Source organism: Tamandua tetradactyla, chromosome 5 (assembly GCF_023851605.1).
Source record: "Tamandua tetradactyla isolate mTamTet1 chromosome 5, mTamTet1.pri, whole genome shotgun sequence".
NCBI lineage: Eukaryota > Metazoa > Chordata > Mammalia > Pilosa > Myrmecophagidae > Tamandua > Tamandua tetradactyla.
Window position 1 is genome coordinate 151,339,942 of NC_135331.1, and position 72,089 is coordinate 151,412,030.

The following is a 72,089-nucleotide window of genomic DNA, read 5'->3' on the forward strand; positions in this document are numbered from 1 at the left end:
TTTGATTCACTTTGAGTTAATTTTTGTACAGGATATGAGGCACGGGTTTTCTTTCATTCCTTTGGCTATGGTTATCCAGTTCTCCCAGGACAATTAATTAAAAAGAATGCCCTAAATGCCTTTATCAGAAAAGAAGAAAAGGCAAAAATGCAGGAATTAACTGTTCACTTGGCAGAACTGGAGAAAGAACAGCAAACTAATCCCAAAGCAAGCAAAAGGAAAGAAATAACAAAGATTAGAGCAGAAATAAATGAAATTGAAAACATGAAAACAATAGAGAAAATCAATAAGACCAGAAGTTGGTTCTATGAGAAAATCAACAAGATTGATGGGCCCTTAGCAAGATTGACAGAAAGAAGAAGAGAGGGGATGCAAATAAATAAGATTAGAAATGGAAGAGGAGACATAACTACTGGCCTCACAGAAATAAAGGAGGTAATAACAGGATACTATGAATAACTTTACGCTAATAAATACAACAATTTAGATGAAATGGACAGGTTCCTGGAAAGACATGAACAACCAACTTTGACTCAAGAAGAAATAGACGACCTCAACAAACCAATCACAAGTAAAGAGATTGAATTAGTTATTCAAAAGCTCCCTAAAAAGAAAAGTCCAGGACCAGACGGCTTCACATGTGAATTCTTTCAAACATTTGAGAAAGAATTAGTACCTACTCTCCTCAAACTCTTCAACATAATCGAAGTGGAGGGAAAACTACCTAATTCATTCTATGAAGCCAACATCACCCTCATACCAAAACCAGGCAAAGATATTACAAAAAAAGAAAACTACAGACCAATCTCTCTAATGAATACAGATGCAAAAATCCTCAATAAAATTCTAGCAAATCATATCCAACAACACATTAAAAGAATTATACATCATGACCAAGTAGGATTCATCCCAGGTATGCAAGGATGGTTCAACATAAGAAAATCAATTAATGTAATACACCATATCAACAAATCAAAGCAGAAAAATCACATGATCATCTCAATTGATGCAAAGAAGGCATTTGACAAGATTCAACATCCTTTCCTGCTGAAAACACTTCAAAAGATAGGAATACAAGGGAACTTCCTTAAAATGATAGAGGGAATATATGAAAAACCCACAGCTAATATCATCCTCAATGGGGAAAAATTGAAAACTTTCCACCTAAGATCAGGAACAAGACAAGGATGTCCACTATCACCACTATTATTCAACATTGTGTTGGAAGTTCTAGCCAGAGCAATTAGGTAAGAAAAAGAAATACAAGGCATCAAAATTGGAAAGGAAGAAGTAAAACTATCACTGTTTGCAGACGATATGATACTATACGTAGAAAACCCAGAAAAATCTACAACAAAATTACTAGAGCTAATAAATGAGTACAGCAAAGTAGCAGGCTACAAGATCAACATTCAAAAATCTGTAGCTTTTCTATACACTAGTAATGAACAAGCTGAGGCGGAAATCAAGAAATGAATCCCATTTACAATCGCAACTAAAAGAATAAAATACCTAGGAATAAATTTAACCAAAGAGACAAAAAACCTATATAAAGAAAACTACAAAAAACTGCTAAAATAAATCACAGAAGACTTAAATAGATGGAAGGGCATACTGTGTTCATGGATTGGAAGACTAAATATAATTAAGATGTCAATCCTACCTAAACTCATCTACAGATTCAATGCAATACCAATCAAAATCCCAACAACTTATTTTTCAGAATTAGAAAAACCAATAAGCAAATTTATCTGGAAGGGCAGGTTGCCCCGAATTGCTAAAAACATCTTGAGGAAAAAAAACGAAGCTGGAGGTCTAGTGATGCCGGACTTTAAGGCATATTATGAAGCCACAGTGGTCAAAACAGCATGGTATTGGCATAAAGATAGATATATAGACCAATGGAATCGAATAGAGTGCTCAGATATAGACCCTCTCATCTATGGACATTTGATCTTTGATAAGGCAGTCAAGACAACTCACCTGGGACAGAACAGTCTCTTCAATAAATGGTGCCTAGAGAACTGGATATCCATAAGTAAAAGAATGAAGGAAGACCGGTATCTCACACCTTATACAAAAATTAACTCAAAATGGATCAAAGATCTAAACATTAGGTCTAAGACCAGAAAACAGTTAGAGAAAAATGTAGGGAGATATCTTACGAATCTTACAACTGGAGGCGGTTTTATGGACCTTAAACCTAAAGCAAGAGCACTGAAGAAAGAAAGAAATAAATGGGAGCTCCTCAAAATTAAACACTTTTGTGCATCAAAGAACTTCATCAAGAAAGTAGAAAGACAGCCTACACAATGTGAGACAATATTTGGAAACGACATATCAGATAAAGGTCTAGTATCCAGAATTTATAAAGAGATTGTTCAACTCAACAACAAAAAGACAGCCAACCCAATTACAAAATGGGAAAAAGACTTGAACAGACACCTACCAGAAGAAGAAATACGGATGGCCAAGAGGCACATGAAGAGATGCTCAATGTCCCTGGCCATTAGAGAAATGCAAATCAAAACCACAATGAGATATCATCTCACACCCACCAGAATGGCCATTATCAACAAAACAGAAAATGACAAGTGCTGGAGAGGATGTGGAGAAAGAGGCACACTTATCCACTGTTGGTGGGAATGTCAAAGGGTGCAACCACTGTGGAAGGCAGTTTGGCGGTTCCTCAAAAAGCTGAATATAGAATTGCCATACGACCCAGCAATACCATTGCTAGGTATCTACTCAAAGGACTTAACGGCAAAGACACAAACGGACATTTGCACACCAATGTTTATAGCAGCGTTATTTACAATTGCAAAGAGATGGAAACAGCCAAAATGTCCATCAACAGAAGAATGGCTAAACAAACTGTGGTATATACATACGATGGAATATTATGCAGCTTTAAGACAAGATAAACTTATGAACCATGTAATAACATGGATGGACCTAGAGAATATTATGCTGAGTGAATCCAGCCAAAAATTAAAGGACAAATACTGTATGGTCCCACTGATGTGAACGGACCTTCGAGAATAAACTTGAAATATGTCATTGGTAACAGAGACCATCAGGAGTTAGAAATAGGGTAAGACAATGGGTAATTGAAGCTGAAGGGATACAGACTGTGCAACAGGACTAGATACAAAAACTCAAAAATGGACAGCACAATAATACCTAATTGTAAAGTAATCATGTTAAAACACTGAATGAAGCTGCATCTGAGCTATAGGGTTTTTTTTGTTTTTGTTTGCTTGCTTGTTTGTTTGTTTGTTGTTGTTGTTTTTTACTATTATTACTACTTTTATTTCTTTTCTTTATATTAACATTTTATATCTTTTTCTGCTGTGTTGCTAGTTCCTCTAAACCGATGCAAATGTACTAAGAAACGATGATCATGCATCTATGTGATGATGTTAAGAATTACTGAGTGCATATGTAGAACGGTATGATTTCTAAATGTTGTGTTAATTTCTTTTTTTTTTTTTTCGTTAATAAAAAAAAAAAAAAGAATAGTCTGTCCTGGTTTAGTAGATTTGGGGGCCTTGTCAAAGATCAATTGACCATAGATCTGGTGGTCTATTCCAAAGCTCTCGATTTGATTCTATTGATCTTGTATCTTTGTATCAATACCATGCTATTTTGACTAATGTGGCATTATAATAAGCTTTAAAATCAGGATTTGTTAATCCTCCCATTACGTTTTTTTTCTTTGTTAGGATGTTTTTTGGCTATTCAAGGCCTGTCTCTCTTCCAAACAAATTTGATAACTTGCATTTCCAAATCTTCAAAGTAGCTAGTTGAAATTTTGATTGGTATTGCATTGAATCTATGAATCACTTTGGGTAGAATTGACATCTTATTTACATTTTACCTTCCTATCCACGAACATAGAATGTCTTTCCACCTATTTAGGTCTTCTTTGATTTCTTTTAACAATGTTTTATAGTTTTCTGTGTGCAGTCCTTTACATCCCTGATTAAGTTTATTCCTAGATACTTGATTCTTGTGGTTGCTATTATGAATGGAATATTTTTCTTAATTTTCTCCTCAATTAAGCCATTACTTGTGTATAGAAACATTACTGATTTTTGTGCATTAATCTTGTATACAAACACTTTGTTAAATTTGTTTATTAGCTCAAGTAGCTTTATAATAAACTTCTCAAGATTTTCCAAGTATAGGATCATGTTATCTGCAAATAATGAAAGTTTTACTACTTCTTTTGTGATCTGGATGCCTTTCAACTTTTTTTCTTGCCTGATTGATCAACCAGAACTTCTAGCACAATGTTGAATAATAGTAGTACCAATGGGTATCTTTGTCTCATTCTGGATCTTAAGGAGCAGGCTATTAGTCTCTCAGCATTGAGTAAGATGCTGGAAGTATATTTTTAATACATGTCTTTTATCATATTGAGGGATTTTTCCTTGATTCCAACCTTTTGAAGTGTTTTATCAGAAAAAGATGCTGAGTTTTGTCAAATGTTTTTATAACATCAATCGAGATGATCATGTGATTTTTTTCCTTTCAACTTGTTAATATGTTGTATTACATTGATTGATTTCTTGTGTTGAACCACCCTTGCATGCCTGGAATAAACTCCACTTTGTCATGGAGTATAATTCTTTTAATATGCATTGGATTCAATTTGCAAGTATTTTGTTGAGAATTTATGCATCTATATTCATTAAGGAGTTTGGACTGTGGTTTTCCTTTCCTGAAATATCTTTATCAGGTTTTGGTATTAAAGTGATGTCAGCTTCATAAAATGAGTTAGGCAGTGTTCCTTTTTCCTAATTTTTTTGGAAACTTTTGAGCAGGAATGGTGTTAACATTTTTGAAAGGTTTGGTAAAGTTCCTCTGTGAATCCATCTTGCCCTGGGCTTTTCTTTGTAGCAAGATGTTTGATGACTGATGAAATCTCTTTACTTGTATTTAGTTTCTTAAGGTCTCTATTTCTCCTCAAGTCAGTGTAGGCTGTTTGTGTATTTCTAGGAATTTATCCTGGGTAAGTTGTCTAGGTTATTGGCATGTAGTCTTTCATAGCATCCTCTTAAAATTGTTTTATTTCTTCAGGGTCCATGGTAATGACCCCCCTTTTATTTATGATTTTATTTATTTGTATCCTCTCTCTTTTTTTCCTTTGTCAGCCAAAATAAGGGTCCATCAATTTTAATGATTTCCTTAAAGAATCAAATTTTACTTTTATTGTTTCTTTCTATTGTTTTTGTTTTGGTTTCTGTTTTTGCATGGGCAGGCATGGGTGAACCCCAGTTTCTGGCATGGCAGACGAGAATTCTGCCATTGAACCACCGTTGCACAGCCCTCTTTCCATTGCTTTTTGTTGTTGTTGTTGTTGTTCTCCAATTCATTTATTCCTGCTTTAATCTTTGTTATTTCTCCTCTTCCATTTGCTTTAGGGTTAGTTTGCTATTCTTTCTCTAGTTCCTCCAGGTGAGAAGTTAAGTCCTTGATTTTTGCTCCTTCTTCTTTTCTAATATAGACATTTAAATTCCCCTCTCAGCACTGTCTCTGCCATATCCAATAAGTTCTAATATGCTGTATTCTCATTTTCTTTTGTCTCCAGATATTTATTGATTTCTCTTATAATTTCTTCTTTGACTCACTGATTATTTAAGAGTGTGTTATTAATGTCCATGTATTTTTTAAAGTTCTGGCTCTTTAGTGGTTATTGATTTCCACTTTCATCCCATTATGGTCACTGAAAGTGCTCTGAATGATTTCAATATTTTAAAATTTATTAAGTTCTGTTTTGTGCTCCAGAACATGATCTATCCTGGAGGACATTCCATGATCACTAGAGAAGGATGTATATCCTGGTGTTTGGGGGTGCAGCAATCTAGTTATGTCTGTTAGATTTAAGTAACTTATCACATGGTTTAAGTTCTCTATTTCCTTATTGATCCTCTGTCTCATTGTCCTATTTATGGAAAGGAGTGGTGTATTCAATTCTCCCACAATTGTTAAAATATTTATTGCTCCCTTCAGTTTTGCCAATATTTGCTCATGTACCTTGGAGCTCTTTGATTGGGTGTATAAATATCTATGATTGTTATTTCTTCTTGGTGAATTGTTCCTTTTATTAATAAGTAGTGCACTTTCTTGTCTGTTATGGCATCTTTGCATTTAAAGTCTATTTTGTCTGAAATTATTATAGCTACTCCTGCTTTCTTTTGGTTACAGCTTGCATAGAATATCTTTTCCTATCATTTCACTTTTAATCTATTTGTATCTTTGGATATAAGATGAGTGTCTTATAAATATCGTATAGGTGGATCATATTTTTTAATCCATTCTGCCGATCTGTATCTTTTAATTAGTGAATTTAGTCTGTCAACATTCAATTTTGTCATGGTTAGATTCATGTGTCAACTTGGCCAGGTGATGGTGCCCAGTCATCTGGATGGGCAAGAGCTGGCCTATCTGTTGCTATGAGGACACTTCATGGTCTTAAATCATGATTATGTTGGCTGCATCACAGCTGGTTGCATTAGTAATCAGCTAAGAGGAGTATCTTCTGCAATGAATGATGCTTAATCTAATCACTGAAAGGCTTTCAAGGAAGATTCAAAAGATGCAGTCATTCTTCCTGCTTCAGCTAGTGAGCCTCTCTTGTTGAGTTGAACCAGAACTTTCATTGGCTTTGCCAGCTTCACAACCTGCCCTGTGGATTTTGGACTCTTCCATTCTCATGGTTGTCCAACCAGCCTCCCCTAAGGGTTCTTGAGGAACTTCAGCTGAGTTGCCAGCTTGTGGCCTGTCCTACAGACCTTGGACCCTTACATTCCCATGGTTGCCCAGCCAGCCTCTCCCGAGATTTGTTGAGGAGCTTCATTGGCGTAACCAGCTTTTGGCCTGCCCTATAGATCTTAGACTCTACATTCCCATGGTTACATGAGGCACTTTTATAAATTTTATATCTATGGATATCTCTTGCTGATTCTGTTTCTCTAGAGAACCTTGGCTAATACAAATGTTAATACTGTAATGATAGTTCTTGAATATACTATCCAATCCTTTGTTTTTTATATGTCAAAGCTACATATTTTTTCCTCTCTCTCTTCTTATCCTTTAAGTTACTAATACTCTTCAATTCTGTACCCAACTTCGAGCCTCTATCTCCTGTCTATTTTTATTTTCAGCTGATAGAAATCCCTTTAGTATTTCTTGCAGAGCCAGTCTCTTATTAACAAACATTTGTTTTTCTTTGAAATATTTAATCTCTTCTCCACTTTTGAAGAAAATCTTTGCTGGATAAAGAATTCTTAGCTGGAAAATTTTCTCTTTCAGAATCTTAACTATATCATACCACTGCCTTCTCACCTCCATGGTGCCGGTTGAGTAGTTCAAAATTAGTCTTATGTGGCTTCCCTTGTATGTGGTGAATCACTTTTCTGTTGCTGTTTTAAGTACTGGCTGCTTCTCTTTAGCATTTGACAGTCTTTAGCATTTGTCTTTGAGTGGCTCTATTTGGATTTATTCTATTTAGATTTTATTGGGCTTCTTTGATTTGCATAGTTTGTATTTTATCTCCTCAAATAATCTCCCTCAACCTTTGGTCTTCCCCTCTGGGCACAAGTGATTCTTTTATTTGTGCACTGCATGTTGTTCATCATTTCCCTGAGAGTCTACTGAAATTTTCCATCTTTTTCACCATTTGTTATTTTGTTCATTCAAATAGAGTTGTCTTGTCCTCTAGCTTGCTTATTTTTACTTTTGCCTCTTCAAATCTGTTGTTGCGTGTCTCTAGGATGTTTTTGAATTTGATTTACAATAGCTTTCATTTCAATAAAATCGTCTATTTTTTCGATTTATTCTTTCAAATTCTTCTTTATACTCTTCAAGTGATTTCTTGATATCCTTTATATCATCAGCCAACCCATTGAACCTAAGAGATTTGAATGAACATCCATGATTAGTTTCAAATTCTGTGTCTCCTCTAGTGTTTGATTTGGTCATTTGGCTGAGTCATATTTTCTTGCATCCTCATATATTTTGTGATTATCTGCTGGCTTTGAAGCATTTGATTATTTTGATAATATTATTTTGAAAGTTTATTTCTTTGCTCATTTAAGATTTTGTGGTTGTTTGGGTTTGCATTGGAGGTTTCTTAGCACTTGTTTTGTCAGTAATTCCCTGCCAAACCAAGGCTGGAACCTTATGCAGGAGGCACAACTCTAATTGAAGATATGTTAAAAGTTAAGTGGAAAGCCAGTTTGCCAGATTGTAACTTCCATGTCTTCCCAGCAGATGGTGTTCTTGGGCCACCTCTTTCCCTCAGTCCCACCTCTCCCCAGTTAAGTCAGTTGGCTGGGCTGGGACCCAACCAGGTGAAAATCCAAATCTCTTTGCACCATGAGAGCTGCCAACCCCAGAGCTGGGGGATGGACAGTGTGCACCTCAGCAGAGAATCTGCTTGTGGGCATGATGGGTCTGGTGGTCTCCAAGCCCCCACATGGAATGATCTTGGGCTGTGGAACTGAATATATTGACTACCCGATTTGGTCAATTTTTAATTGGGTTAGTTTTTTTTGTTGTCCAATTGAAGGATTTCTTTATCTATTCTGGATAGTAAACCTTTATTGGATATGTGGTTTCCAAATATTTTCTCCCATTTTGTAGGTTGGTGTTTTAGTTTTATGATAAAGCCCTTTGGATTTTTACAGATCCTTTCTGTATAGAGGACCACATCATCTGCAAATAGGGAAAGTTTCACTTCTTTTCTAATTTGGAGGCTTTTATTTCTTTATTTTGTTTAATTGCCCTGACTAGAACTTCTGGTACAATGTTAAATAATAGTCATGACAGTGGGGATCTTTTTGCTGTTACTGATCTAAGAAGGAAAGCTTCCAGTCTTTCACCATTGAGTAGGACGTTAGCTGTGGCCTTTGCATATATGCATTTTATCATGTTGAAGAAGATCCTTCATGCCTAGTTTTCTAAGTGTTTTATCAAAAGGTGTGCTGGATTTTGTCAAAAATCTTTTCTGCATCAGTTGAGAGGATAATGTAGTTTTTTCCCTTCATTCTGTTACTGTGATGTATTACATTAATTGATTTTTTTTATGTTGACTCAACCTTGCATATCAGGGATAAAGCCTTGGTTTCTATTTTTTAATATGCTGTTCGATTCAGTTTCTTAGCAGCTTGTGGAGGATTTTGCATCTAATTCATTAAGAGATATTGGTCTGTAGTTTTCTTTTCTCATAGTAAATTATCTGGCTTTGGTAGGAAGATGACGTTAGCTTTGTAGAATGAATTGGGAAGTGTTCTTCCTCTTCAAGTTTTTGGAAGACTTTGAGAAGATTTGGAGTTGGATCTTCTTGGAATGTTTGGTTGAAGTTCACTGTCTAGCTGTCTGGTCCTGGGCATTCTTTGTTGGGAAGTTTTGATTACTAATTTAATCTCTTAGTGATTGGTTTGTTGAAATCATCTAATTTTTAAAGTCAATATAAGTAGTTTGTGTTTTTAAGAATTTGCCCATTTTATCTTAGTAATATAATTTATTCATGGATAGTTGTTCATAATATTCTGTTATATCTCTTTTTATTTCGGCGTGGTCTATAGTAATGACCCTCTTTTCATTTCTGTTTGTTATTTTTTATCCCACCTCTCTTTTTCTTTGTCAGCCTGACTAAAGGTTTGTAAATTTTATTGATCTTTAAAAAGAACCTACTTTTTTTGTTGACTCTATTTTTTAATCTTCTATTTCACTTATCTGCATTGTAATTGTGTTAGTTAGAGTCAGTTGTCAACTTGGCCAGGTGAGCATACCTAGTCTTGTTGCTGCGGACATAAGCCAACGGTATGTGAACCTCATCTGTTGCCAATTACATCTGCAGTCAGCTAGGAGGCATGTCTGCTGCAATGAGTGACGTTTGACTTAATTGGCTGGTGCTTAAATGAGAGATTGCAATGTAGCACAGCTAAGCAGTTCGGCATTCCTCATCTCAGCACTTGCAGCTCAGCCCAGGCCTTTGGAGATGGAGAAAGAAGTCACCCCAGGGAAAGTTGTTGGAACCCAGGGGCCTGGAGAGAAGACCAGCAGAGACCATCTTGTGCCTTCCATGTAAGAAAGAACCTCAGTGGAAAGTTAGCTGCCGTTCCTCTGAAGAACCAACAAAATAAATCCCCTTTTATTAAAAGCCAATCCGTCTCTGGTGTGTTGCATTCCAGTAGCTAGCAAACTAGAACAGTAATCTTTGTTATTTCCCTTCTTCTGCTTGCTTTGGGTTTAGTTTGCTTTTCTTTTTCTAGTCCCTCCAGCTTTTAGATTAGATCTTTGATTTGAAGTTTTTCTTCTTTTTTAATGTAAGCATTTAGAATTGTAAATTCCCCTCTCAGCACTGCCTTCACTGTACTCCATAAATTTGATATCGTGTATTTTCATTTTCATTCACCTCAAGATAATTCCTAATTTCCCTTGTGATGTTCTCTTTAACCCATTGATTGTTTAAGAGTGTGGTGTTTAATTTCACGTATTTGTGAATTTTCCATTTCTCCCTCTGTTATTGATTTCTACCTTCATTCCATTCTGTCCAGAGAATATACACTGTGTGATTTCAATATTTTTTTAATTTACTGAGACATGTTTTGTGACCTAATATATGGTCTGTCCTGGAGAGTGAGCTACATACACTTAAGAAGAATGTGTATTCTGTTTTAATGGGTGAAGTGTTCTGTATATGTATGTTAGGTCTAGCTGGTTTACAATATCATTCAAGTACTGCACTTCCTTATTGATCTTCTGATTAAATGTCCTATGCATATTGAATATGGTGTGCTAAAGTCTCCTACTGTTACTGTAGAACCATTAGGTTTTCCCTTCAAATCTATCAGCATTTGCTTCATATGTTTTATGTCTCTGCACTAATGTGCATATATATTTATAATTGTTACATTGTCTTGCTGAGATTCCCCTTAGCAGTATATGATGACCATCTTTTCCCATTCTGCTTTTGACTTAAGTCTATTTTATCTGATTTTAGTATAGCTACCCCAGCACTCTTTTGATTACTATTTGCACAGCGTGCATATATTTTTCCCATATTTTCACTCTCAACCTAGATCAATCTTTGAATCTAAGGTGAATCTCTTGCAGAAAGAAAATAGTTAGAACATGCTTTCTTATCTATTCTGCCAATCTCTGCCTATTGATTGGAGAGTATAATACATTTATATTAGAAATCACTACTGATAATGCAGGACTTTCTTCTACTATTCTGATATTTAGCCTTTGTAATTCTTGCACAATTTTGGTCTCTCCATTATTCCATTAATGCATATTTTATTTTTACTTGATTTTTTTGCATGTGTGTTTTACCATCTCGAGTACCTTCTCTTTTCTATTTGGATATAGTTCATCTCTTTTCCTTGAGGTTACCATGCTGTTAAAAATAACATCCTATAGGCTAAGCCTACTTAAAATTAGGCCTAACATTTCCCCCAAGAGAACTTCTTCTGGTGCTCAAATGCGGCCTCTCTCTCTTGGCCGACACAGCAAGCAAACTCACTGCCCTTCCCCTCTCTTCGTGGGACATGACTCCCAGGGGTGTGGACCTTCCTGGCAATGTGGGACAGAAATCCTAGAATGAGCTGGAACTCAGCATGAAGGGATTGAGAAAATCTTCTTGACCAAAAGGGGGAAGAGCGAAATGAGACAAAATAAAGTGTCAGTGGCTGAGAGATTCCAAACAGAGTCCAGAGGTTACCCTGGAGGTTATTCTTACGCATTAAATAGATATCACCTTGTTAGTCAAGATGTAATGGAGAGGTTGGAGGGAACTGCCTGAAAATGTGGAGCTGTGCTCTGGTGGCCATGTTTCTTGAAGATGATTGTATAATGATACAGTTTTCACAATGTGACTGTGTGATTGTGAAAACCTTGTGTCTGATTATCCTTTTATCTACCTTATCAACAGACAAGTAAAGCATATGGAATAAAGATGAATAATAGGGGAACAAATGTTAAAATAAATGTAGTAGATTGAAATGCTGGTGATCAGTGAAGGGGAGGGGTAAGGGGTATGGTATGTATGAATGTTTTTCTGTCTTCTTTTTATTGCCCTTTCTGAATTGATGCAGATGTTCTAAGAAATGATCATGATGATGACTATACAATTATGTGATAGTGTGAGTTATTAATTATACAATGAAAATGGAATGATCATAGGATAAGAGTGTTTGTATATAATTATGTATCATAGATTTAAAAATTAATAAATTAAAAAAGAAAGGGAGGGGTGAGGGGTATGGTATGTATGAATTTTTTTCTGTTGTCTTTTTATTTCTTTTTCTGAACTGATGCAAATGTTCTGAGAAATGATCATGATGATGAATATGCAACTATGTGATGATATTGTGAATTACTGATTATATATGGAGAACAGAATGATAATATGTTAAGAATGTGTTTCTTTGTTGTCATATTTTTAATTTAAAAATTAATTAAAAAATTAAAAAAAATAATATCCTAAATGTACAATAATCATATTTGATTTAATAACTTACCTTCAATAGCATACACATATATTTTTCCTATGACTTTCTGTACCCTCACCTTTTCATTTATACTTGCTGTATATTTGTACATTGTATGTCAAAAATGATAGATTATCATTACTTTTTATGCATTTGTATTTTGGCACCTGTTGGAAGTAAGAAGTAGAGATATATTCCAAACAAGGTCTTTATCTCCCCATACCTCTTTGAACATTGTCTAATATAATTTCCTTTCAGTCTGAACAATTCTCTTTAGCATTGCTTGTAGGACAGATCTAGTGATGATGAACTCTGTCAGCTTTTGTTTAGCTGTAAATGTCTTAATCTCTCCCTCATATTTGAAAGAAAGTCTTACTGGATATAAAGTTCTCCGATGGCAATTGTTTTCTTCTGGCACTTTTAGTATTTCAACCTATTTCCTTCTTGCCTCCATGGTTTCAGATGAGAAATTGGCACTTAATCTAATTGTGACACACTTGCACATAACATGTAGCTTTTATCTAGCATATTTGAGAATTCTCTCCCTATACTTTGCAATTCAGTAAAGTGATCAATATAAAATGAGGTGAATTTTTACTCATGTTTATCCTTCTTAGTGTTCTCTGAACTTCTGGGCTGTATATACTCATATCTTTTGCTAAATCTTGGAAGTTTGCTGTCATTATTTCTTTGAATGTTCCTTTTCCCCTTTCTTTCTTTCCTCACTTCTGGGACTTCCATAGTACATATATTTGTAAGCTTGATTATGTCTCAGAGGTAACTTAGGCTATTTTCACATTTTATACTTCTTTTTTTTTCTTTCTGTTCCTTAGCCAGACTGATTTCCTGTGGTTTGTCTTCAAATTCACTGACTCTTTCTTCTCCCAACCCTGATCTGCTCTTGAAACCATTGTGGAAATTTTTCATTTAAACTATTTTGGTCTTCAACTCCAATAGTTCTGTTTCTTTCCTTTTTATAATTTCTCTTTACTGATATTCTCATATTGCTCATTCATTGTTTTGCTGATATGTGTTATTTCTTTCTGTTTTTTCCTTCATCTTCTTGAGCATTGTTAAGATCATTTTATTAAAAACTTTGTTCAGTTTGCCCACATTGTGCTTTCCTTTGTTGGTGTTTTCTGTCTTATTAGCCTCTTCTTTTGGATGGGCCATCATCTCCTATTTCTTTGTTTGCCTTGTGTTCTTTTCTTGCACAGTGTACATTTTACTTTTAAAATGTTGCCTTGGATTTATTCCCTGAGGTGCATGTTTCTTGATTTTATAACCAGATGGTGATAAGATAGAACTTTTCTTGAGCTTCAGTCCTCATTTCATCAAGTTCTGCTCAAGGTGAACACATTGTATAGGCTTTCCTTACCTTTCCAAGCCGGTGCCTTTTTCTGGGCTTTTGTATGCTAATTACTTTGGAGTTGCTTTCTTCATAGGAGTTTGATTAAATGAAACAGACCTCCCTCTCTTTTGTGTTTGAAGCTGGCAAGCCTTTGCCCCAGACAGTCTGCATCTATAGTTTCTAATACCCCTTTCATTGTCTCAAGATGCTTTCCTTTGCCTGGAAAGGAAATTCTGGGAGGAAAAGCATGCAATTGAATGTTTTCCCAAGTTCGTCTTTTCTAGCTAAAAAAACAGTGCCAGGGACTCAAGAAGGGGACACAGACCACCTCAGAACAGCTCCCTTTTGAAAGCGGGGAGGAGATCAGAACAGTCATCAAGAGTTTCTTCCATGCTTTTCAAAGCTGAGCTTTCTTGGCCTGCAAACAAAGGTAGCCTTTCACCTAACTGTCCTCTGAAATTCTGAGGCAGCACAGTGTCTCTAAGTCTTCTTCCCTGTGGCCTTTATATGGCATAGTTTGAATCAATGGCTACTGCTGCCTTTGTCCTGTGTGGGTGCAAACAATGGCTGCCCTCAGAGTCAGGTTCTCCCCCCAACGATCTCCCCCGAAGCCACTAATCAAAAGCCATAATCAATGATCAGTTGTTGTTCCTCTCTCTTGCCAGTGAGCTACCTAGGAGTTGGACCCCACAACATCCTGCAGCAAAATTGGGGGATGTGCCCCGGTAGCCATAGCATGGAGAGAGTAATTTTCTGTTCCTTACCAATTCATCAGCCTCTCCTACTCTTCCCTGAATACAGTACAGTGTTCTTCCTGCCTCTGGACTTTCAAAACAGGTTTTTTTTTTTTCAGACAGCTTCTGCCTGTTTAATAGTTGTTCCTATGGAAGGACTGAGTCCTATAGCTTACTATTCCATCATCTTCCCACGATTAATTTTTAAAAACTAGTACAATATCTATTAGCTAAATAGCTGAATTTTGACAAAAAAATCTTATTTCATATCTGATTTGTAGATCTTAAAAAATCATTTCTGAGGTTTTAAATTTTTATTTCAAAGTAGGAGATCATTTCCATGTATTTAACTACAACATAATTATCCATATTTTAAAAGTTTAAAGTTTTCAAATATATTTTAATTACAAGATTTTTAAGTTGTATTATAGTTATACCATATACACCATGCAGCTTAGAATGCACCATGCAGAATATGACAAATATTACAGTCATTGTTTTAAAAAACTAATATAAAATAATAGTAGATTATAAAATTCAATTTGATCCCAATTTATTGAAAACACTTGTACTCAATTATTCTCTTTGCTTCATTAAACTGAAGGTCTGTTTGTTACAGGTCAGGTAGGCCATGAAATCTAAAAAAATTAATTTAGTTCATAAAAGAGCAGCTATTTGCCTGCAGGCTAAGGGAAATTTTAGTGATGAAAATAAAAAGGAAGGGAACTAAGTTTACCATACATGCACATTTTTCAGTCCTATGCCGCTGTGTCCACACAAGAAGGTGAGGATATAAAATAGAAAGTAACTGAGTTTGCCATAAACTCAATAAATAATAATTGAAAATAAAATCCTGCTTGATTAAATTTCCAGAAAATGGACACCTATATATTTTTAAAGATAGTTTATAAGTGAAAGAGACTAGTTTTTTGGAAAGTATTAATTTTCCCAAACTTTTGTAGTAATAGAAGGAAAAGAGTAGTTCAGAAATGAAATTAAAAATTTACTTGTTCCAATGTGGTTTATTGTGGATTTTTAATCCCAGGTTATCACTGTCCCGTACTGCAAATTGGTGTGCAACCAAAGGAACCAGCAGCTGAATAGCAGAATTCAGGTATTTATCCATCAGAAAGAGAGTTAAATGTAAATGTAAATGAATGTGAATGAATGCTATGGACTGGGTGGAAAGAAGTTTATTAAGTGAGATTTGGAGTTAGTGGGTTAAAGGAGAAACTGATGCCTATGTTAAAATGGAATACTTATCCAATAATTATTGATACAAAAGACAGTTTCATTAAAAAAGCCAGTGTGTGGATTCTCACAGTCTTATTATAGGTAACAGTAATAAGAACAAAAAAAAATTACCCAGTGAATAGGCAAAAATATGTATTTCATGAGACAAAATAAAGTGTCAATGGCTGAGAGATTCCAAACAGAGTCGAGAGGTTATCCTGGAGGTTATTCTTATGCATTAAAAGATATCACCTTGTTAGTCAAGATGTAATGGAGAGGCTGAAGGGAACTGCCTGAAAATGTGGAGCTGTGTTCCAGTAGCCATGTTTCTTGATGATGATTGAATAATGATATAGCTTTCACAATGTGACTGTGTGATTGTGAAAACCTTGTGTCTGATCATCCTTTTATCTACCTTATCAACAGACAAGTAAAACATATGGAATAACGATGAATAATAGGGAGAACAAATGTTAAAATAAATTTAAATTGAAATGCTGGTGCTCAGTGAAGGGGAGAGGTGGGGTGTATGGTATGTATGAATTTTTTTCTCTTCTTTTTTTATTTCTTTTTCTGAATAGATGCAAATGTTCCAAGAAATGATCATGATGATGAATATGCAACTATGTGATGATATTGTGAATTACTGATTATATATGTAGAATGGAATGATCAAAATTGAGAATGTTAAAATATATATATATATATTTCATTCAAAACTTTTGATGTTGGTCTTCAATCTACACCATACCGAGGTCCCTAGAGCCATAAAATTCCAGTTAAAATATGAAGAAAACATCAAACAGAGATAAACTGAGAGCTATTTGACAGAATACCTGACCAGTACTCTTAAAACTGTAAAGAGCATCGAAACTGAAGCTGTACAGTCCAGAGGAACACAAGGAGTCATGACAACTAAATGTAAAGTGATATCCTGAGCGGGATCCTGGAAGAGAAAAAGAACATGAAGGAAACACTAGTGAAACTTAAATGAAGTGTGCAATTCAATTGACAGTAACATACCAATGCTTATTCCTAGCTCTGACAAAATACCATAGTGATACAAGAGTTTAACAATAAGGGAAACTGAATGAGGGACACATGGGAACCCTCTATACTATCTTTGCAACTTCTGTAAGTTGAAAATAATTTAAATCTAAGTTATTTAAAAGTTAAGTTATTCACTAGTTTTCTATGAGGCAAAAATTGATGCCACTAAATAATAATAATTGATATGCTAATTGCCAACTATTCTAAGCAAAATTTCCACTTTCTCCTTCTTTATCATAATCTTGGTTTATATGGCCATGGCTTCATAATAGTAGAAAAATGGGACTTCTTTGGTGAAGAGAGGATAGGCAGAAAACCAAAATGCTCTTTGCTAAAATACCTCTGAGGAATTCCTAGAGCTCTAAAGAATGCATTTGGACAATCACTGTTTTAATTGATCATGCTACCACTGCATTCATTCTCACAAAGAGCCTTTTCTTTCCCTAAAATTTGGAACAATTTTTATGGGCAATAAATGCACTGTGCAAAGAAATGACAATCTGTCTTTCAAACACCTCTACTAGGTGATTGCAAAAATTCAAGCTTAGTCAATTCTAGGAAATACAAATTATTTCATGTCTAGTTCTGTCAAGGATTTTTAAAATCCTCCTCTTTACCCTGAATTTCATAATGTTGATGCAGCCCTTACTCCCTGCAGTAACATCCAGTTGGAAATTATTTGCACTGTGAGCATCTGTAATGCACAAAGGTCTAATCTAATTTCCAGGGGGCAACCATCCCTCCACACAGGCACCCATCCCTGCTGCCCTCCTATCATTGTGTTCTGTCATTGGTGCATTATGTTATTTAGTTTCTCACATTTTATTGAAATAATTTTTATGTGTCTTTCCCTACATTGAGCTTTGAGCACTCTCTCCTGATCTGTTGTTTCCTGGCACAGCTACTGTCACAGTCCAAGCTCTCAATAAATGCCTCATACACTGAATTCAGGTGGGAGGAATTAAAGGAAAATGCAAGCTGTCTTTAGGAAGTAGTAAGCACCATCATTGGGCAGGATTAAAGATTGTGGGAAGTATACAATATTAAGACAGTTAAGTAAAAACATAAGGCAAAGACAGATTATGAAAGGTTGTTAACATAGAATCTGACCTGTATCTACAGCCAGCATTTAAAAAGTAGTAGGGAACAGTAACCCCATCATGCATTGAAGCTGCTGTGTGTGAAGGTGGGCTACAGTGTAGAGGCAGCAATTGACATTTAGAGAATAGTGAAATGATATAGATATAAATCAAAATAACCTGAACAGGGAAAAAAACAATAAAAATGATTGGATAGATACAGTAAACTTCAAGGTAGATAAACAGGAAAATTTGGAATCATATTTGTGGGTGAGCCAGAAGACAGAAATATAGATGCTCTTAGATGTTCTAGGTCAGTATGACTGGGAATGTGAGAGATCCAGTTTTAAGAACAAAGTTTTTTTTGCATTTTTTTTCCTCGAATGTGAGTTTTGGGTACATGTTGAGTTTGTATATCAGATGTTTTATATATATGGAATATATTCATTAACAAAAATTAGAATTCAATGAATTGTTCTATATATATATATAGTTATAGTTATTTGCAAACTAGTATGGGATATATTTTGAAAGCAGATGTAATCTATAGAATGATGAATCTGTCACTTAACATATATTGCATATACCAAACTTAGTGCTCAATTTACTTTTATCCTAAATCAAATTTCTATGTTTATTAAAATCATTAGCATTGCAAAGACATCCTCTGTATCCCGTTATCTCATGAAATATTGGGAAACTTTTCTAAATATATTTTGGGATTGTTTAACAATAGCATTCTATTAATATGAAAAAAATTACATGGCTAATCAACTTGATATATTATTCCCTAAGGGATAAGATTGCAATTGATCTATTCGTAGAAAGCCATTGAACTTACCTTAATTTCACATGTTGCCTTAATGACTTTCGATGTGTAATGTAGAAATGCACCTTATGCTACACATATGTATTTAATGATACCAATGCTTCTCATTTACATGACAATGAAACATAAAATCAGGTTTCAGGTTTTATTTATAAATAGTTTACATTCTGGACTTTGGAGTGAAAGGGTTATAATGTTTCTTTGTGGATGGCACATTAACTCCTGCCTGTTTTAATTTACTAAAAGAATGCCTTTATTCCTAGCGGGCTGTCTTTCATTTTCTCTGTTAAAATAAGCCCTACTACCATCCCTTATAAAACCTTCTATGAATTCACTTTGTTCCTTTAGAAAAAGAGGCATAATAATATTGCACTTTGAATACTACGGAGGAATATTTTGAGAAAGAATAATAATTTAAATGTTTTCAAAATTTTTAGAAGAGCAATTTTTGTTCAATAGTTCCAAGGCATCATTTTGATGATGAATATGTGAAAGCCACATTATGAAAAATAATTTTATAATGCAGGCAACACTAGAATAGACTCTGAGAGTTAAGTGACTAAAACTGGTAAGCAGCATGATAGGAGATTTACTTTAACTGCTATCAATCATTTAGGAAACTAGTTATACTTGATATAAATGCGGATTTACCATTCTTTGAGTTCTCATGAAAGAAAATACCATACCTGATTTTCCACAGTTTCTTATCTATTTTGAATCTGTAGAATGCTTGTTTCAGAAAGGTACTGATAGTATATGTGAGATTATGTGTTTATACATGTACATGATTGCCAGCTATGATTATTGTTCAAATACAAATGAGTTAGAGAATTATGAATCTGCATAAAAATATGCTATGAAAGCAGCAAATATCAAGGCAAACTCTGAAGGTTTTGATGGCTACATAAAACAATATTGGGATATAGTTAAGCCATAATGAAAATAATAAAGTAATTTTGGAAATATTTGGACAGCCTCTTTCCTGTCTCATGCATTTAGTAATATTGTACAAATGAGGAAACTTAGAATAGAAAAGCAATTTGAGACTTCTCTAAATGCAGAATAAACAATGTAGGATCAGTTTGAGAATTAAAAACATTTGTGTGGATTTGAGCAGGATGTGTGCCTGTTTCACTGCATTTTTATTGCTCAGTGTATAACAGCCAACAGTTTGCTAGGTTCTATTCAGAGTGAGCATGCAAATCACGTTACTCACTTTTTTTTTTTTCCAAGGGAAATAATATTACCAGCTTCGGTGAAGTTACTACAGATTCTGAGTTGACCACATTGTCAACTCATTCATTTCCGGTATGGCAGAGCTGACTGATAACATGCACATCACTGAAGGAGCAATTAGATGTTAATAAAATCTACCTTTCTCATCAGAAACAAGCTCCTTTTTACTAATCGGACTGAATTATTATTGATGTATCTTGAAACTGGAGTATATCATGCCCTATGTGCCTAGGAAGGCAGTTGAGTACATTTAAAAATGATAATCTAAATAGGATACAGATTCTTCTCTGAATTTTAATCCAGTGGGCAATTAAATAAACAAAGATACTGCTTCAAGGAAAACCAAATGCCAGAGCAAATAATGCTTAGAAAAATAATAACTCTGACACTGTAAATACATCCTAAAGTAAGCCCTTTTTAAACTTTTCGACGACAAAATGGGTTAGGAATCTGAAAATCTTTTGCTACCTCTCTTGTCTAAAACTGCAAATATATTTTGCTGAATTAATGCAGTGACCTCCCAGTTGGTCTTCCAGACTCTATCACTCATCCTTACAAGATATTCTCAACACAGCATTTACAGTGATCTCCATTTCTCCCACAGTAGGAGCAAAATTATTTCCATTAGTCCTGAATCCTTAGATGATGAGTCCTGCACCTAATTCTCACCTCTCTAACCTTTGTTACTTGTCTTTTTGTCAGGTATGCTATAACAAATAGGATAGGAAGAGGAATTTATCATCACACAGTTTTGGAGGATTAAAAAGTCTAAAATCAAAGTATTGGAAAGATCATGCTTTCTTGAAGTCTGTAGCATTTCTATGGTGGCTTGCTGGCAATCCATAACTTTATCTCTGGGTCCATCATATAGACACCTCTCTTCCCATCTGTGTTCTCCTACCATGTTCTAATTTTCTCTGCTTATAAGGACTTCAGTTGATTAAGGCCCACCTTGATTCAGTTTTGCCTTGCTTTAGTAACATATTCAAAGATCGTATTTACCAATGGGTTCGCATCTATATCCACAGGACGGGAGTTAGGACCTGAATATATCTTTGTAAGGAAATGATCCAATCCATGACACTGCTCTTCTCTCACCTCAATCTCTCTACCTGTATTGGTCTTGCTTCTCACCACTTTGTTAAACATATTCTACATTTGTATATTTCACACCAGAGGTTCCCTCTGCTTTCTAGACTCATTGATGATACATCTTACTTGAGGAAAATGCATATATCTTCATATGTCCACATGTCTAACTTCTTATGTCGTTCAAATCATCTTCTCAATGAGGGCATTCTGACCATCTTATTTAAAATAATACTCTCCCCTCCCCCAATGCTTATGACCCTCCTTACTTTGCTCTACTTTTCTTTACAATATTGTACTTATCACTTCTAACTTATTCATAATGTACTTATTTATTATGTTTCTTGTACGTTCTGCCTAATAAAATGGAAAGAAGGGCAAAGGTCTTTTTTTTTTTTCTTCTCCTTTTGATTGCTGATGAAGACAAAAACCTAGAAAAGCTGGACATAGAAGTACAACAAAGTAAACATTGTTTTCTTAAATGCTGTCTTATTTTCCTGGTTGCTATGATAAACTGGCTTTAGCTTCAACAACAAGAATTTATTGACTCATGATCTCAGAGGCTAGAATACCTTCTTCTCAAGACTGGTAGTATACCAGCTGTGTTAGATTCAGTTGTCAACTTGGCCAAGTGAGCATACCTAGTTTTGTTGCTGTGGACATAAGCCAATGGTACGTGAACCTCATCTGTTGCTGATTACATCTGCAGTCAGCTAGGAGGCATGTCTGCTGCAGTGAGTGACATTTGACTTAATTGGCTGGTGCTTAATTGAGAGAACGCAATGTAGCACAGCTAAGCAGCTTTGCATTCCTCATCTCAGCACTCGCAGCTCAGCCCAGGCCTTTGGAGATGCAGAAAGAAGTCACCCCGGAGAAAGTTGTTGGAACCCAGGGGCCTGGAGAGAAGACCAGCAGAGACCATCCTGTGCCTTCCACATAAGAAAGAACCTCAGTGGAAAGTTAGCTGCCTTTCCTCTGAAGAACTAACAAAATAAATCCCCTTTTATTAAAAGCCAATCTTTCTCTGGTGTGTTGCATTCCAGCAGCTAGCTAACTAGAACACCATCTGTCTGGAAATTCCTGGGTTCCTTGGCTTTCCCATCACATGGTGTTGGCCTCTCTTTTCTCTTCTGGGATCTTGCTGCCTTTCAGCTTCCAGCTAACCTACTCATGGCTTTATTTTATATGAGGTCTTCAGTAATAGGATGGAGACTTATCCTTATTCAGTTGGCCACACCTTAATTAAAAATGACATCTTTTAAGGTCTAAGTTACAATGGATTCACACTCATGGGAATGGGATTAAGATTAAGAACATGTTCGTTTTCTGGGGCACAATGCAACCTACCACAAAGGCTACATTCAGTGTGATATTAGAACAGTATATTTTAAATAAATATGAACATTAGAATATACTGGAAAGCAAAATAATCTAAATCCCTAGTATTTAAATTATATGTTTATTTCTTAAATTCATTCACTCACAAGAATAATACTATAGTAACATGCTATATTCAATGGTGCAGCAAATGTGTAAATGTTTTTCTTCTTTAAGAGGGTCTGTAAAGCCAAGGAAAATCATTATTAGTAGTTTGGATTTTAGAGGTTCTATGAACTCATTCTGTTGAAATATCTCCTAGTCTCTGCTTTTGAAAGAATGAAATCTTCTTTAGCAAGAATCAGTCCCTTTAAAAAAGCAAGAAGATGACCATTGAGAGGTCATGAAGAGCAACTTAGATTTCTTATGAGAAAAAAACAGCATTTTCTTTTTTTTTTAATTATAAAGACAAGTACAAAAGTGAATACTGCTTTTCAAACTTTATCCAACTAAGCACAAAGCACATGGAAGGATACATAAATGTAAAATTAACTTTTTGCTGTTCAGAAAAAGAATTTGGATTTGAGAGCAAGTGAGCTAAAATAAAAACATGCATAATTTACACTACAGATGGGTATATTCTCTGCCTTAAACGATACCTAGCAATTTCAAGGAGAGAGAAAATAAAGTGACAATCAACATTAAGAAGGTGGGAGAAGTAATCAAACACATGCCATGTGCAAGAAAAGGCATAATGAAGTTTCCATAAAAATCTTTTTCCATGACTCAGACACCAAATAACTATTTCACAAGCTTCTACAGAAGTTTCAGTGCACTTATCAATAATGCATCCAGCCTCAGCTTTAACTATTAAAAAAAGAGGAAGTTACCTATATCAAAGATCCGAAGTTCAAACATTTTATACAACAGAGCCTAACACTAGGCAAGGAAAATGTGGGCGTGAGGGAGATGAGCTTTGTGCAATGCAAAAACACTTTTGTTCTAAGACTAAATATGTACTAGTAATGCCACAGATCCTTCACTTTTACAAATTGGAGTTAAACCAAGGCCCCAATTGTTTACCATTTTAACAATATCTATTATTCAATGGAAAGATGGATATCAATCTAATTTAAAGTATTTTCATTGCATGAGATAATTCCATTGGCAATAACCATTGTGCTTGTTGAAAAATCTCAGGAGAAAGACAAGGAACTGTATTGCAGACCATTAGCTTCAAAATTAAAGCACATTAATGAAATAACAAAGTGAAGCTTGCATTACCAGCGTTGATATTTATAGTTGCAAGGAGAGAATCAATCTGGCTCCAATCATAATTCATAAATAAAATGTTTTAGGGAGAAACTCATTATAAGAATAACTGAAAATTCTGCTTGTTGCATTTTAACAAGTAAATATAATACCAAGTAGATGGCACTTTAATTTACTTGACCCTCAGCAATCTATGTTTCTTTGATGTTTACCATTATGTACCAAACATTCTGGGTATGTCTCAGTACATTCTGGAGAACAAAGTAGGCAAATGTTCACATTTTATGGCACTGTAAGTTTCTGATAAATATCTGCAAATTATCTCTTGAACAATAAATAGGGTACATAAAATAAAATCAGTGTTCAGTGTTTCAAGTTTGATTCCATGGAAGCCAGTCAAAATAACTTAAATTCTAGCTAAACCTATTAGGCAACAAATATACATATATATTTTAGGAAAATTTAAGAGATAGCAATCACACATGAAGAATCCATGTTTTAGAGTGTTAGCATTCTTAACTTTGGTAAATTTTAGAGCTATTGCTCTTGATGTTAAAGCAATTAGGAAACTATCATTCAATTTAGTTTCTTAAAGTGTTTGCTTAAATCATAGCTTCAGTCTCTGTGCTCATGACCTTCACACAAAGATGCTAAAAGCAGATAGAACCTATATCTAGCTCATTTCCAAGCTTCATTGATTAAGACTATACTGTATCTAAATAACAGGGCAGTCGTGTGTGTCTACCCAACCCTTTGATTAGACCCATTCATGAAATATTAACTCCAATAAAATTTCAGGGGGAGTAATATGTAAATATAAAGATAAAACTCAAAATATAAAGGAGTCTGTTGAAATCCTTATGTTCAACTAAAAATCACCCAAAGAAGAAGAATTTTAAGTTTTCCCTTTAACTTATGAATATAGTGTTTCTACATGGAATAGTGACTTATTTTCCAATAAGGAAACAATTCAAACGGATACTTGTTTAGAAATAGTTTTTGTTGATGTAAATATATTTTAACTTTTTCTACTCTTGAGCAGAATAGTGTATTTTAACTGGCTGATTTTTTTTTTTAATGATGTGCTCTTCTCAATCAACAGCATATTCATTAAGAACTTAAGGGAAGAGAATTGAAGAAAATATCTCTGTTTGGCTTCACAAACTTTAAAGTACATCCAGTAACTTTAATTCGTGGATTAATCAATTTTTAGAAAGAATGGAATTTTTTGGTGTCAAAAACGTATGCAGAATATGTAAAGCCCCTTATAATGGGACTTAGAGACTATTTCTACCTCAGATGTTCTGTCTGAAATTCTGACGGCATGGCCAAAAACAAAGAGATGCATCAGTTATGGAGGACAGGTTAGCCACACCACAGGTAACTGTATGTGAAATTGAACAATATACCTGTTGCTACCTGCGTGAAATGTGATTTATTTTCTTTATAAATTAAGCCCATTTAAAGTGTCTATAAAATTGTATTTTTGTATTTTTATATCAGCCTTAAGTACAATATGGAACACAATTTAAGGAGTAGATTTCAAGAATATTGGTTTTGATTGCCCGTATGTGTAAACTAAGTTGGTTTGATTCTCACTCCAAATTCTGCTATAATCCATGAAAGCTGTCTTAAATCTCTTCCAAATTGTGACCATTGTGAGGCACTTATGAAAGTTTAAAAAGTTATTTTTAAAGTTGCTTTCAAAATACCTTTGAACCTTAGTGAACGGCTTTCACAAATAAATTTATAGTTTTATATATATGTATTTTCATAGATATATTAATATTTAGTGTACTTCCCTAAAATATTTCTATTGGTCAATACCAGTTTTCTTCGTTCTATTGAAAAGAAAGATTAGAGTGTACTGGTTAAAAGCAAGGGTACTAAAAGCAGACTCTCTTGGATGGAATCCCAGAAATTCCATTTACAAGCTGTGTGATCTTGGGCAAATTATTTTAACATTTTGCGTCCCAATTTCCTCTAAAACATGGAGATAATAATAGCTATATGTCTGGTGTAATGTTTAAGAGTCAACCCACAAGCAGCAGTAATAATGATGCCTGGCGCATGGCAAGATTTCAATAAATGCTAACCACTATTCCTTTAAAAAGACTTTTTTATTCATCCTCAAAGAAGTCATTAAGTTGAAGTATTATTTTCCTACTGCAAATGTGAAGTGCATTTTACGTTTTTTTAAAGAGTCATTGAGTAATATCATCACTTCATGAACAAATAGGTTTTGTGATCAAATAGATGAAAACATTGTCATATCTTTGCATTGTTATGCTGAAATATTGTAAAATAATGCAATAATTTTGGGTTTCCTTTTGCAATTTTTGTTTAATGTTTATTTTTCCAGAATAATGCCTTGCACCAATCAAGAACAATCACATTAAGACAAAGGTTTTTAAAAAGACAGAGTAGATACATAAATTAGAACTCTGCTCATAAATGAGCTTGTGACTGAGGCTGGGTGTGTGCAAAGAGCACATGGTACTTTAAAATGCAAATTTGCCATTTATTTGTTTCTTCTAGTGGCCTATTTGATATATATATATATGTCATATCAGTGGTAATTGGAAAAGAAATTCCGGTAGGCATGAACAATGTCACTTCATTGTTCTGTTTAGATAAATAATAACTAAAACTTCACTGATTAGAAGTAGCTTGGAATTGTCTTTTGCTCCCTGGCTATTTCTCTGCTTACTATTAGAGCTAGTTTTTCTCTATAAACTTTCGCCTTTATCTAGAGCCTTTTTGTGCGCAGATATTGCCTCTTCCAAATGGTTAAATGGGCTCTTTGTATATAAAGAGTACTTCCACAATATCTAGCAATTCTTTGTTTCAAAATTGAAGTGAGTGAAAACAATCAAATAGAAGGGAATGAGAAGAGGAATAAAATAGAACTCTCAAAGCCGGAGTTCAGAAATCCTTGAAAAATAGCATTTCATTTTAATCAGTAGAATTGCACAAAAATAGATCTACTCTATTTTAAATCTGAACAATATGCCACAGTTCATCTTATTATAAACACGAAAAGAGCATTCCAGTAGGATGAACAGAGAAAGGTTTCTGATTAGTTTTTGAAATGTTTATAGTTTTACAACAGATGTTATTAGGCAACTTGAAAGATCTTGTACACTCATTCTGTTGCCTGTAATGATTCTACTATCTCATTACGTATATATTCGCAAGTATGAAAACAAATGGTTTTGCTGAAAGATAGTTTGTATAATGAAATACCCGGTAGTCTCACAGAATAAAAATGAAAGCAATTAATAAACTGTAAACATAAGAAAATAGCTTCCAAAATAACATTTAGCTTATCTATTAAAAGATGACTTTTATTTTCTCTGCATCCAGAGTGAAATACAAGATTGATTACAACAGTGTGATAATTAAACGGGATTATTTTTAAAGATTTTCGTGACAGTTCCTTTTTCTAAATGGAGTTGACTTATCAAGGAGAGAAGAAAAATATGAGGGGATGTGTACAATGCTATGTTATAATAATTCAATTACTTTCCTTAGTCCAGAAATAACATGCAATTTCCACACCTGGGAATATGGTAGGATGTTATTTACACAGTTTGATTCTGAATATATAGTAAACTTATTTTTTTCCCCCATTTCTGGGCCTATTCTTTTTTCCTTCTCTATCTCTGACTTAAAAGTGACATTTCTTACAGCCCGCTGTTTGACTTGACAAACAACATCCTGCCTTCTTCTCCTGGGATAGACTTGATTGAAGGAGATGCATCAAGTAGGGAAGTAAAAGTATGCTTCCCTGTTGCTCTGGCAGTGCCTGCTGCTTACTTCCCATAAGGGAGATGACAGCAGCTTCATAGGGTCTTTGCAATTTCATATTTGCCTGAATAAAGAGCATTAAATTTAAACCATTTATAGGAGCAGCACACAATCTGCATTGGAGAGAAGAAATTCTATTTACAGCTTAATCCCACCTTTCAATTTGGCAACTTTCCCACTGAAGAACGATGCTACTTGAAACCCACACCTTAGGGGAAAGGTGTGGGTTTCCCCCTTCCTTCTATTTAGAAGGAAGTAGAAGTTTTCTTCTTTTTTTTTTTTCAACTTTTTTTTTACCATTTGCTTGCCAGGGGAAAAAATATATCAATTTGGTGGTTGAATTCTTAGTCCCTAGATACACTAAATTGATTTTATTCACAAATATGTATGATTGCATTGTTTGCTGAAACTGAGATTATATTTCAGTTTGAAAATTGTTCTTTATTGTCTAGTATATGAATCAAGCACAAAATAACTACAGGCCAATTTTAAGAAAACAGTAAAATAACGTTCTTATGGGCAGGATTGCTTTAATTCTGTTAGATTATTTGACTTCAGAGTCATGTACTTGACATACACTCATCATATAGGAGTTTTATTCTGCTGAAGGAAATATTAATTTCAAAGGAGCCCAATTGTCTGTTTCTTTCATTCCTAGCTTCTAGACATCTTTAATTAGGGTTCATATTGAAGCTAAAACTAGGCATATTTATTGGATGCATTATTATTTTTCAGTCATCTGCTTTTTAAGTGTACAGATAGTTCCCAAATGTTCTCTTTGGTCATTTGGTCCTGTGATAATATTGGAAAATACTGAGTGAGTGAACGCTCACACAATCACTCTCAAGAGTGCCGCAAATGCTATTGAGACAACACTTGCTTTAACACAATAGTTTACTGGTTGTTTCCCATGGAGACTGTCTGCTTAATTTTCTTAACCTGCCCTCCCAAATAACACACAATATTTGCCATAAAAAATGAGAACTTATTGGCTCATTGTTCTCAGGTAAGGAGAAGTCCAAATTCTAGATGTCAGCAAGGCTTTGCTTCTCCCAGATCCTGTAGCATTCTGGTAGCTGGAGGAAATCCTTGAGGTTCCTTAGCTTTCCTGTCATATGGCAATGTCTTCTTTCTCTCTACTCTTCCCATTTCACTATCTTCTGGCTTCTCCCTGTGACTTTCTCTTTATACTGCCTCCAGCAATCCAGACAAAGGCCCACCCTGACTCAGATCACCACAACTCAACTAAAAATGTCTTAAAAAAGTTTTATATACAAAGGGTTTGCACTCATAGGGACACAGATTTAGATTTAACAACATGTGTTGGTGGGAGTACATAATTCAAGCTACCATACAATCCAACAAAGAGCTGTTAAAAGTACATTTTACTAAATTTAGACTTAGGTGCCTAATATATTTTGAGGTAGAAAATGCATATTTTTTATAACATGTGGGTTTATGTAAAATATAAATAAGTGTTTGAGTAATGTAAAACTGGAAAGTGGCTATTTAGATTGTTTTACTTATTGCCTAATAAAAATTATGGAATTCCCAAATAAATCAGAACAGCAAAGAATTATTAATTGTCCTTGCTCCATATTTATCCTGATCACCATCAATAAAAGGAATAGCATCATGTCTTGGCCAGAAAAAAACAAAGGAGAAAAAATATCACATCTCCCTTGTGACTATTTATTCATGCATCAGAAAAAATTAAGAAATTTCAAGGCTGAAAAATATCTTTGAAGGAAAAGAAAACAAAAGAAGTTGATGCAGGATAAATGGGTTATAGAGATATGCCATATTTATCCCAGATGGTAAGCAACACTGAAGTAAAAAAGGGATAAACCTTCCCCTCCTCTAACTCCGTGAAACAGAGATTAGCAACCTGAAGGAAAGGTGCCCTGATAACTGATTTGATTTCCAGAACTCTTTGGAGATGCTTACCATAGAGAACATGGTCACCTGAATTGAACTTTATTTCGCCCAAGAATTTCTACTCAAGGTCAAAAATTAACTTGAGAATTTTGTTCAGTTTGTAGAGTATCAAAAAAAGAAAGAAAGAAGGGAGGATTGACCTTCGGTTTCTAGTAGATAAGATAGAAAACTGGTTTTTGATAGAAGACAAGTGTGTGCCTATTGACTCCTTTACACAAAAAGGAATCTCTGGCTCAAGCGTGCAGATTCTATCGAGACCAAGATAAGACATAAAAGACTATTCTTTGAAAAAATAAAAATATTCAGCTTCTTGTTTTATTAATTTATTAAATAAAGTATTGGAAATCACAAAGGATTTGTAAGCAATATATAAAATGTCACGGGCTGATCACGGCGGGACATGGCTTCTTCGGCAGGATGTCTGGGTCGCCTGTGGGGCCCCTCAGTAGGTCAGCGGCGCTGGTGGGGGTCAGGTGGCTGCAGCCCGGGACCTGGTTGGGGCTCCCGGACGCGTGGTCCTTCCCGACCATGCGGCTGGCCTGGGACAAGGCGTGCGGGACGCAATCTCAACTGCATCAGGCCCCTGAGCACTTGGCCGCTTGTAGGTCATCCTTCCCCCGTGCACAGGGGCTGCACTTCGCTGAGCCATTGAGGGGCGCGACGCTGCCAGCGGGACCAACGTTAAAAGAGTTTTGCCTCATCCTGGACCTTTTGGCAAGGGTCTGGGCGGTGAGGACAATTCGAATGTGAGTGCTCCCCATCTATGGGGTGGAGATTTGGGGTGGGGCTGGAAGGGGGCGAGAAGCTTTTTCCTTCTTGAATTAGGCAGAATGTTGAACATATGCAAGGACACTAGATCAGTGAATCCCATCGTACGCAGTACAGAGCCCCTGACCTCCACCACCCCACCCCCCACACCGTGTTATTTTGAAGTGAATCTCAGGCATCGCTTTATTTCTTTTGTAAATGTGTTACATTGTATCTCTCCATGATGACTCTTTAAACCTGACTTCAAGGCTTCTCACACCTACAAAAAAACTAGCAATAATTAATATCATTAAGTGTTTAATAAATGTTCAAATTCCTATTTAAAAAAAAAAGTCATGAGCGATAAAAAATCTTTAAAAATAAAAGTCACATCTGAGGATTATGTACTCTTGGATCTTCTTTTTAGGAAATATGGGCCATATATTGATAATTATGTTTTCATGTTATAATTTGTGGATGACAGTCTGCTATGGTAATGGAAGAAGTACATATTCTTGAGTCAAAGGACTTCCATTCAAGTCCTTCTCATATAAGAATAACTTATAATGATAATTTAAGCTTTTTCAGCTATAAAATAAGGTTACCAAAATTAACTATTATATGTATCAGTTGTTAAGCTGAAAGATCATTGAAGTATTTAAAGATGCCCTGTAAACTCTAAAATCTATAGCCAATCTATTTATTTTAATCATATTTTATTGTTATTCAAACTAATACAAAACAAGTTCTTAGTTATCCATATTTTTTATCTTCCCTAAGGTTCAGCCCTATACTTTATTAGATCAGACTTCTGTTTTGATATCAAAATGGGAAGTCTGTTTTTCTACATTTAAAAAATTATTAATAAGAAAAAATTTTTGTATTTGAATAATTGCATGTCTATGTGTATCTAATTCATTTTTCAATTATAGTAGGCCTCTATTATATAAATATGTATAGTCTTAAATTATGAAATAAGGATAACTGGTTATTTTATCCTGTAAAACTTCTGGATATTTTATCTAAAACATGATAATAGTTATTTGAAAATAGAAGCAATAATAAAATGAGTTTTTCCCACACCTTTTCTTAATACATTCAAATATGTATATTTGAATATATGTGTAACATGGAGAATCTGATTTCCTGATTTGCCATGTTATAGTATTAAAATTTTCAGACAAAAAAATTGAGATAAGAAAGATACAAGAATGGTGAACCACATATAGGAAAAATAACAGGGACCAGAAACTACATGCAGAATCCCAGACATTGGACTTACTTAAAAACAGACTTTAAATAAGCTATTTTAAATAAATAAACTATTTTAAATATATTCAAAGAATTAAAGGAAACTATACCTAAAGAACTAAAGGAAATTGTGGAAACAATGACTTAAAAATGTGAGAATATCGATAAGAAGAGATAATTTGCTAAAACAACCAAATAGAAATCCTGGAGCTGAAAAGAACAAACAAGTAAAATAAAAATTCACTAGAGGGGCTTAACAACAGATATGAGCTAGCAGAAGAAGAAACAAAAACTTGAAAATAGGTCAATTGAGATTTTCCAGTCTGAGGAAAAAAAAGAAAAAAAGGATGAATAAAAACCTTATATTATTTAAGTATAACAACATACATTTAGTAGGTGTCCCAGAAGGAGAAGAGAGAGAGAAAATAACAAAAAAACTGCTAAAGAAGTAAGGACTGAAAAATTTTCTTCAGTGGAGATATATTCAAAGAGATCCAAATATCAACACAACATAAACTATTAAATGACAAAGAGCAAAACCTCTAAAACAGCAAGAGAAAAGCAAAATATTTCATTTCCATAATATCGGTACTTAATTTCTCATTAAAAAATCATGGAGGCCAGAAGGCAATGGGATGACATATTGAACATAAAAAAAGTAAAAGCTTATCAATTAAGAATGTTAAATCCCAAAAATTATCCATCAAAAGTGAAGAAACCTTACTATTTCTTCTGAGAAATGAACAAAAGCTGAGAAATTTGTCATCAGTAGATAAATTATTCAAGAAATATTAAAGAGCGTCCTTAAGGTGAAAGGAAAGAAAAACAGACTGTAATTAGATTTCACATGAAAAATTTAAAACATCAGAAAATGGGTAACTATGTAAGAAAATATAAACATCAATATAAACATATTCTTGGTAACTATTTTTCTCCTCTGTTTTAATTGAAAATGGTGTAAAGCAATCATTATAGGAGTGTGTTGATTTGCACACAACATATAAAGATGTGAATTGTATTAAAATAATAACACAGTGGAGGGGGCCAGGAACAGAGCTTTACAGAAGCAAAGTTTCTATATATAATTGAAATTAAGCATATAGTAATCTGAGTTAGATTGTTATAAATTAATATGCTCATTTAATCCACAGTGAAACCACAAAGAAAAATTCAAAAGTATATAGTAAAATAATGACAAGTTAATTTAAGTGGTGTACTAAATAGTATTTATTTTATACAAGAAAAGACTAATAGAGAAATAAAGGATCAAAAATATATAAGGCTTTAGGAGAAAAAATAGCAAAATGGCAGATGATAATTCTAATTTATCAATTAATTATAAATGGATTCAGCACAAATATGTTAGAAAAATTGGTTGAAGTTAAAAAAATGAGAAACAAAATACTATGAAAACCATAACCAAAGAGAGCTAGGATGGCTATAGTAGTATGAAACAAAAGATAATTTAAATCTAGTTTTGTTTTGTTTTTCTAAAGGCAAAGAAACACTTTTTAAAATGATGAAAGGGTCAGTCCATTAAGAAGATACCCTATAAACATATATGCAGCTAACAACAGACTGGCAAAATGCATGAAGAAAAAACTGACAGAATTGAAGAAAGAGACAGCTTAACAATAATAGTTGGAAAATCTCATACTCCATGTATTAGTTTCGTCAGCTGCTCATGCAAATAACATGAAATGGGTCAGGTTCAACAATGAAAATTTAATAGCTCATGTTTTTGAGGTTAGAAAAAAATTCCAAATTAATTTCTCTCTGAAGACTGTGGAATTCTGGGGTTGAACCTGGCAATCCCTGGTCCATAGAATTTCATATGTCAGGGCATATGGCCGCATCTCCTGGTCTCTCCCTTCTATTCTGAATTCTATTGAAGTTCAATTCTGGCTGTGACTTTTTCTCTCTATTTCTGAACTTCATTATAAAGGACTCTGGTAATAGGATTATGGTTGCCCCTGATTGGGCTGGGCCATACTTTACCTGAAATAACTCATAAACAGTTTTGTCTTATAATGGGTTCATACCCAAAGTAATGGGTTAATTTAAGAACATGTCTTTCTGGGGTATAGACAGCTCTAAACCACCACATTCCACCTTCAATAATGGGTAGATGAACTGGATGGAAGATGAAGAAAGGAGTGGTCTTTAATAACACATAAAGCAACTAAATTTAGTAGACATCTGTGGAGAATCCCACCTCAAAACAATAGATTATGTCTTCTAAAGTGCACATTAAACATTTTCCAGTACCAATCGTGGCAAGACAATAAAACAGCTCAATATACTGAAATGTATTGATATAATCCATAGTATGCTTTCCAAGTATAGCGGAATAAAATTAAGAATCAAGTAATTTTGAGAAACTCACAAATATGTGCAAATAAATAATACACTTCTAAAAAAACAGTGGGGTGAAGAAAAAAATTATAAAGGGGAAGAGAAAATACTTTGAGAATAATAAATGAATGAAAATGAAAACTCAACATAGAAGAACTCAGGATTCAATTAAAACAGTGCTTAGTGGGAAATTCAAGTCCATAAATACCTATACTAAAAATCTGAAATCAATAAATCTCCACCATAAGTCAACTTCAGTAGCCAAGACTAGAACAGACATCCTTCTATTCAAAACTTTGATTTCCAGTTCTTAAAAAAAAGAATGCAAGTTTGGTTCAATATATGAATGGAAATCAATGTAATACAACATAGGAGTAGAAAAAAAGGAAGAGAAATACATAAACATCTAAATAGATGCAGAACAATCACTTGAAAAAAATACAAAACATTCCATGATAGAAGCATTTAACAGAATAAGAAAGGAACTTCCTAAATCTGATAAAAGGAATACTTACTTGTGAAAGACTGAAAGCTTTGCCCTTAAGGTTAGTAATAAAATAGTAAGATAAGGATATCCATTTTTTACCACTTCTGCCAGGGAATTTTATTGGTGTTTCAGCCAGGGAATTTCAGCAAGCATAAGAAATAAAAGTCATGAAGATTCGAAGAACTGAGTAAAATGATTTCTATTTAAAGATGACATGATCTTGTACATAGAAAATCCTCAGGGATACATACACACATACATACACTCACACACACACAGCCCTATTAAAACAAAAAGGTTCAACAGTGTTGCAAGATCAATATTTAAAAACTCAATTGTATTTCTATACCCTAGCAAATAACAATCTGAAAAAAGAATGAAATTATTTTATTTACAGTACCATCAGAGAGAGTAAATAGTAAGGAATTAATTTGATGAAAGAAGTGCAAGCAAGATATTTACACTTTGTGAAAACCACAAAAAAAGTTAAAAGAAATTTAAGAATATCTTAATAAAGTATTAAGGACATGATATTAAGAATTAAAAAATACTATTATTTAAATAGCAATATTCTCCAAATTGATCTATAAATTCAACACAACCTCAATAAAACACCAAATGTCATTTTCACAGAACTTGACAAACTGCTCCTAAAATTCATAAGGATATGCAATGGACCCAAAATAGCCAAATAATTTTGAAAAAGTAAAACATAATTTAGTTGGAGGTCTCTCACTTCCTGACGTGAAATTTACTTGAAGATACAGTAATCCAGATGCTGTGGTACTGGTATAAGGAAACTTGTGTTATAAAATTGAGAATCATTAGAATCAAACTGAGAATCCAGAAATATGTCTATACATTTAAAGTCAATCGATTTTCAATAAGAGTGCCAAGACAATTCAATGTAAAAGAATAATCTATGTAACAATTGATGTTATAACAACTGCTTATCCACATGCAAAAGAATGAAATTTGATCTATATCTCACACCATATACAAAAATTAAGTCAAAATTGTTCAAAAAGCTACATGCAAGAGCTAATGGCATAAAATATTTACAAAAACATATAGACATAAATCTTCATGACTTTGGATTTGACAATGGTTTCTTAGATTTGACACATAAAGTACAAGCAACAAAAGGAAAAATAGATCATTTAGACTTCTTCAAAATTAAAAATATTTGCATCAATAAACACTATCAAGAAAGTGAGACAACAGCCCACAGAATGAGAGAAAGTATTTGTAACATTTGAAATATATATCTTAAAAGTTTCTAGTATTCAGAAATTATAAAGAAGTCTTACAACAAAACACTAAAAACACAATACATGTTTTTAAAAATTGATTATACATTTCTCCAAAGAGGATATTCAAATGGGCAAATAAGCACATGAAAAGATACTCAGCATCATTGTCATTAGGGGAATGCTAACAATGAGCATTTACAATGAGATACCATTCCATACACACTAGGATGGCTATAATTAAAAGTGCAGACAATAATAAATGTAATAGAGAATGTGAAGAAATTGGAACCCTCCCATCCTGTACTTGAGATTGTAAATGGGGATAGCACTTTGAAAAATGCATTATCAATTCCTCAAATGTTAAACACAGGTACCATATAACAGAGCAAGTCCACACTTAGGCATATATCCGAGAGAATTGAAAACACATGCCCAAATTAAAATTAGTATACAAATATCCATAGCAGCATGAGTCAAAGAATGGAAACAGCCACAGTGTGCATCATTTAATGAACAGAAAAACAAAAGGTGGTATAGCCATACAATGGGTTCAGTATTAAAAAGGAATGAAATATTGATACATATTCCAATGTGGATTAACCTTGAAAAGATTATAGTAAAGGAAAGAAGTCAGACATACAAGGCCACATAGTGTATGATTCCATCTATAGTAAATGTCTAGAATAGGCAACTCCACAGAGATAGAAGCTAGGTTAGTAATAGTCAGTGGAATGGGGATTGACAGCTAATGGCTAGGAAGATGAAAATATTCTGGCTTTAAACATTGGTACAGGTTATGCAACTTTTGAATATACTAAAAGCCACTGAATTGCAACCTTATAAGACTGAATTATATATATATATATAGATATATAATCTATATATATATAATTCAGTCTTATAAGGTTGCAATTATATATATATAATATATATATAATATATATATATTATATACATCAGTTATATTAGTTCCAAACAAGATCTATCTAATAAATTCCTGTAGTGCATTAAATATATCCCAGAAATACTCACTTTTCTATCTTCTACCTCCATATTGGCAGTTTATTTCCTGCCTCTTGAGTCTTGGTTTAATTATGTGACTTGCTTTGGTTAACACTGTGTTAACAGATGCAGTGCCAGCAACAGCCTCAGATGTGCTTGTTAATTGGGCTCATGTTCTTTTGCATCTACAATCAACATGAGAAAAATAGAGTACAGTCATCTCAGTCAAGCCCAGCCAAGGACAATTGAACCACAGGTGATCTGCAGCCAACCCACATACAGAAGTACTAAATAAATGCTTATTGTCTCAGTCAAACCACTGAAATGGTGTGACTTATTTTACTTGATAGCAAACCAATTTACCTCTACTCTGCCATTCTTCTCAGCTGTCCATAAAATTTGAAAGTAAATGATGTAAAAAATATTGTACAATTCTAAAAGTAGCTGTTTATTTTACTCAGTCATGGCAAGAAATCTTGAGAAGAAAAAGTATGGGAAAATGACCCATAGATTTGACTAGGTCTAAATAACTTCTTGGCCCTTATAAATTTTAGTATCAATGAAAACTAAATTTTGTCAAGAAATTTAAAATTATCACTGATTTCATTTCATCCCCCAACCTGAGGTGAGATTGTCTTCTTCTGAAATTCCCTGCTGGGCCGGTTTGAAAGGATTTATGTACCCTGGAAAAGCCATGTTTTAATCCTGAACCAGTCTTATGGTAGCAGCTGTTTGTTCTAATCCCTATTTAGCACTATTGGCTGGGAACTTGATTAGATTATCTTCACAGAGATGAGGCTCCACCAGTTCCAAGTGGGTCTTATTTAGTTTACTGGAATCTTGTAAAAGAGAAACCATTTTGGAGAAAGCTTGAGAACAATAGAATAGTCACAAGAGCCCTTGGAGCCAGATGAAGAAGGAAAATGGCTTTGGGGGAGCTTCATGAAACAAGAAGCCTGGAGAGAAAGCTAGCAGATGTCACCATGTTCACCGTGTGCCTTTCCAGCTGAGAGGTAAACCCTGAGCGTCATTGGCCTTCTTGAACCAAGATTTCTTTCCCTGGATTCCTTAGATTGGACATTTCTATAGCCTTGCTTTAATGTGGACATTTTCACAGCCTTAGAACTGTAAGCTAGCCATTTAATAAATTCCCCTTTTTAAAAGCCATTCTGTTTCTGGTATATCATAACCCAGCAGCTTGCAAACTAGAACACCTACCAATTGTTGTCTCTTCAACTTCATACATCTTTGCTGCCAGGGAGTTTGACTTTCATTTAGGATAATATCATATTATCAAATTAATATAAAATTACCTTAAAGATTAGAGACACTGTCTCTCTTTATACATTCTTACATATTGTAGAAAATCAATTAATGTTTATTGATTTGATTTGAAGTTATAATGTTTGATCACACCGTAGATCTCATACTAGGTGTTTTTAAGGGCAAACCCCATATCTAACCTGGTGAAAAAATATAATTCCTGTTTTAAAGTTTTTATGTAATGTCAGATATTCTAAGTCTTTGAAAGTCTAACTAAATGAAGTTTTATTTCATACTATATGGCTTAATCAGTTTCTTTCTTTTGCATTCATCTTTTGTAAAGCATCAATATTTCTGAATTATTAAGATTGTGATGAAAGGATACAGGATCTATAAAATATTCTGGGTGATAGACATTTCCACTTAGAATATTCTGCCTCAAACTCTGTAAGGAACTGTAGCTAGTACTCTTTATCCTTTAAACTGTATATTTTATGGTCTCTTTAGTTGAATCAGAGAAATATCATAGTGTTCTTTGTGGACTAAGAAAGAATGGTTCGTGGGATAATTTAATATTGCCGTATCCATGCAAATGCCCAGATTGAAATTGTACTTTTGAAAACTTTCTTTTCAAAATGAAAAGAAACATTTCTTTTCGAAATGTAAAATGTGGTTCTGTAATGGGATCTCTAACATCTTTCATTATATTTAGATTCTGCAGTGAATTTAAGTATATAGAATCTTGAGTAACAGCTAAAGAAAATATGCTAGAAAATATACTTTCCCTAAGGCTGAGATTTCTGAGGCTAGTTTTATGGTTCATCCTCAGTAACCACAGGTGCTATATCAATAAAATATTCTTAGTGATTGAGAAAAGCTGTCACCCACCTACCAGACATGCTGCTAATTCAATAGATAACGGTTAGGGAAGCGAATAAGTCCATTTCCTTGCAATCCAGGTCCATAGAGTCCTGATTGCTACATGTTAATCCATCTTTTACATTCAAGAACATACTTTTAAACTTACTTTGATGCTTTTAATGAGAGGTAGAGACCCCATTGCCTATTTAATGACCTTTTAAAACTGAACATCTATTATGTGCCAAGTGCACACAGAATGCACTGCAAGATGTGTTACATTACTTCTTCCGTATTCCCAAATATCAACCTGGAAAGGACTTAAGCAAGAGAAATTAAAGAAGGTACCATTTTCACTTGCTTGCACTATGAACTCTGTTTCAAAATATCTTCTCTTATTCACATAATTAAGTTAAAATACTATGCAGAACCCCATTGAATAATATACCCCTTTCCCAAGAGGCCCACACCACAATCCCAAAACCTGTTAAATGTTAACCTACATGCCAAAGAGACTTGGAAGATATGATTAAGTTAAGCATATCAAGATAGGAATAACAGCCTGAGTATTTAGGTGAGACCAAGGCAATCACAAGGGTCTTACAAGAGGAAGGCAAGTGGGTCTGAGGCAAAGATGTGAGGACAGAAGCAGAGGTCAGAATGATGTGGGGCCACAAGCCCAGGCCTTCAAAACCTGCAAAAGGCAAGGAAACATATTCTTTAGAGAGTCTACCAAAGGAATATAACCCTGCTGACTCTTAATTTTAGCTAAGTGGAACACTTTTGACTTCTAATCTCCAAAAAAATTCATGTTGTTTAACTCACTAAGGTTGTGATAATTTGTTACAGCAGCAAAGGGAAACTAATACACCCATAATCACACTGCTAGTTTTACTTTTCCCCTCCTGCTAAAAATGTCATTAAGAGATCATATGCCCAAAGAAGCTCTGCAAAGATTGGTAGCCCCTTCTGGACCATCCCTACATTCATCTACATACACTTTCCAGAAGAAATACAGGGAAAATTTAAATGATACTTAAATTTAGCTTATCATGCTTCATTAAAACACAAGTACTACAAAATGATTGTAGTATATGGTTAGTAATAAAACCTGCACAATCTTAATAGCTTGCCCCTAAAATAGAGATAATCTCTTCACCATTTTCTCTCATAAGAAATGATAATAAAGAAGATGAGGAAGTGTTTATTTAGAAGTGTTTGCATTTAGATCCTATTGAGACATCTAAAAATAATCAAACTTTTATGAACATCAGCTCCATGAGTAGGAGAGTCAACACAAAAGAATATACTAGTATTCTTAACAATTTGATGTAAATGAAGTGGCAGAAGGTACCTCAGGAGAAACATATTTTTTCACACAGAATTTGAAAAACACATTTTGAAAACACCTCAAGCGCTGTCTTGCATCAAAACTGTAAGAGTCTGAGAAACAATATTTAACATAGCAAGAAAGAATACATGAATGTCCCTCAGATATATTGCTTTTATAAATCATTTAGCTAAATGTCCTATAATATTTTTGATCCATGCCACCTCTTTATGTTTCATTCAATTAAAACAATTGGGAATCAATAGGCTACTGAGTGCAGATATGTGAAATTTAAATGTTCTAGTCTTCAGAAAAAAACACTTTTCCATGTATTTTACCTCCATTGTCAGCTTTTGGACCCAAGCCTCAATTTCATTTAACTTTTATTTTCTCTCCCTTTCTTAAGTGCTTTTTAAATTTCCCCTCTCTTTTTTTTCCCTCAATTTTGTACTCAATTTTATTTTGTTTACTATGGTACTAATTCTGTTCTTTATTAATACTGTTTTAATTCTACTATTTACTTTTATTTCCTGGAACTACTTTTAACTTTTTAACACTTATTTATTACATCTTTTTTTTATTATATTTGCTTTTTTTTTAAATCACCTCGCCTTTTCACATCTTTCAGTGAAATTGTGTTGAGTAAAATCATAGGTCAGTTAAGATGAGGCTAAACAATGTGGATGGACCTTAAGCCAATGTGACTAGCATCCTTATATGCAGAGGAAATTTGGATCAGTCAGGAGTAGAACATAGTAGGAGACAGATGGCCATGTGACAGAGATGGAGATTGAGTTATGATTGCTGGCAAGCCACCATCAAAATGCTACAGACTTTCGAGAAAGCATGAACCTGCCAATACCTTAATTTGGACTTCTAGGCTCTAAAACTGTGAGATAACAAATTCCTATTATTTAAGCCAACTAATCTGTAGTACTTTGTTGCAGCAGCCATGGTGAACTAAGGGAGTAGGGCAGTTAAGACAATAAAACATGATAATATATGTAAAGCTATTTACATATTAGATCAGTTATACATTTTATATATAATTATTATATTATTATTGTTGTGTAAAAGTAATTATGTTATTATTACTATTATTACTTTTTGATTCATAGAAGTTTTTGTGTTAATTTTCTTGAGGCTATATAGCAATTATTCCTTAAATGAAACTTCAATTACCTTGAATTGACACCCTTCACAAAAGCTTCCCCTTTATCTTTTTATATATTAATTAAAAAAAATTAACTAACACAACATTTAGAAATCATTCCATTCTATATATGCAATCAGTAATTCTTAATATCATCACATAGATGTATGATCATCATTTCTTAGTACATTTGCATCGATTTAGAAAAAGAAATAGCAAGACAATAGAAAAAGAAATAAAATGATAATATAGAGAAAAAAAAACTATAGCTCAGATGCAGCTTCATTCAGTGTTTTAACATATTTACATTAAAATTAGGTAGCATTGTGCTGTCCATTTTTGAGTTTTTGTATCCAGTTCTGTTGCACAGTCTGTATCCCTTCAGCTCCAATTACCCATTATCTTACCCTATTTCTAACTCCTGATGGTCTCTGTTACCAATGACATATTCCAAGTTTATTCTCTAATGTCGGTTCACATCAGTGGGACCATACAGTATTTGTTCTTTAGTTTTTGGCTAGTCTCACTCAGCATAATGTTCTCTAGGTCCATCCATGTTATTACATGCTTCATAAGTTTATTCTGTCTTAAAGCTGCATAATATTCCATCATATGTATATACCACAGTTTGTTTAGCCACTCATCTGTTGATGGACATTTTGGCTGTTTCCAACTCTTTGCAATTGTAAATAATGCTGCTATAAACATTGGTGTGCAAATGTCCATTTGTGTTTTTGCCCTTATGTCCTTTGAGTAGATACCTAGCAATGGTATTGCTGGATCGTATGGCAATTCTATATTCAGCTTTTTGAGAAACCACCAAACTGCCTTCCACAGTGGTTGCACCATTTGACATTCCCACCAACAGTGGATAAGTGTGCCTCTTTCTCCACATCCTCTCCAGCACTTGTCATTTTCTGCTTTGTTGATAATGGCCATTCTGGTGGGTGTGAGATGATATCTCATTGTGGTTTTGATTTGCATTTCTCTAATGGCCAGGGACGTTGAGCATTTCTTCATGTGCCTTTTGGCCATTTGTATTTCCTCTTCTGAGAGGTGTCTGTTCAAGTCTTTTTCCCGTTTTGTAATTTGATTGGCTGTCTTTTTGTTGTTGAGTTGAACCATCTCTTTATAAATTCGGGGTACTAGACCTTTATCTGATATGTCATTTCCAAATATTGTCTCACATTGTGTAGGCTGTCTTTCTACTTTCTTGATGAAGTTCTTTGATGCACAAAAGTGTTTAATTTTGAGGAGTTCCCATTTCTTTCTTTCTTTCTTCAGTGCTCTTGCTTTAGGTTTAAGGTCCATAAAACTGCCTCCAATTGTAAGATTCTTAAGATATCTCCCTACATTTTCCTCTAACTGTTTTATGGTCTTAGACCTAATGTTTAGATCTTTGATCCATTTTGAGTTAACTTTTGTATAGGGTGTGAGATACGGGTCCTCTTTCATTCTTTTGAATATGGATATCCAGTTCTCTAGGCACCATTTATTGAAGAGACTGTTCTGTCCCAGGTGAGTTGGCTTGACTGCCTTATCAAAGATCAATATCCATAGATGAGAGGGTCTATATCTGAGCACTCTGTTCGATTCCATTGGTCGATATATCTATCTTTATGCCAGTACCATGCTGTTTTGACCACTGTGGCTTCATAATATGCCTTAAGTCAGGCAGCGTGAGACCTCCAGGTTCGTTTTATTTCCTCAAGATACTTTTAGCAATTCGGGGCACCCTACCTTTCCAGATAAATTTGCTTATTGATTTTTCTATTTCTGAAAAATAAGTTGTTGGGATTTTGATTGGTATTGCATTGAATCTGTAAATCAAGTTAGGTAGACTTGACATCTTAACTATATTTAGTCTTCCAATCCATGAACACGGTATGCCCTTCCATCTATTTAGGTCTTCTGTGATTTCTTTTAACAGTTTTTTGTAGTTTTCTTTGTATAGGTCTTTTGTCTCTTTAGTTAAATTTATTCCTAGGTATTTTATTCTTTTAGTTGCAATTGTAAATGGAATTCATTTCTTGATTTTCCCCTCAGCTTGTTCATTGCTAATGTATAGAAACACTACAAATTTTTGAATGTTGGTCTTGTAACCTGCTACTTTGCTGTACTCATTTATTAGCTCTAGTAGTTTTGTTGTGGATTTTTCCGGGTTTTCGACATATAGTATCATATCGTCTGCAAACAGTGATAGTTTTACTTCTTCCTTTCCAATTTTGATGCCTTGTATTTCTTTTTCTTGTCTAATTGCTCTGGCTAGAACCTCCAACAAGATGCTGAATAATAGTGGTGATAATGGACATCCTTGTCTTATTCCAGATCTTAGGGGGAAAGTTTTAAATTTTTCCCCATTGAGGATGATATTAGCTGTGGGTTTTTCATATATTCCCTCTATCATTTTAAGGAAGTTCCCTTGTATTCCTATCCTTTGAAGTGTTTTCAACAGGAAAGGATGTTGAATCTTGTCAAATGCCTTCTCTGCATCAATTGAGATGATCATGTGATTTTTCTGCTTTGATTTGCTGATATGGTGTATTACATTAATTGATTTTCTTATGTTGAACCATCCTTGCATACCTGGGATGAATCCTACTTGGTCATGATGTATAATTCTTTTAATGTGTTGGAGGATTCGATTTGCTAGAATTTTGTTGAGGATTTTTGCATCTATATTCATAGAGAGATTGGCCTGTAGTTTTCTTTTTTTGTAATATCTTTGCCTGGTTTTGGTATGAGGGTGACGTTGGCTTCATAGAATGAATTAGGTATCTCTCCCTCCGCTTCGATTTTTTTGAATAGTTTGAGGAGAGTTGGTACTAATTCTTTCTGAAATGTTTGATAAAATTCACATGTGAAGCCATCTGGTCCTGGACTTTTCTTTTTCGGAAGCTTTTGAATGACTGACTCAATTTCTTTACTTGTGATTGGTTTGTTGAGGTCATCTATTTCTTCTTGAGTCAAAATATATGTCTTTCCAGGAACCCATCCATTTCATCTAAATTGTTGTATTTATTATCATAAAGTTGTTCATAGTATCCTGTTATTACCTCCTTTATTTCTGTGAGGTCAGTGGTTATGTCTCCTCTTCCATTTCTGATCTTATTTATTTGCATCCTCTCTCTTCTTCTTTTTGTCAATCTTGCTAAGGGCCCATCAATCTTGTTGATTTTCTCATAGAACCAACTTCTGGTCTTATTGATTTTCTCTATTGTTTTCATGTTCTCAATTTCATTCATTTCTGCTCTAATCTTTGTTATTTCTTTCCTTTTGCTTGCTTTGGGGTTAGTTTGCTGTTCTTTCTCCAGTTCTTCCAAGTGGACAGTTAATTCCCAAATTTTTGCCCTTTCTTCTTTTCTGATATAGGCATTTAGGGCAATAAATTTCCCTCTTAGCACAGCCTTTCATGCGTCCCATAGGTTTTGATATGTTGTATTTTCATTTTCATTCGCCTCGAGATATTTACTAATTTCTCTTGTAATTTCTTCCTTGACCCACTGGTTGTTTAAGAGTGTGTTGTTGAGCCTCCACATATTTGTGAATTTCTGGCACTCTGCCTATTATTGATTTCCAACTTCATTCCTTTATAATCCGAGATAATGTTGTGTATGATTTCAATCTTTTTAAATTTGTTGAGACTTGCTTTGTGACCCAGCATATGGTCTATCTTTGAGAATGATCCATGAGCACTTGAGAAAAAGGTGTATCTTGCTGTTGTGGGGTGTAATGTCCTATAAATGTCTGTTAAGTCTAGCTCATTTTTTGTAATATTCAAATTCTCTGTTTCTTTATTGATCCTCTGTCTAGATGTTCTGTCCATCGATGAGAGTGGGAAATTGAAGTCTCCAACTATTAGGGTAGATATGTCCATTTCCCTTTTCAGTAATTGCAGTGTATTCCTCACGTATTTTTGGGCATTCTGATTCGTTGCATAAATATTAATGGTTGATATGTCTTCTTGTTTAATTGTCCCTTTTATTAGTAGATAGTATCCTTCTTTGTCTCTTTTAACTGTTTTACATTTGAAGTCTAATTTGTTGGATGTTAGTATAGCTACTCCTGCTCTTTTCTGGTTGTTATTTGCATGAAATATCTTTTCCCAACCTTTCACTTTCAACCTATGTTTATCTTTGGGTCTAAGATGTGTTTCCTGTAGACAGCATATAGAAGGATCCTGTTTTTTAATCCATTCTGCCAGTCTATGTCTTTTGATTGGGGAATTCAGTCCATTAACATTTAGTGTTATTACTGTTTGGTGAATACTTTTCTCTACCATTTTGCCTTTTGTATTATATATGTCATATCTGATTTTCCTTCTTTCTACACTCTTCTCCATACCTCTCTCTTCTGTTTTTTTTGTATCTGACTCTAGTGCTCCCTTTAGTATTTCTTGCAGAGCTGGTCTCTTGGTCACAAATTCTCTCAGTGACTTTTTGTCTGAAAATATTTTAATTTTTGTCCTCATTTTTGAAGGACAATTTTGCTGGATATAGAAGTCTTCGTTGGCAGGTTTTCTCTTTTAGTAATTTAAATATATCATTCCACTGTCTTCTTGCTTCCATGGTTTCTGCTGAGAAATCTACACATAGTCTTATTGGGTTTCCCTTGTATGTGATGGATTGTTTTTCTATTGCTGCTTTCAAGATCCTCTCTTTCTCTTTGACCTCTGACATTCTAACTAGTAAGTGTCTTGGAGAATGCCTATTTGGGTCTATTCTCTTTGGGGTGCCCTGCACTTCTTGGATCTGCAATTTTAGGTCTTTCATAAGAGTTGGGAAATTTTCAGTAATAATTTCTTCCATTAGTTTTTCTCCTCCTTTTCCCTTCTCTTCTCCTTCTGGGACACCCACAACACATATATTTGTGCACTTCATATTATCATTCAATTCCCTGAGCCCCTGCTCAAATTTTCCCATTCTTTTCCCTATAGTTTCTGTTTCTTTTTGGATTTCAGATGTTCCATCCTCCAGTTCACTAATTCTAACCTCTGTCTCTTGAAATCTACCATTGTAGGTTTCCATTGTTTTTTTTCATCTCTTCTACTGTATCTTTCATTCCCATAAGTTCTGTGATTTGTTTTTTCAGACTTTCCATTTCTTCTTTTTGTTCATCCCTTGCCGTCTTCATGTCCTCCCTCAATTTATTGATTTGGTTTTTGAAGAGGTTTTTCATTTCTGTTCGTATATTCAGAATTAGTTGTCTCAGCTCCTGTATCCCATTTGAGCTATTGGTTTGTTCCTTTGAGTGGGCCATATCTTCAATTTTCCTGGTGTGATTTGTTATTTTTTGCTGGTGTCTGGGCATTTAATCAGATTTCCCTGAGTGTGGGACCCAGCAGGTTGAAAGACTTTCCTGTGAAGTCTCTGGGCTCAGTTTTTCTTATCCTGCCCAGTATGTGGTGCTTGGCTGTCTGTGGGTCCCACCAGCAAAATATGTTGTGGCTCCTTTAACTTTGGAAGACTCTTGCTGCTGGGTGTGTGGTGGAGACAGAGGAAAGTTTGTAGGTTGGTTTTAATGGCTTCAAATTCTGAAGTCCTGGGATCTGAATTCCTTGAGAGAGGGATTCCACCTGAGTTGTGTTTCACCCCTCCTGCGGGGAAGGTTCAGGTGGTAGAGAGCCCTGAAAGCAGCCTGTTTCTGCATTCAGGGCAGTTGCAACCTGTGTAATCCCAGCGCTGAGCCCAGAGGCAACCAAGCCTCCATAGAAACAGCCGCAGAAGGCTCTGTTTTGCCCCCTTTCCTCTTTTGCAGTTAGCCCCATAGGCGACTTCCACCTTGATCAGTTTCGCCTGAGCTGAGGGCCTATTTTTAGTAGTCAGAAGTTGTTCATTAATGCCACTATTGGTGTTAGGTTGGACTCAGTCTCTACCACTGTTGGAGACTCTTTCCTTTCACTCTGGGAAGCCGCGTGTGTGGGAGGGGCGCCAGTCGCTGGCCACCGCGGCTTGGGGAACCCCCAATCCCAGGCTCCCAGCCAGCCCGGGAAGCCGCGTGTGTGGGAGGGGGTCCGGTCACCGGCCGCCGTGGCTTGGGGAGCCGCTGATCCCAGGCTCCCAGACGGCCCGGGAAGCCGCATGTGGGGGACGGGCGCCGGCCGCCAGCCACCGCGGCTTGGGGAACTCGTCTCTCCGAGTCTCTCAACCAGACTGGGAAGGAGGGAGGGAGGGGCGCCGGCCACCTGCTGCCGTGGCCCGGGGAAGCGCACACCACTCGGGGACCTCACCACAGCGGAGTCTCGTAGCTGGTCCAGCCGTTCCAGACTGGGGTACACTGTGTGTCCGGTCTCTGTCGTGGCTCTGGGAGCTGTTCTGTACTGTTTCTAGTTATTTAGTAGTTGTTCTGGGGGAGGAACTAAGACACGTGCACCTTACTAAGCTGCCATCTTCTCCGGAAGTCCCCTCCCCTTTATCTTTTGATTGTTATATTTGTCTTTCTTTAAACAGTGAAAATATTTGATAGGTGTCATCCTCTTTTAATTCTTCACATATAAGGAAGATGACAGACTATACTGACCTGAGAGTTGTAAGCACTACTATTAAACAGTACTTACACAAAGGGCTGTGCCTTGTTTGTGTGCATGCTTCTAAGACTCAAGGCTCTGTGTCTGGTCTATCCCCAGGTACATTCCCCAAATACAAATATATTTCACCTGAATTCTTCATACGTTACTGCTGTATTGACTAGGTGCTACCAAAAGTTTCCTTATAGAATTTATTTATTTATTTATTTTGTATACTGCTTGGTGGAGTCACGTTCCATTATTTTTCCATGTGAGTATCTCATTATTGCCGGACCATTTGTTGAATTTTTGTTTACTTGTTTGCTTTTTCATTTGTTTGTTTGTTTTTTGGGAAGTGCATGGACTGGTACGTGAACCTGGCTCTCCCACATGGCAGGTTAGAATTCTGTCACTGAGCTACCCTTGCACCCCAGCCCCACCCCCATAAAGAATTTATGCATAAAGGGGCTGAATAGTGTACATTTGTATTTCTGGTCCAAAACTTCAAGATCTCTAACATTTCAGAGAGAGAGCTGAGATCATAGCAAGCCCTTAGAGATGATGACTTCTCCATTTGGCTTTTTTTCTTATTGGTTTGTTGAAACTACTGCAAAAATACAGCAGCCTTTTCTATTTTTGCTTGACCTTGGCTTGGCTCTAACTATTCACTGTGTTTTGTTCAGCATCCTTCCATAATCTTCCTCTTGCTGAGTTGGAGGAATGCTGCACCAGGACGTATCTCTTCCAGAAGCGGAAAGTGTTTCTGTAGTTTTGAATAAACTAACCACATATATCCTTAGGTCACATTAGGTCTGCTTCTGATAACTATTCATCCACAGTGGTGATATGGTTCTGTTTGGAATGCCTTTACTTTCTCCAAATTCATGTTGTCCTCAAGTCCTTGCTCCTCAAGTTTGCATTGGGTGCTTTCAAGCTTCATGAAAATGCATCATCATACTTCTATTGAGAAGCTACTTCAGAGAGAAAGCCTATTATTTGATGTATAACATATGCTTCCTCTTCAACCTCTACTTTGGTCGCTTTGAAAGGCTTCTGATCCATGACAGTGAAAAGGGTAATACATTTAAAACATGTGTCTGTCCATTGTCTTCTAATAAAGAAGGGCATTTGCTAACCCATCCTAAACTAAAGAAATCTCAGCCCTTCTACTGGGGAAAGTGATACTATTTTTCTTGAATGAAGGATGGATGAACATGACAAAGGAGGAAGAAATTTCTTGTCTAACCACCAAGATTAGGAGATTAAATCTTGGGAGTTGTTTGGCTTGTTCTTGTCAGAGTTACATTACACTCATATATTTGTTCCACTAGTCACTTATTTTAACTGACAGAAAAGGCCAGAGTAGAATCCTTCTCTATTGATTTTTCAAGTACTAATAACAAAATAAGCACCTTAAAAAAGAGGTAAGACAATAATTTATAGATAGAAGGTAAAATGCATGAATGTATCTTTCTTCCCTCAGAGAACCCAAATAAAATGTGGGGGTGGGGGGAAGAAAAATATAGTAGGGTACACGTATTGAGAAAGGAAAAAACTAAAACACAATTTTGGAAAGTGAAAGCAGATAAATGAAGAATAGCTAAGTTATCTGATGTGAGAAGCAAAGAGAGCAATTTGTTCTGTGTAGTCACCAAAAGGCCTATGCACTGGTGGCATGAGGAAACAATGAAGGAGGATTGAATGTGGAGTTAAAAGCAATGACTTGGTTACAAGTCTATATAAGATGTCTAGAACTCCAAATCTCCTCTGTAGTGATGGCAGAAAATTTGAGATTAACAGAGTGTATTGGAGAACATCAAATTCAGATTAGGATGGTATATCATACTCCAAAGAAATAGATTAGGTGAAAGTTTCCTTGCTGAATTCTGAGCTTCCAAAGCTTTTTCCTCATTCATGTCTAGAATTTGGCAGATTGCTTGATTACCCCAGACGTGGGATTTAAAATATCTCTTCTTGTAATTTAGTCATTGCAAGAGAAGATATTTGCTTTAAGGATTCCCAGTGAAATGATACAGTAAGATGATCAAAAAATGAAACTGGCATTTATATGCTCCACCTGCACTCAGAATTTCCAAATAGCTTTTGATCCTCCATTTTTCACTGTGAGATAAAGACAAGAATAAACAAAAACCTTGGAAGAAACAGTGATTTTGTAGATAGGAGGAAAAAAAAAGAAGAAAAAGAGAAAATTATTATTATTTCCTTGAGAGAAAGGAAGATATTTCACTTATAAAACAACAGCTGCCATAAAGTCTTTCAGATATCAAGATTGAGCTCTTGGAAACACAAAGTAGCAAAAAAAAAAAAAAAAAAAAGAAAAACTTAATAGAAAGATTTGAAGATAAACCTGTTGGTCTTCCTGAAAATAGAGCAAAAATGCAAAGAATTGAAAAATTATTCTACAGATGATTTGGAGGCTGAATTTCAGCAAGGTTTTATTAGTTTGAAAACACTGTGGAAATATATCAGTGAAAATTTGCAGTCATAGCAAAAAAATTCTTTACATCAATCATTAGAAATACCCTAAGAAAGAGAAAATGAGTAATTTTTAAGAAGGTAATATTTAAACCCCTATCACAATAATTATGAGAATCACACATTTATTCTGGCTGTACCAAGGAGTAGAACAGGAACTTGTCTGGGACTCAGGAAAATAAGGCTATGTCTATCTCTCTTTAACCAGATAAATAACAGTGGAAACAAGATCACTCAGTTTCCTTGTATTGATAATTCAGTTCCCTTGTATTGAGGTGTTGATCTCTGAATTCCTTCCACGTTTCAACATACATTTAATGCTAAATGTTTCCTAAATTTGTAGAGTCTGTGTGTGTATCTACATGTATTTTATATTTCTTCTTTTTGTATTCATCTGCGTAGATGAATGTGTACATCACAGTACTGTCATTAGAGAGGTTCTGAGTCATTCACATTGGACATTCTTTTCTAATCTGACTATTCATTCCTGGGTCCTGCCAGTTTGTCTTGTTTTTGGCCTGCTGTGCTGCTGCCAGCTGCTCCATAGGACATCAAAGTGACCCTGTATGGGTAGGAAAAGTTGATAAATGATACAGAGTAGGGGCTACTTTGAAGTCTTGCAGTGTCACCAGAAATACCAGAGTGAAACCAAAACAATGAGGAGAAAGCATGGACCACCACAATAAATAGTCATTGGGGAACAGAAAAGCAGTTCCCAGGAAAGTGATGTTAGCAGGAAAAGGCAATGGCAGCATGACACAAAATAATAAAAAAATAATAGTAATAAAGAATGTAGAAAGCATTTGGTTTTGCTGAGAGAATTGTCTAAAATCCATTCATGAGACAGGCTTGGAAACTGTCACCTAGTGCGCTGCCAGGGACGCTGTTTTTCTACCTGTAAATGTTAGATAATATTGTTGATAGACACTCATTATTAGGATTTTTATTCCAAACATCGTCCCCTCTGTTTCATCGTCTGTCTCATTTCTGAAAAGTGCACTTGAATACTGAAGAAAGAGTTAGAAAACAAAAAGGGCATAGGGATGAAATCTATCTAGTGATATCTGAATCCACTTGACGTGAATTCTCAAATGTTGAATTGAAAAACGTGATCTACTCATGAGAAAACACCAAGTGTATCAGGTGCAAGTGTATCAGGCAACACACCCAGGGAGAAATAAACTTCATTAGGGCAGCATTCTCTAAGGAGCTGCTTATTGGGTTTTTCCACTCTGGCTCCAGAATCAATATTAGAGTCAGGTAAGACTTAAAGCATTAATTTCAGTTATCTTTAACAGAGTCTGTAGGAATTCTTCATAGATACTTTCAAACAAAATCATTTTGAAGAAATCTAAACCCACATTCAATGAGGAAAAAATTTTTGCAAAAAATATTTAAACATATGTGTGTGTATATGTATGTGTATATGTATGTGTATACATATGTGTGTGTGTGTGCATGTACATATTTATGTTCTGCTTCAGCTAATTATATTACTTGCTCATGATGGCCGGTTGTGTAGTTTCTTAAACCCTCTTTGCTAAGAGATTATGATCACTTTTAATCAGTCTCGCTAAGGGAGCTCAGGATCCTTCTAATATCTTGTAAGGTTTTTGGTGCCTTATTCATTTTAGAAAAGCCTCATATCATTTCAGGTTTCTGGAATTTTTGTTTCTATATTTTTTTATATTTCCTTATTAATTTTTCTAAAGCACTGTGTTTAGCCCTCAATTTTGAATGGTGTATATAGCAGCCTACATATTCAGGTTCACACGATATGTAACTTCATTTTTCTTTATTCAGTTTGCTAGACATGTACCAATCTTCCAAGAGTTCATTCAACACACAGCATTGGCAGACATGTGGTGCAGATAGGTATGGTGGAAATCCACATGATTTGTCCAAGCAGGCATCTGCTGGCACATCTTTCACTCCTCTTGGCACACCAATTGTAGTACTAGCACATTTTATAGTTAATTTTATGCCATGCCTAGGCACACAGAAATAACTCTGCCCTCTGGGGCTAGTGGGACAGAGGAATCTCTCAGAAACTAAGTGAAGTCATCATATGTCTAACCATACCACAGGACCATTTTCTGTGGTGTACTTGGGCATATGTTGCTACTTCTCCATGGCAGAAATCTCCTCACCTCTCAGACTCAGATGCTTATCTAGGATTTTGTTATCTTACTGTTCCATGCTAAAGAAGAAAAGCAGTGCTCTGTCAGTTGACCAACTACTGCATACTTTCTTCATCTCTCCTTTGTCATACCCTTCTCTTACCATTTTATGGATTTACTTTAGTCTCTTGGCAAAATTACAGGCTCATTAAATATTCTTTTTGGTTGTTTCATTTCCTATACCAAAATCTATTTGTAACCATAATCTAAACATACCCTCTATGGTAAGAATCTCTTAGATAACTTCAGGCTCCAGACTGGTAATATAAACAAGTGAAATAGAACAGATGTAAGATGATAATGGTAACTGATGTTGGTGCCTCCTAGGAGGCAAAAAGCAAAGACAGCGACTGAGGACAAGGGGAGAGCATGTGTGCCAGGGAAAGTCTAAAACTGATAATCAGATCTTTCCATTGTTGCCATATGGGAATTTTGTTTCAGTTGCCAGATTTTCAGAACTTTTTAGAGAAGACAGAAAGCTAGACATAAATTTTAAATCTTCCAATTTCACATTGCCCACTATTGCTATTTTAAAACAAGACATCAGCCATTATCACTATAATCAATGCAAAATTTCTCCAGGAGAGATTTGGCCTGAAGGCTGCTAATTTGAGATCTCTGTCTTAAGTCATTCCCACTTTTAGAAGCCAAAGCCAAGAAGATTCTCTTGTTTCTGCTTCTCATAGTGACGTGTCCCTCCCTTGTGGAAATAAACTGAGAATGACCTGGTAATTCAAATGAGGAAAAATGTTGGCTAAAAAAAATTTAAAATAAAAAAGTCAGTATATAATTCAGAAAAATTACTCTACTATTGAAGTTTTTGCTCTTTCCCAAAGACTTTGGAAAGGTCAGTGGCCATATGAAGGAAAGCTCAGTGGCCATAGTCCAGCCTTAGTTCAATGTGTTGATTTCCTGCCCCTGGTACAATATCTGGGTTTTCTGAGAAGCTGTTAAAAGTCCACAAGGAAGGAGAGCCATCTCCTTCTGAATAAAACTGAAAATGGATATTTTCTCATATAGCCAGATACTTCTGTACACAGTGGTGATAAAGGCTCAATTCAGGGGTATCTTTACTCAATTCAGAGCCAATTTTAAGGATAAGTTTGAGCCTTATATCCCTAACCCAATTCTTTTCTAATCTCAAATCCCAAATTCTTCATGTGAGCCTTCTTAAAAAAAGTCTGATTTCCTTGTTTTCAAGGATGGAAAGGCTATTCCTTTCCGTCTTCACCTAGAAGTTAAACTACACAGAGGATATTCCTCAGTGAGTGTTTTTTGAAAGAACTAATGAATGATTCAATTTTTTTGATAATTTAATAACTGTCTTTCAGAATTTGTCATTTGTACCTATTTATGTAGTTGAAGTACATTGCTAGAAAATAATCTATAACATGAAATGAAATGTGAATAAGTATTTAATTTGCATGGTTGACCTTATAGGAATAACCAGTTGAAAGGGAAGGAAAATATGAAGAAAATGTAAGGATTTTTCCAATATTCAAGGCTACCTGAATTCATGCTTAATAGGAGAAATGCTTTGCTGTATCCTGCATGTTCAAAAATATAAAAAGTCTAGATTAGCACAAACTGAAAGTATATGTTCCAAACTATAGTTTTGGCCATGGTTGATAAAAAGTAAAGAAGGCTACAAATTATGGTTACTCTGCTGACATTCCCAAACTTCATTGTAAAGCCCTAGGAAAACCTTCCAGCAGAGGAGTTACAGACACACAAACACACACACACAGAGTTCAACAGAAATGTTTTGTAGAAAGATAAGGGAGCTATGATGGTTAAATTCATATGTCAACTTGGCTTAGTTATGGTGTGCAGTTATTTGGTCAAGCAAGCACAGGTGTCACTGTTACTGTGAAGGTATTTTTTGTGCTTGAAACATGATATAGTAGATATCATCTATGACTGATTACATCTACAGTCAACAAAAGAGATTGCTATCAGCAATGACAGAAGTCTCATCCAATCACTTGACTCCCTGAAAGAGAGAACTGATGACTTCAACAGTCAGAAAGAATATCTATGTCCAAGTGAGCCAGGCAACTTTCTCTGGGAATTCAACAAAACTTATAGAGTTCCCAACATGTGTCCTGCTGTGCAGAATTTGGACTTGCTAAGCCTTGTGGTCATGTGAGCCAATTTTTGTAATAAATGTAATAATATTTGCATATATGTAAATGTGTCCCTGGAGAACAATGACTAATGCAGATTTTGGTACCAAAAATGGTTCTTGATAAACAGAATTTTAAGATTAGAAATGTTTTTAATCTAATTAAATTATTTAAAGTAAATATTGATGACTTTATTTCCACTCATCAAGATGGCACTGATACTCCACACAATACAGATGTACAAAATATCATCAATGGATACTGTTGCTCAAATGTTTATAAGAGGTAGGACTGGGTGAGAGTGTATTTGATACTTTAGCAGAGTTAAAAAGTATAATGACATTGGATGTCCTGGATGTATTGTAGAGATTAGTGCCAACATCAAGGATTTAAAGGATGCAAGGGTGGTGATTTACACAACTTCCCCATTCAACTTTCCTATTTGCCTGTGAAGAAAAAAGATGAATATTGAAGGATGACAGTGGATTATTATAAAGTTAAATAAATGGTTACATTAATTATAGCTGCTGTTCTAAATGTGGCATAATTGGTTGGACAAATCTATAGATCCTCTGATACTGGTATGCAACTACTGATCTGGCAAATTCTTTTTTTTCTTGATATCTGTAAGTAAAGATCACCAGAAACAGTTTGTTTTCAACTGGCAAGGCCAGTAATATACCTTCACCATCTTATCTTGACTATAATCAATTCTCCAGCCCCATGTCACATGGAGTCTGTAGGGGCTTTGATTGTCTTTTCCTTCCACAGGGTATCACACTATTCCATTATATTGATGAAAGTATGCTGATTGAACCTAGTTAGCAAGAAGTACAACTAGCCCAAACTTATAGGTAAGGCATTTACATGACAAGGGGTGGGAGATACATCCAACAAAAATTCAGCTGCCTTCAACATTGGTGAAATGTCTAGAAGTTCAGTGGTGTGGGGCATCTTGAGATATCTCTTTCAAGGTGAAGGATAAACTGTTGCACCTGGACCCTCCTACAACCAATAAAAAAGATACACAATGCATGATTGATCTGTTTGGATTTTGGAGGCAACACATTCTTCATTTGGGTTTGCTAATCTGGTCCATTATCTAAATGACACAAATAACTATAACTTTGTGTAGGGGCTGGGACAAGAGGAGGCTTTCCAAAAAGTCTGGGCTACCATGTAAGCTTCACTGACAGTTGGGCCATGTAATACAAAAGATTCAATGGTCCTGGACATGTTAGAGGCAATTGCAGATATTATTTGGAGTCTTTGGTAGATTCTTATATGAGATTCATAGCCCAGAATCATAGGATTATGGATCAAAGACCTGCTATCCTCTGAAGAAGACTATACCCCTTTTGAGAAACATATTGGCTCACTCCTGGTCCTTATTAGATAACAAATGCTTAACTATAGGTCACACATTTATGATGTGCTACCCATCATGAACTGGGTGTTGTCTGACCCACCAAGCCATAAAGTAGGGTGTGTATAGCAGTATTCCAACATCAAATGGCAGTGGTATATATGAGATTAGGCTTAAGCAGGTGCTGAAGGCAAAAGTAAAATATATGATGAAGTATTGCAAATGCCCTTGGCTCTCACTCCTGCTCCAAAACTTCTCTTTCTCAGTCTACATTTAGGGCCTCTTGGGCAGTTGCCTATGATTAGTTGACTGTGGAAGAGAAAACATGGACATGGCTTATAAATGGTTCTGCATGATACCACCCCAAACTGGACAACCATAACACTATAGACCCTTTCTGGGACATCCCTGAAGGACAGTGATGAAGGGAGGGGAGAACTTCAAACAGTGTTCCTGATTGTTCATTTTGCTTAGAAGGAGAAATGGCTAGAGAGGTGCTTGTATTTTGATTTATGGACTTTGGACAATGGTTTGGCTTGATGGTTTGGGATGTGGAAGAAATATGATTGGGAAGTTGCTGACAAAGAAGTCCTGGAGAGAGCTATCTAGATAGACCTTTCAGAATGGGCAAAAATGTGCAGATATTTGCATTCTATATGAAACTCACCAGAGGGGGAATCCAGCAGAGGAGGATTTTAATAATCAAGTGGATAAGACAATCTATTCTGTGAATACCAGTCAGCCTCTGTGGTAGTTTGTGGAGAGCCGCCACCCGGGTCAGGCCTAGTGGACGCGCTGCAGCCTGCTCCAGAGTTCCCCCCGCCCATCGAGTGAGCCAAGATGGCGCTCACATCCTGCTTCCGTGTATGACGTACATATCCGCCAACCGTGCCCACCTATCACCACTGTATACGTGGCGTCAGCCCATTGGACCCCGATTATGTATATAAGATGTTACCCGGATGAGGTGGGGAGGACGACCCACAAGGAGCCGTGCCTGACGGCCGCACAGAGGTCGCTCCCCCGCGGGATGTATTCACCCGGTCGGGGAAAGTTATAGATAATGCAAGCTTAGACCCAGTAAAGATTTGTGCTTACAACTGCTGCATATTCTGGACTCGTTTTCTACCGCCAGGACCGGTTTGTCTGCGTCTCTTTCTCTCTCCCCCTTTTCTTGTCGTACCCTCCGCCGGCCGGGGGCCCGATGTTGAGCGAGGAGACATGGACAGTAGTTAGATTCAGGTGTCAACTTGGCTAGGTGAAGGTGCCTAGTTCTATTGCTGTGGACATGAGCCAATGGCATGTGAACCTCATCTGTTGCTGATTACATCTGTAGTTGGCTAGGAGGTGTGCCTGCTGCAATGAATGATGTTTGCTTTAATTGGCTGATGCTTAAATGAGAGAGTTCAACATAACACAGCCCAAGCAGTTCAGCATACCTCATCTCAGCACTTGCAGCTCAGCCCAGGCCATTGGAGATGCAGAAAGGAATCACCCCGGGGAATGCTGTTGGAACCCAGAGGCCAGGAGAGAAGGCCAGCAGAGATCGCCCTGTGCCTTCCCACATAAGAAAGAACCTCAGTTGAAAGTTATCTGCCTTTTCTGAAGAATTATACATTAACTAAATAAATCCCCTTTTATTGAAAGCCAATCCATCTCTGGTGTGTTGCATTCCAGCAGCTAGCAAACCAGAACAGCCTCCTTCAAAAGCCACTCCTGTTGCTGACAAATGAGTTCCTGAACAAAGTATCCTTGGTGGTAGGGATGGAATTGATTCATTGGCTCAGAAACTTGGACTTCTACTCATCAAGGCTGACCTAGCAACACTTTCTGCTGTGTCTAATATTTCAGCAGCAGAGATCAACTCTCAATTCCCAATATGGCACAATTCCCTGAGGTGATCAGCTTACTAACTTGTGACAGGTTCATTAAATTGGACCACTTCTGTTATGAAATGCATGGCATTTTGCTTCTTTTTGAATAGACACATGCTTAGGATATGGACTTGCCTTCCTTACATGCAATGCTTCTACCAAAATATTTATCCACTGCCATGGTGTTCCATACAGCACTACTTCCAATCAGAAGCCCTGTTCACAACAAATTAATATTTAGGTTGGACACATGTTCACTGAATTCACTGGTCTTACCATGTTCCAATCATCCTGAAGCAGCTGGATTGATAGAATCCCTGGGGTTACTTAGCTTGCATCTCTGCCTTCTGTATCATGGAGCTCTCACTCTTTTGTATCTGTTCTTCCAGTGTCCACTGAATTCTAGCTTCTGGCTCTTTATTATAGATTTCTCTGAATTCTCTTTATACAACCTCCAATAATTCCATTGGACCACACTTTAACTCAAAATAACAATCTCCAAAAGTTTTATTTACAATGGTTTCACACCCCTAGGGGTGCAGGTTAAGATTAAGAACATATCTTTGGTGAGTACATAATTCAACCTGCCACGTTAGGTTATCAACTTTTAATATTATTATATATTCTGATACTCAAACACAGATGGCTTTTGCCTTTTGGCATGTTCCTATCATTCTCTTAGCACTTCTTCATTTCTACAAAAATAGATATTCCAGGATCTTCTTGTATTCTCCCTGTTCCATCTCTAAAAGCAGTCATTTCTCTAAAATGCCCTAATTCCTTTGAAGAGAGCATGGTATAGAAGCCAAGACTAGACCCTAGTTTTTGCCTACTTTTATAAGGGTATCGTTTTTTCAGATCCTTGCAATTGACAGGGATAGAAAATATGTGTATGAGTGTCTGTCTGATTTATGTGTGTGTATAGACACCAATACATATACACATATAAGTATGCATGTTCAAATATATGTACATAAACATATATATGTATATCACATTTATTTCTTTTTTACTTCTCTATATAGTTCTATATATTGAAAAAATGGACTTAACCCTGATAACTCCAATTCCCTTAGAACCTATTCTAGTTTGCTAGCTGCCGGAATGCAATATACCAGAAACAGAATGGCTTTTAAAAAGGGGAATTTAATAAGTTGCCAGTTTACAATTCTAAGGCCGAGAAAATGTTCCAGTTAAAACAGGTCTATAGAAATGTCCAATCTAAGGCATCCAGGAAAGTTGCCTTGGTTCAAGAGGGCCAATGAAATTCAGGATTTCTCTCTCAAGTGAGAAGGGACATGGTGAACACAGTCAGAATTTCTCATCTGGAAAGTCACATGGTGAATATGGTCAGGGTTCCTCTCCCATCTGGAAGGGAGCATGACGGACATGGCATCATCTGCTAGCTTTCTCTCCTGGCTTCCTGTTTCATGAAGCTCCCTGGGAGGCATTTTCCTTCTTCATCTCCAAAATTCACTGACTATTGGACTCTGCTTCTCATGGCTATGTTGTTCTGCTCTGCTCTCTCTGAGATCTGTCTCATTTTCCAAAATGTTTCCTCTTTTATAGGACTCCAGAAACTAATCAAAACCCACCCAAATGGGTGGAGACACAACTCTCCTAATCCATCTTAATAACCACTCTTGATTGGGTTACATCTCCAGGGAGATGATCTAATTACAGATTCAAATATACAGTATTGAATAGGAATTATCCTGCCTTTACAAAATGAGGTTTTGATTAAAACATGGCTTTTCTAGGGGACATGCATCCTTTCAAACCAGCACAGAACCAAGAAGACTTCATTCTATTTCTTCCATTTCCATGTGCATCAGCAGCACCCTCTTAAATTACTTGGACCCCAGTACCCTGAGCCCTCCTGTGCAGATGCCCTCCTAAATGCTGGTTTGGGCTTCACCACCTTGCACTTGGCCACCACTGTTAAACTTTTCCTGTGCTGACCCCTACCTTGCACAACCCTTCATAATAGTTTTTAGAATGAATTGATCGGAAGAAAAATCAAGGGAAGAAACCTTTTGGAAATTTTGCATCACATTCTTATGAAATTTATATTACATTCTCAAACTGTAAATATGTAATCTGTCTAGCAAAAAGAATACATTTACAGTTTTAAAGTAGTGTAGTTTTTGTCTTATTTTCATTTTATTTTGGGAACTAAAATCTTTGACCAACTGCTATATGTTTGTTTTTTTTTTTAGTACATAATTCTTGTAATTAAAAAATGAAGGCTAGCAAGGTCAGTGACTTCATATTTTCTAAATGAATTTACAGAAGAAATATATTTTAGTATAGCATAAATATGTATAACTTAAGAATATATAATGAAGGAGTATAGAAACTGCTTCTGCATATTAGTAGACTACCTATGGATTTTTACTGGTTAAAACGTAGAACATATTTCATAAATTGATTTCATCCTTCTACCAAAGCTTTGAAAATTATGCACAATTAAACAAAACTCAGCACAATGTGATCATTTGCAATAATATATAAATATTTATATTTAAGGAGATTGCAGTATATAAAGATATGTGTATTATAATATGCATGTATACTTAAGAAGTATTCATTTTCATATGATCAAGTATTGTGTCATGAAATCTTATTTCTTGTACTTGGTAATCCAAACAATCATTGTTCATTTTTTATCCTCTGAGCTATCTTGCAACAATAAAATAAAATAAAAAGAAATAGGCTAAATCGTTCTAACTTCAAACTGCATATAAGAAATTATATACATATGAGAAGAAATTAAAAATCAGAACCAAGATTAAAGAAACAAAAGGTTACCATTACTGATTTCATTTGCTTTTAACTGACCAAGGTAAGGAATATTGAAATTTGGATGACAAATGTATCATGGAATCATTGTTCTTTAAAAAAAAGGGAGACAGAAGATGTGTTGCTAATATAAGTATGATATTAACTTATGAATGTAGTATTGTGACGAGTGTAGTTTAAGGCTATCTTCCCCAGATTTGGAGATGATATTAGGTTCATATTTTATCCTCTATATTTTAACATTGAATTTGTGTCAAATAGGGCTTTAGAATTTTTAAAAGATAAGAAAGGTTCAAAAGTAAAAACTGAGGAATTGTATTCCAAGAGCCATAATTACAGCAAAATCAATTAGACAATTTTTCTTGATCGCGTTCGAAGCTTTGACATCACACATGCCGTTTATTTGCTTCTGGCCTAATAATCCTCTGCATGCTGGGAAAAATCTTTGTTCTCTGATAGAAGTAATAAAGCTGTCTGCACGATTCCCTCTTCTGAGACACGGAGTGTTCCTATTTTATTTAATCTATTGGTGTGCAGCCTTTTCAAAGTGAACTCTTCACACACACTGAACAGAGAAAGACATGCAAGGGGCTGGCCCGAGAAGTGTAAAAATTAAAAAGTGCCCTGTGAAGAAATAATGATGGCTCTCAAAAAATTAAATAAATAAGCATCCTGGGTCAAGCGGGCCTTGACTCTCATTGCTGCTGAAGTGTGGAGTGCTTCATAGTCTCCCAACCCCCCTGTTCCGTTCAGTTGTTCCTAGTGAATAGAAAGCATCGAGAAAATGAAGAGATCTAAATGCCAGCAGGAGACCGCTGCATTCTTCTAGGCATGTCTTGAGCCTAGTCACCCAGAACAACTTGTGATCCCTGGACAAAGCCGTTTGCAGCAGGTGGCCGTATCAAGAAATTTTCCTCCTGGAATTAGATATTATCCCAGGAATCACTACTGAGTCAAACATAATGCCCCATCCTGCTGGGTCAAGTAGGATTCCATTTCAATTTCTTTACACAACGATGCGTTTCATCTTGTCTGCGTACAATGACAGTGCTCAGGCATGAAATAAATTGAAGTGCCTGAAAGGCAGAATTATCCCTTGAACCTGCAGCATTCCCAACCCCAAAAACATACATTGTCAAGTGAGTTCCAAATAAGCAGGATCTTCAGCAAGGGTCTGTGCTGCTTGGCTTCCTTTAATCATACTCCCTTTTGTAAAAGGGATTTTCGAGGGGGAAGATAAATCACTGCTGAGGAAAAAGGTCATTTTCAAAAGGCTTAAGAGGTTCATTTTGTGTGGCTTTCCAAGGTGAAACAGGTAATTTGGAGTAGTGAAAGTCTTTTGTGATCAACTTAATTCATCCGTCATATTACCAAGAAAGAAAGAAAAAAAAAATGCTATTGAAATAATCCAGAATAAAGTTCTATATAACAAGTTCCCCACCAATAGAAAGTGATTCCTTATTTGCTGGAATACTGTCTATACTCTAGAAAATGAAAGTTCAGATTGATGGCAAGTTTTTGCAGCAGTTTTCTGAGCTGTTTGGCAGAAATATTTCAATATCCTTATCAATAACACAGGCGAGTTTCTATATGGCTGTGTGATCAGACAAAGGATGGTTTCCTCTATTGTCAGTTTCTGCTTGAGAACTCTAGATATATAGATGTGTGAAAAATCCAAGGAATAACATTTTCTTTTCAATTTACTTGAGATGAAAGACCTTTTGTATAGCAAATGGCTAAAATATCAGCCACCTATAAGAATAGTTCTCTTGGCTCTATTTATGGCAGTTATCAATACAGAGATAAGAGGTACCTTAAAATCTTAATGATTTTGAGTATTCAAAAATTTTGTTTTACTAATACATAGCTATTTGACCAAAAGTGAAGAAAATGATCAGGACTGTACAGTGTCTTGTGATTTACATATTTCCTGTAAGTTTTTTTATTTCTGAATGCTTTGATTTCAAGTGTATTTTTATGTAGTGCAGAAGGTACTTTAGAATTTTTTTCAAAAACTGCATTTTTCAAGGTATTACACAAATTTAGAACTCTGCTTTTTTATTGGTATAAGTAAGTACTCAACAGTGATCCCAACATTTAGGTGAAATTAGTACTAACAGATAACTGATTATTAGAGTTGCAACTCTAATAGATAAAGCAATTATCAGAGTTGCTTTCTTCCAAATTGAAGAGATTATATGGTTGCAATATATTGAGATAATAATTGTTCTAATTCTCCAAATTACTATAGCTAGAAAAATCCAGGCAGCCAAGAGCACAAATATCTGCCAACTAACCATGCATAATTTAATCACCAAAGGGTAGTCCGGAGATCTATAAAAAGAAAAACACTTGTTGCATGAAACTTATGTGGGAGGGCTAGTTTAAAATAATTCCATTTATTGGAAAGGGAAAAATTCAATGCATTTAGAAATTATATTTAAAGAAATGTGAATCAATGACTAAATGGTTATAATATTTTCTTATTTGCTAACATAATGTTTTCCATTATTTCTTTATTGTAGCAATTTTGATAATATTTACTGAAATTGCTTAGTTTTGAGCTAGGAGAGGGCCTGTATTTTTCTTAAGTTTGTCCACTTGTCTACCACTTTGAGGAAAGACAGTATGAGCTAACATATTTTTAATTTTTTCCCTAAATTATCAAAGCAATCCATCTTTATTTACATCAAATTTATATTCCTCTGATATACTTATATTTTTCCTATAGCAAACATCTTACACTTATAACTCATTATATATAGCTTCATATACCTCATTAAACCTAGTTTGGTGTTCTGTATCTATAGCTAGTCCATACCTATTTAATAAATGCACTTAAAACTAAACATTTTACTTAAAATATATAGATATGAAGTAACTTACAAAAATAAAGAGGAAATGTTGATTTGCCTAACAAGAGAATTTTCCATTTTTAAATAGATATTTTTCATTTTTAAAATTTAAAGATAAATATCAAAATTGATATCTAGGAAACAATTTAATTATCTAAGTTTTTAATGCTATATAGTTGTCCAGAATTCAATTTCAAAATTCTACATAGATATTTATATAGAAAGTAGTATCCTGAAGAAAAATTTTCACCTAGATTATTTGTTAACATATATTAGAGTTGTTGATTAGGCACATCCAAAAGTAATTTTTCAAAACAATGAAAACTTTATTCAGCTTCTATATTTTTGTGAAGGATCATTCTTCATGAATATTTTTCATGGGTTTTGCCTGAATGTTCTTATTTGATCATTTATGAATCTTCAAAGAAAAGAGAAATTGTTTTCTTTATTTTTACGATCTATAGGAACAACTAATTGCTCCAAGTCAAGATCATTAATGATGTTGTGCATTGGTAAAAATGGGGTTATAATAGAAAGCTTATTAGGCTTTCAACATGTATCAACTTATAAGAAAGACTTTTTTTGTTTGTTTTCTTTTAGCAATCGATATAATGTTAATACTGCAATATTTTTTTCATTCAGGGTCCTTTGCAAAACTTTGGGAAACCTAATATGTCAGTCAGGCTGGGGTGATATCCTTATGGTGCAGTTAACAGCCACCAAATCTCAGTTGCTTAAAATAATCAGGGATATCTGTTCAATAAAGTTCTTCAAGACCCAGCCTGAGCGGGTACCCATCATCTTCATTGTAGCTTATCGTCACACCAGAGGAAAAGGAGAACGTGGCAAATTGTACACGGCCTCTGAAAGCTATTATCTGGAAACAACTCATGTCAATTCCATTCACATTTCACCTGCCAAAGCAAGCCATATGGCCACAACCAACTACAATGGGTAAGTAAGCATAATCCAATCATATACTTGGAAGGGAAATAAGCAGAATTCTCAATAAGTATAATTAATGATTGACCAAGCAATGTTTTGCCATTAGCTTTCTCTGTTAATTCATCCAAGATATTAAACATGTCTAATTTCCCTGATTTTAGGTTAAGTCATGATATATTCATTTACAGCCTCCAATTTGAAAAATGTCATACTTTCCTTGTGAAGATGTGATAGCTTCCTCACTCCAAGCAAGAGTCTGAGAATATCTTAGTTTCACTTGTTTCCGGTTTTACTTGTTTCCAAATAAAAATGTGAATTTGCCTTCACCTTTCTTCTTCATCTGATGAGACAGGTGATATACTTCTACATTTTCTTAATAGGACAGTTCCCTGATTGATAACCACTGTTGCATTCAATATTTTTGTTTTATTATTAAATCAGTGTCCTACTTATCAACAAGAGTATCTTTAGTAACTAATAAAAACACCTGTGAACACTGGAAGACAGCGAAGCATTGTACTGGACATAAAGGCTCTTAGTTCACTTAAACACATGCGTTGACCGACCGCCGTCCAGGGTCAGGGATAAAAGTGGTGGAGGAACAACCAGGTCATGAGATGAATTCTAGTAATAAAGTCTGTGCCCCCCACAGCTTTGTGTCCTAAAGATTATTTCTCTTATGGCATCTGTTCTCAAAACATCTCAGACCCACCATGTGAAAGACAGTATCTGCCCCTAGGGGGAAGAGAAAACATGTTTTTAAAAGGAAAAAAAGAAGAAGAAAGGACTGTTTGTTTTGGATGGTGTTTTAAAGATGTGAAGGAAGAAACAGGATTAGGAATATCTGGAATGTTGTATGAGAAGTGGTATGGCCGTGAACCACATGTCTGAGAGAAAAAGAGGTGATATTGATCTAATGATGGCAAGAAAACAAGACTGATAAAGCACAAAGGAACTATGAAGATGTTTGTTTTGAAAGTTGTGCTTAATGATTTCTCAGTGGAAAAGTTTTGTTGACAACATGTGTTGTAATATGAGATCTAGAGCATGTAATCTCATATGAAAAACTGAATCACAAAGGTACTATATAAAAATAAAACTAAAAATTAAGCTAAAAATTAACAAAAAAATAAACAACAGGAGTCAAGTTAAAGAAAAAGATATATAATGTTAAGAAAGCAAAAGGATAATAGTATCAGTTTCCTGATGCTATAGTATAGAAACTTATAAAAGATAAGATCAAGAAAAAAAGATATTTGAACTCAGTTTAAAGAATATTGTAAATGAATGTGTATAGAAAGGGGAAGTATATAAGCCAAGTTAGGTATTTCATTGAGGTTAATGAAAATGTTTGAAACATGTTTTTATTCCTTTTCTATACTCTAGGATTTTTTAAGTATATAAGAAATATTATACTGTTAGAACCCATAGAAAAGTCACAGTGACACTAAGAAAGAAAAAATATACTGAAATTAGAATTATCGGAGAATGCAGAAACATACACTATAAGTTCTACGACTATAAGATACAGGGGAACCCTCTGTTCTTATACTCTTTCCATATACTGGAGACAAATTTCTGAGAGAATTTTATAACAAACTCATTTTACTTCCACTTTGACAAAAGAAAATATAATTTTCATTTAGAGATGTTATGAGGGGACCTATTTACAATTATAACTTGCTGAGTGGATTTAAACAGCAAAGGTGGACCAAGAGGTTTATGTGGGGTTCTAAATAATTGAAAGAGCTTGAAGAGAGATAAAGAATCAGAAACAAAAGAAAGCAGTAGGGAGTTGATAAAGTGGCATGAATCTAGGGATGATATGGTGTGAAGTGATCACTAAATATATCCCCTAAATGCTGACCATGATTGGTTTGAAGCTGTATTTTCCTGTCTTAGATTGCTAATGCTGCCAAAATACAATACACCAGAAATGAGTTGGCTTTTATAGAGGGAATTTACATAGGTTATAATTTTACAGTTCTAAGGCCATGCAAATGTCCAAACTAAGGAATTCAGGGAAAGATATCTCGACTCAAGAATGGCTGATGGTGTCTGGAACACCTCTGTCAGCTGGGAAAACATGGGGCTGATAACTGTTGACCCTTTGGCTTCTGGTTTCAAACAGCTTCTTTGGGGCCATTTTCTTTCTACATCTCCAAACATTTTCTCTATCTATGTCAGCTCTGAGCCTTTTGCAAAATGGTTCCCTCTTAAAGAACTCCAGCAAGTGGATTAAGACCCACCTTGAATGGGAAGAGATACATCTCCATGGAAGATACCTAATCAAAAGGTCCCGCCCACAATTAGGTGGGTCACATCTCTGTGGAAACAACTTAATCATAAAGATCCCCTCCTACAATACCGAATCAAGATTAAAGAACACGGCTTTTCTGGGGTACAGAATAGTTTCAAGCCAGCACAATACTCCTCCATTCTTCTGGATGTGAACCCCTTGTAAGTAAGACTTTAACTTTCAATTAAGTTGTGGCCCAACTCACTCAGGATAAAGTTCTAAATCCTATTACTGGAGATTTTTATAAGCCGAATGAAATTCAGACAGAGAGACAAAAATCACAGGAGCCAAGAAGCTCAATGCCAACGGAAACTGGAAGAGAGGTAGAGACCACTGTGTGCCATGTGACAAAATAAGGGCCAACATCAGCCCCAGAACATGAGTCTTTGGGAAGAAGCATCACCTTGATAATACCTTGATTTGGACTTTTTCCCAGCCTCAAACCATGAGTGAATAAATTCCTATTGATTAACCCAACCCATTTCATGGCATTTGCTTGAGCAGCCTAAGAAATGAAAACAATAACAAAATGACTTTGCAGAAAAATGTGTGTAATGTCAAATATTAAATTTGAGTAATTTGTATCTGCAAAATAAGGACTTCATCTGAGCTTCATACACTGTCAAGAAACCCCCTGCATAGCCAAACATTCACAGACAGATACACACACACACACACACACACACACACACACACATACACACACATTTGATGAGGGAGAAAATACTTCTTATGAAACTCAAGGCTTAGTGTAAGCTCTTGGAAAGAGCTCGGGACTTCAAATGGGAAGAGCATGAGGGAGAAGCATTTTTGATACAAATAGCTACATCTCACAGGTAGGGAAACTTCTGATGACCTCTGACTCTCATGTTATGATAATCTTAGGTTATTTAATTTACTTATTAAATTCTCTTCAAATACTCTTACCCCATGGGTAGCATACTTCAACTCTTCAGTTCAATTCAATGGACAAACATTGAAGTCATATCATGCTATTGTATGTGTGTCATACATACAAATGTGAGTAAGTTACAACTGCTATCATGAAAGTCTTCACAATCTATTCAACTGTTGGATAAGAGTGGAAAGAGGAACTGAGAAACAACTCCTACCAACAAAATGATATAGCGCCACAGCTGCAGTATGATTCAAGTGCTGTGAGCGTGGAGATGAGAGGAATGAGAAGACATACCTTCAGGAAGAGAACGCTGATCAAAGGCTTGAAGGATGAACAGGACTCCAATAGACAACAAAATATATGGGAACTCATAAATAAGCACATGGAGAATCAAACTGCCTTGATGATTGAATCTTCCTGGGAGTTATTTGAGTGTGACAAGAGAGAAGGGCAAGCTGTAGTCACTAGCTAGTGAGTAAGCAGGCAGCAGTGCTAAGACAAAGCAAAAGACAACCAATGAAATAACACAAATGAAATACGTTATGAATCCTTTCTTATTGCTGATTCCATGTTATTTAGTGCAATGATTGATTCACATTTCCAAAATATTCTCCTTATCTTCTCTCATGCAACTCTTCCTCCTGTAACTGTTTCTCATTTACCATCACCATTCTTCCGGACAGCCAAGCCAGAAAGCTTCAAGTGACCGCCCAAAGCACCTTCCTTCTTACCGCAGTCTAATTCTAATTGCCCCTTAAATTTATGCAGCTAATCCTTAAAGTGTTCCCAGTTTTGTTGATTTCTTTACATTTACATGGAAGTATCCCTAATTCAGGTGTTCATAATTACAGACTTGAATCTCTGTTTTTACTTTCTAACTACTTCCTTGCATTCGTCTTATCAATCTTTCCAACCATTGTCCAAACTTTCTCCAGATGTGGCAATCTAAATAGCAGAAAAGGGTCAGGTCACTTCCATTATCACAAAGCTTAGTGGCAAAAATACTTAATATGGCACTTCACTATTTATTTCACTGCCTGCAAACTAACTGTGTAACATCAAACTCAGTAATGGTTAACTACGTTCGAATGTTAGAGATTTCACAGTCATCTCTCCCACAATCGCCTTTCAAATCTATCTATCTATCTATCTATATATATATACACACACACACACATATATATACATATATATAATAAATTTTGCAGTTGGCAGAGTTGTAAAACCTATCTTTACCATGATTTTCCCTTCCTAAGACTCAATCCCTTGGAAAACCAGTATCTCTATATTATAAGCATTGTGGCTTTCAAATCACTATGCATTTGTGGAAAACATATTTGAGGGAATTAAGCTGTTGCTAATATCATTTCCAAGTTCAACTTCAGTTAAAAGTGTTCGTATTAATTAAACCTACATGATTCTGTCCTTATGAGTTAGGTCAAGGTAAGACATGACTGTACAGAATACTGGTGGCTTCTAAGTACAGGACACGCTGTTTTACAACTCAGAATGTATAACCCCCTAAAGAATGGAGATGGAGGGAAGGAAGAAAGCCTGAAGGTCCTGATTTATGGAGGTGCTTTGCCTGTACAGCTGCATAGCCCCTGGGTGAACTGTGACTCATACTTTTTGTTGTGGGAAGCTTTTCTCCTTTTAGTAAATAGCAAGTGTCTCATTTTGGAGAGAAGACTGGAAGTCTTGCAATGGAAACTGGGTCCTTTAAATATATCATTTAAAGTTTCCCTTTTAAGGATTTACACATCCAGGCATCAGCAACATCGTAAAACTTATCATGGCATCACATGCCAAAAAAAAAACTGATGTCTGACAATTTATCCCAGAAAGGCAGGTACTGCTTACACTGATCAAGTTATGGAAGCAATTTGTCCTTATTTTAAGATAAGAAGTATCTCATTTTCTCACTATGGGTTTCTTGGTTCTTCAGCATGAGCCCCCTAAATTTGTAATTTAAAAGTTGTGATTAAGACCTCCAAGATCATAGATTTCATTAACAAAGGAATGGTTAGGTTGGCATGCACTCTGTGAGTTTGGCTGTATTAAAAGAGACAGATGTATGGTTAGTGAATATTTTTATTTAAAAAGTTTATTTGCATGGGTTAATCTTGCTGTTGAATAACAACTCTGCCTAATAAGGACAATGTAAGGCAATAATCCTTTTATTTTATTCTGAAGAATGACCTAAACCAATTTTAAATCATGTAACTGAAGATATTTGAAGATGGAAGATCAAAATATCTTCCTATATAGGACGTGAAGAAATTAGAGACAATAATAAGGGAAAACAGTACTGAAATCCATTAAGGCAAAAAGCTTACTTTGAAACAACTTTAACACCTTACTAAAGGATTGAAAATTAACCTAAGATTATCCACTTTATATTAACTAAGCACTGAGCATTCAACGTGTTTTTAAAAATCTCACGATGCAAAACAAATACTGTTTTGATTGCATTCCTTGTGAAAGGTGATTTAAAATAATATTTGAAAGGGCAGTTCTTTATTTAAGGAATTCTTTAGGACTATTAAAAGGGTAAAAGCAAGAGCAACAGCAGGGAACCACTTTAATAGAGGTTCTTATGCCCTCCTCCAAATAGTACAAGCTTTTACTATTTTATACACAGGGTAGAGCAATAGGATTTCCTGTGAGGTTTATTCAACATGCATAATACCCATTATAATGCAACAAAGTATTGACATTAAAAAATAAAGTAAAATTTTTATCATTCTCTAAACTCTGTTCTTTTTCTTTTTGGCCTCATTGGAAATATGAGATAATTCAAAGAAAACGTGAATTTAACTGAAAAAGGTTGGCCAAAAAAAGAAACTTTGTGGGTCATTTATACATAAACACAATTTATATTCTTGAACTTTTGATTGGCAATCAGCTCTGGAAATATAGTGTGTAGCAAAAATGGAAAAAAAATAATGTTACCTTCATTGATATTGAAATTGATCTAATCACAAATATGCCATCTATCACTTGAAGAAATAAAATTCGATAGCCAGGTAAGCCAAGAACAAGAATAAATGAATATGCCATCAGGAATTCCTTTAAAAAAATTAAATTATAAAAATTACATTGACTTGGCATAAAAATGATCATTGTAAAAATTTCCCATTTTCTCAGAATTAACTGCATTCTTCTTTCAGCTGGTAAAAGAGAATAAGCTGTGAAACGTTTATGAATGAACACTTAAAAAATATTTCTTCAGATGGGAAATAAATGCAAAGTTTAAGAGCTATTCCCCTTTGGAAAGTGGCAGCTTGAAGATATACCAACGTTCTGCGACTGCTTAATACCTTTTTCATGCTGCTCACACATGCGTATGCTTGCTTGGACGCATGCACACATGCACACAATCTATGCTCTTTTAATGGCAAATAGTTGTTGTTTCTATTTGAACTGATTAAGTTATATTTTTAAAAATAGGCTTATGCCTTTTGAAATGGCACCCGTAATACCAAAGTGACATAATACTGCACTTCTGTAATTCAAATGGGCTGCCATTGAGGCGAGGGAAGCAAATGCCTCCGTGCAATTTTCCTCCTTTTTTTGTGAGTTAAGCAGATTTACTCCTTAACGGTAGAGCTTCAGCGGATGATTATGACATCAAAGTGTGACAGACAGTGATTATGTACTGCAGGGAGAAAATGCGGTTAAAAAGAGACAATTCATTCCATAGCTTAAAGGGACTATATCCTTGGCCAAAAAGCAAAATAAACTCTATCATGCCAGGCTTCTTTTTGAAAGAAACGAGAGTGGAGGCTTAGTCTACTTCTTTTGATTTTTCGTTTCCTTTCATATTTTCAAATTACACTGTTTCCCCACATACCTAATGGCTTTTCCATCTCACTGAACCACCTGTCTGCATAGCCTACAGAGTCTGATATTTTTTCACCCAAATTATTTGGTGGATTTGAGTATTTTTATCAGCAAATTTACAAATTTGAGACTCTTATTCTTAACTGAAACTTATACACAGAGTTAAAACCTGATTTTTTTTTCAACTCAGTATAATCATTCTTAATTTGTTACCTCACTACTTGGTTTTTACAAAACTGACAAAAATTGTACATGTAAAGTTGTTAATCAGATCTTTGGGACTTTATTGTCAAGAATAAAAATTAGTGATTATTTACTTTGTAAGTCCCAGTTCATTATTGGAATATACTAATTATATAAGTTAAAAATTATATAACATGCTACTGAATTTAACAAAATAAAAAAAATTGATCTTATTCAATTTATAGAATAAAAATAATTTATCTTATTTAATTTATAGTTTAACACAATTTTAAGCAGTTATTTCTTAGCCAGACCACTGCTCTGAATATAAATTATTGTAAAATATCTGTGATTTTAAAATAAATATTAACATGATATTCTGCGAAACGTTAGATTTAATTTAGATATTAACTCTTCATTTTCTTCTAGAAAACAAAATATTGTCAATCCTTTTTGCAGTGTACGAATTGCTTAAACATACTTTTAGAGATCTATAAGTAAAAGTTCTTTTAATTGTGCCACCTATATTGCAGAGCAAAAGTACATTTAAAAAAATTAATTTTAAAAACAA